The 70,916-nt window shown below is 41.3% G+C and overlaps 4 protein-coding genes across 6 annotated transcripts in view; 1 reads left to right on the plus strand and 3 right to left on the minus strand.

Annotated features, from left to right (window-relative positions):
* PLRG1 (pleiotropic regulator 1) overlaps nucleotides 1–13,805 on the minus strand; it is a 14,819-nt gene extending 1,014 nt beyond the window's left edge. Inside the window, exons 1-14 of one of the 2 annotated variants that reach the window (XM_008267305.4) lie at nucleotides 13,690–13,805; nucleotides 12,250–12,356; nucleotides 11,863–11,934; nucleotides 11,051–11,193; nucleotides 9,762–9,815; nucleotides 8,861–8,954; nucleotides 8,564–8,651; nucleotides 7,278–7,379; nucleotides 5,235–5,327; nucleotides 4,019–4,168; nucleotides 3,828–3,929; nucleotides 3,208–3,310; nucleotides 1,738–1,846; nucleotides 679–818 (exon numbers count right to left, since the gene is read on the minus strand). In XM_008267305.4, the coding sequence (XP_008265527.1) occupies nucleotides 679–818; nucleotides 1,738–1,846; nucleotides 3,208–3,310; nucleotides 3,828–3,929; nucleotides 4,019–4,168; nucleotides 5,235–5,327; nucleotides 7,278–7,379; nucleotides 8,564–8,651; nucleotides 8,861–8,954; nucleotides 9,762–9,815; nucleotides 11,051–11,180 (1,165 nt within the window). In that variant the 5' untranslated portion in view covers nucleotides 11,181–11,193; nucleotides 11,863–11,934; nucleotides 12,250–12,356; nucleotides 13,690–13,805. The remainder of the gene's footprint in view (nucleotides 1–678; nucleotides 819–1,737; nucleotides 1,847–3,207; nucleotides 3,311–3,827; nucleotides 3,930–4,018; nucleotides 4,169–5,234; nucleotides 5,328–7,277; nucleotides 7,380–8,563; nucleotides 8,652–8,860; nucleotides 8,955–9,761; nucleotides 9,816–11,050; nucleotides 11,194–11,862; nucleotides 11,935–12,249; nucleotides 12,357–13,689) is intronic. The other variant, XM_008267304.3, reaches the window with a different exon arrangement.
* An 8,991-nt stretch (nucleotides 13,806–22,796) lies between these two features.
* On the plus strand, nucleotides 22,797–32,052 carry FGB (fibrinogen beta chain). The gene is made up of 8 exons (XM_002716890.5): nucleotides 22,797–22,953; nucleotides 25,790–25,981; nucleotides 27,124–27,307; nucleotides 28,234–28,461; nucleotides 29,278–29,391; nucleotides 29,739–29,864; nucleotides 30,443–30,728; nucleotides 31,597–32,052. Exons 1-8 carry the CDS (start codon nucleotides 22,846–22,848, stop codon nucleotides 31,826–31,828), a joined length of 1,470 nt encoding a protein of 489 aa, XP_002716936.1. The 5' UTR covers nucleotides 22,797–22,845; the 3' UTR covers nucleotides 31,829–32,052.
* An 8,523-nt stretch (nucleotides 32,053–40,575) lies between these two features.
* Nucleotides 40,576–48,437, minus strand: FGA (fibrinogen alpha chain). The gene is made up of 6 exons (XM_002716897.5): nucleotides 48,279–48,437; nucleotides 45,791–45,916; nucleotides 45,140–45,323; nucleotides 43,963–44,108; nucleotides 42,206–43,427; nucleotides 40,576–41,486 (listed from the first exon to the last, which is right to left on the minus strand). The coding sequence occupies exons 1-6, from the start codon at nucleotides 48,330–48,332 to the stop codon at nucleotides 40,777–40,779; spliced, it is 2,442 nt and encodes an 813-aa protein (XP_002716943.1). The 5' UTR covers nucleotides 48,333–48,437; the 3' UTR covers nucleotides 40,576–40,776.
* A 15,256-nt stretch (nucleotides 48,438–63,693) lies between these two features.
* The window catches only part of FGG (fibrinogen gamma chain), a 9,506-nt gene continuing 2,283 nt past the window's right edge, over nucleotides 63,694–70,916 (minus strand). Inside the window, exons 5-10 of one of the 2 annotated variants that reach the window (XM_008267306.4) lie at nucleotides 70,262–70,392; nucleotides 69,363–69,496; nucleotides 67,969–68,153; nucleotides 66,382–66,659; nucleotides 64,446–64,615; nucleotides 63,694–63,914 (exon numbers count right to left, since the gene is read on the minus strand). In XM_008267306.4, coding sequence (XP_008265528.1) covers nucleotides 63,900–63,914; nucleotides 64,446–64,615; nucleotides 66,382–66,659; nucleotides 67,969–68,153; nucleotides 69,363–69,496; nucleotides 70,262–70,392 — 913 coding nt within the window. In that variant the 3' untranslated portion in view covers nucleotides 63,694–63,899. Of the gene's footprint in view, nucleotides 63,915–64,279; nucleotides 64,616–66,381; nucleotides 66,660–67,968; nucleotides 68,154–69,362; nucleotides 69,497–70,261; nucleotides 70,393–70,916 lie in introns of those variants that run through there. The other variant, XM_002716891.5, reaches the window with a different exon arrangement.

The raw sequence follows: 70,916 nt of genomic DNA on the forward strand, positions 1-70,916 counted from the left end.
CTTTTCAATAGATTTTGTTTGTGCTTAATTAAGAATTTATCATGGGACCAGCACTGTGGCGCATCAGGTTAACACCCTGGCCTGAAGCGCTGGCATCCTATATGGGCGCCGGTTTGAGTCCCAGCTACTCCTCTTCCGATCCAGCTCCCTGCTATGGCCTGGGATAGCAGTAGAAGGCCCAAGTCCTTGGGCCCCTACACCCATGTGGGAGACCCAGAAGGAGCTTCTGGCTCCGGATAAGCACAGCTCCAGCCATTGCGGCCATCTGGTGAGTAAACCAGCAGATGAAGACCTCTCTCTCTGTCTCTACCTCACTCTGTAACTCTTTCAAATAAATAAAATAAATCTTAAAAAAAAAAAAAAAAGAATTTATCGTACGTCTTAAAGACCCACAAAATTTGACAACCAATTCCAGAATACCTAACCAAATTTTTAGGCAATTCCTATCATAAACCCCTAATTTAGATTTATCATGTGGGAACTCAAAGAAGGCTAACCCATGAAATACACTAAACATATTACGAGTATGCATGAGCACACATGTGGGCAACTAAATATACCCAAATCAGGCAAGTGCCACTACAGCACATGTGTGATCACTCTGAAACTTTATAAACATTCAGTCATTCACTAACAGCAAAAATGACAAACATATTTACTGTAAAGGTCTTATTTTACCTCCAGATACAAGTACTCCATCAGAATTTACAGTCAATGTGTTAATAATAGCATTATGTCCAGAAAGATTCTGAATGAAACTTCCATCAGGGAACTTCCACTGTTTTATGTTATCTGGAGAGCCAGATGCAAATGTGTAACTGAAATCAGATTAAGCAGAATTCATGGCAATGTAAACCAGCTTAAACTAAACAGCGAGTTTTAAAAAGCCAATTATATTTTCACTGCATACTCACTGATCTACGTAGTTTTAACAAAGTAATATTGTCATAATACAAAAATATCAAGACATTTGTTTCAAGTATAATCCGATTTGCACCTTTTTAAAATGCATTGTAATTCCTATTTTAAGATTTTTGTTCTCCTTTCATTTCCCCAGTGCTGTACACTGAGCTGCAGTAAGTACGTGCAGGAGTCATACTTTACACAAGGGCAAGGCATTACATGATGTTCTGGAGAAGGAAGAGCACAATGGGATGGGGAGCAAGAGAGAGAAGGAAAGAAAGGGAAAGAGGAGAGGACAAAAGGGAGTAACGAATAAGGGAAAGGGAGGGAGAGAGACAGGGTATGAAAGCAGGGAGAGGAAAACAGAAAATATAAGTAGAAAAGTTCAGAGGTGATCTGAAACCACACACAACAGGTTGTGATGTTACGCCCCACCTCTGAATATACAGATTATCACGTTCATGGCTCTATTTTTCCCTATATATACATTAACTTCCTTCTTAGCACTTAAACTACTTATGTGATGTCTCAATGTCTAATACCATTTATATCCAAAACAGTAAGCACAGCCACTATCACTTCCATTTTGACTTGCAACTTTTAACCACGATTTATTTACACTGTTTTATTTGACACTATTTATCTGTCATTATGAGAAGGCTTCCCTCATCTTATATAGGACATGAAACAAAATAGTACATAAGGAAAATAAGAGAAATGCATGTCTACAAGTAGTATAGGAACAGACAGTGGCTCAATGCCCAGAATAGTGTTAATACAGGTATTCACTACTAGACTAAGAAATAAAGAAACTAACTAGGTAAGTGCACTTACTGTCTTGGATGTAAAACTACAGCTCTCACTGATTTTTTATGATTTGTTAATGTCACTCTCGTCTTTCCGGCCACCAGATCCCATAATCGTATCGTAGTGTCATGGCTTCCTGTAACAAAAACACACAGACACCAAAACACAGACTGTTAAAAAAGACTGCAAACATAAACATAACAAAACATGTGTTCTTCCATAAACAAATATATACTAAATTAAAGTTATATTACACCTTGGCTAATTTCTTCATAGTTCCAAAATACTAGGTTGCTTTTAAAGTTATTCTATAAAAATAACAATACAAATAAAGGAGCTAGTGATGTGGCTCACTGGGTTGGGCTACACTGCCTGCTGTGCTGGAATGCCCATAGGAGCACCAGTTCAGGGGTGGGTGCTGTGGTGTAGCAGGTTAATCCTCCACCTGTGATGATGCTGGTATCCCATATGGGCGCCAGTTCAAGTCTTGGCTGCTCCACTTCCAATTCAGCTCCCTGCTAATGCACCTGGGAAAGCAGTGGAAAATGGCCCAAGTGCTTGGGCCCTGCACCCATGTGGGAGACCTGGAAGACATTCCAGGAACCTGGCCATTGTGGTCCTTTGTGGAATGAACCAGCAGATTTCTCTTGCTGTATCTCCTCCTCTAACTCTGCCTTTCAAATAAATAAAAAATAAGTCTAAAAAAAAAGAAGAGTGCCAGTTCAAGTACCAACTGCTGCACTTCTGAACCAGCTCCCTGCTAAACGTGCCTTGGGAGGCAGTAGATGCTGGCCTAAGTGCTTGGGCACCTACCATCCACATGGGACCCAGGTCTCCCACACACAGGTGGCAGAGGCCCAAGGTCTTGTGCCATCCTCTGCTCTTTCCTAGGCACATTAGCAGGGAATTGAATTCAAAACACAGGAGCCAGGACTCAAACCAGTGCTCTGATAAGGCTTAACCTTACACTGTACCGCAACACTGGCTCTCCAATTTTTTTTTTTTAATTAGTCAAAATATATCAAGCTAAAGAATTATTTTAGCTTTAAGGTAAACACCACTGTTACTGGGGCCAGCGCTCTGGCCCAGCAGGTTAAGCCATTGCTTGTGACTCCAGCATCTCATATAGGAGATTCACTGCTATTAACTTTATTTTGGACAAAATGAAGATTCACATCAGTTTAAAGGTTTTTTTCGTCTCAGGGCATTTTTTCCTTCTAACTTTAATTTCCTAAACTAATACTTTCAATACTATATTACATCTGACAGTTTTCTAGCCAGATATTATAAGATACTGTATGACATACTCTATGATATTTAAAAGGTATGGGACAAAAGCCAATTGAATAACATTTTATTATACAAAATTTCAAATGCTGATGACTAAAATATATAATAAGGACATGGAAACACTGAATACACAATACAAATCAAGAGTCAGTGACTATAAAAGGCATGTGATAAACATGCTGTCAAGTTGGAAAGTAACAATCACACCTGTAATAATCTGTGGTTCCGCAGCTTGACACCTCACTGTAGCAACTGCATTTGTATGTCCAGACAATGTGTGTACACTGGCTTTAGTTCTCACATCCCAAATCTATAAAAACACAACAGACTTATGATCAGAGAATACTCAGGTATCTAAACCTGAGGCAGGTAACTGGATCAACTCAAGGCTGGGAATTTACTAAGGAATTGTACCTACTGTAATACAGACAGAAAGTGCTTAAACAAAGGATAAAATCTATATATAATCTGTGTGGAGAATATAGACAGGAAAAATCGGCCAAGGAAAAAGAAAAAGCTAAAAGATCAGCACACAGAAAGGTTAATCAGTCTAATGGGGCTGCTGAATATAAGAGCTAATGAGTAACAGTTATGGTGACCGGCCAGAAGATGAATGTCACATTTCAGAGGCAGAACACTAATACTAACAAACATGACATAGAACTGAAGATGAAAACTGGAAAGTATACACATCAAGAACCTGAGGGACTAAGGTATTGAAGAGTCAAGACAGCTACCTTTAATTCTTTACCAAACAATATGAGACTAACGGCAAACATAGACATTACCAGACACAAAGTATTTACAAATATATAGCTCTATCTCACCCGTGCAGTTGAATCTCGACTACAGGTTACCAGCACATCGATTGTTGGGTGCAAATCCAAGCCATACACTGCGCTCAGATGTCCATGATAGTGCCTTATAACCTAAGGACAGAGCAGGGAAGTTAAAGTCTGTACAAGCAGAAAGATAAAGGGTGTCTTGTCAAGTTTTAAGCCCTTATCCCAGTGGTTACCTTATTATACTCAAGATCCCAGCACTTTACTTGCTTGTCTTCTCCACAGGAGAACAGGTATGGGCTCCTTGTGCTTACTATCACGCCTCGCACTGTACTAATGTGCCCAGTCAATGACAGTTTTAATTTGCCGCTAGCCAAGTCCCATATCTGCAATCAAACAGTAATTATTTTTCCTTTATGTTGGTTACTTTAAAGCAAATTTTAGAATCCTGATGTTAAAATTAAGTCTTCAAAAAGAAGGGAAAAGATAAAAATAGATACAAAGAAATAAATATGCAAAATGACTTCCCTCCAAATAAAAGCAGGGGAGTGTGCGTTGGTGGTATAGTGGTGAGCATAGCTGCCTTCCAAATAAAAGCAGGGGAAAAAAAGACAAGACAAGCCCAAACAGAAAATATTTTCCAGAGTTGACAAGGTTAATATTATTAATATATAAATGATATAACTATAATAGTAAAAATAACATGGTATTAAATTAGAAAAGACTGACAACTTAAAAAAACCTGAAAGTAGCAAAGATATGAAAAAGCTCAATTTCTTTTCTTTTTAACTTTTTTTTTTTAAAGATATTTACTTATTTTAAAGTCAGAATTACAGAGATATAGAGATCTTCCATCTTCACTCCCCAAATGGCCACCAACAGCCAGGGCTGTGCTAGGCAAAGCCAAGAGCTTCATCCAGGTCTCCCAAGTGGGTGCGGGGCCCAGGCACTTGAGCTATCTTCTGCTGCTTTCCCAGGCACATTAGCAGCGAGCTGGATCAGAAGTGGAGCAGCCAGGACTCGAATCAGCACTCATACAGGATACTGGCATTGCAGAAGGTGGTTTAACTGGCTATACCACAGCACCAGCCACAAGAAAACTTAATTTCACTAGAAATTTTGTATAAACAGTGTTTAAAAAATTAGATACCCATTTTTGCTTATCATAATAGTTTTATTTTTTAAAGGAATACAGAATCAATATGCTGAAATCAGTCTTCTCCTGGACTGCAAGTATCAGTTTACCCACAGAGGAAACTAATTTTTAATCCACTAACTCCATTTCTTTGGCTCTATCGTAATAAAATAATTCAAAATACAATACATTTTATTTTATATTCAGGCCTAAGAAATCAAAGGAAATGCAACAGCAACGTCCACCACAGGAAATAATGTGAAACAGACCAAGCTTCCATGGCAAATAGTCATGTTCATTTTTAACTTCCTTATTACCTTTATTGTTCTGTCAGCAGATCCTGTAACAAACCATTGGTTTCCAGGTTCCACAGCAATACATCGAACCCAGCCAAGATGCCCACTGATAACCTGTATTAAAAAGTAGAGCATGATTCAACCCTTATGCTAGCACATGACATTTTAATCACAAGTCAGATTTAAACTGCCATCCTCACATCTTCAAATACTAACAAAATTATTTGAAAACTAGGCTTTAGAATGAGAAATATTATCTTCAAAGGTGAATGGACACACAAATTATGACACATTTGCACAATGCAATACTAGTCAGTAATAAAAATGGATGAATCATTAATATATTTAACAGTCTGGAGGAATCTCAAAGGCATTAACCTAAGTGAAGGAAGTCAGTCCCAGAAGTATACACCGAGGGGCTGGCATTGTGGCTCAGCAGGTTAAGCCACGGACAGCAATGCCAGCATCCCACATCAGAGCACCAGTTTGAGTACCGGCTGCTCTGCTTTCCATCCAGCTCCCTGCCAATGTTCCTAGGAAGGCAGATGACGGCCCAAGTACTTGGGCCCCTGCAACTCACATGGGAGACCCTGATGGAGTTCCAGGCTCCTGGCTTCAGCCTGGCCCACTCCCAGCCATTTCAGCCATCTGGGGAGTGAAGCAGCGGACAGAAGATGTCTTTCGCTCAATTTCTATGTCAGTCTGCCTTTCAAATAAATAAATTAAATCTTAAAAAAAAAAAGTATGTATTGTATGATTCCACCGATATGAGATAGTGGAAAAGATACCACTACAGTGTTGGAACACAGATCAGTTAGTTGCCAGGGATGAAAAAGGGTATGATGATAAAACAGCAGCATTTAGGGGGCCGGCGCTGTGGTACAGCGGGTGGAGCCGCCACCTGCGGTGCAGGCACCCCATATGGGCGTCGGTTCGTGTCCTGGCTGCTCCATTTCTGATCCAGCTCTCTGCTGTGGCCTGGGAAAGCAGTAGAAGATGGCCCAAGTCCTTGGGCCCCTGCACCCGTGTGGGAGACCCGGAAGTAGCTCCCGGCTCCTGGCTTCAGATTGGCATAGTTCCGGCCATCCCAGCCAACTGGGGAGTGAACCAGCAGATGGAAGACCTCTCTCTCTCTGTGTAACTCTGACTTTTAAATAAATCGTTAAAAAAATAAAAATACACAAAAACACAGCAACACAGGGCTGTGTTTTGAGATTATGTAATATTTACATCCTGATGGTGATAATGGTCACCCAGATCTACACATCTATTAATTCATTTGACCTACACACCAAAAGAAACATCTCTATTACTATATAATCATTTGAATACTTGTAAAATTTAAATATATACTAAATTATGTCAGCTGTATTTTTTTTTAATTTTAAAGAGTTACAGAGAGAAGCAGAAACAGAGAGAAAGAGGTCTTCCATCTACTGGCCCACTCCCCAAATGGTTGCAATGGCCAGAGCTGAGCCGATCCGAATGAAGCCAGGAGCCAGGAGCCTCCCCAGGGTCTCTATGTGGGTGCAGGGATGCAACTACTCAGGCCTTCCTCCGCTGCCTTCCTAAGCACATCAGCAGAGAGCTGGATTAAAAGTTGAGCCGCCGGGAATGGAACCTGTGCCCATAGAGGATGCCAGTGTTGCAGGCCAGGGCTTTAACCTGCTGCACCCCAGTGTCGGCCCCTAGTAAATACTTTTCATCTTATATCTGGTACATTAAATCAGTTATTCAGATGAAAGGATAACTGGTAGGTTCAAAGAAATTTTTTTACATGGTTGTTGTATACTTTGGCCTTCATTTTAAATATTCCATTTTCTTAAATTGATGGCTTTCCACATTTAATAGCCTTCTATCAATATTTTATAAGATGTACAAGTATCACTTTTACCTAAGGAAAATTCTTTTCCAAGATATCTTGGCCTAAGCCCCGTCTCATCCCATCTGCAATCACTCTACCAGTTTTCAGTCACGCCTCTTCCTTCTTGTTCTATTCTTCGACTACTGTCAACTGTACAGCAACACGTTTCACACGGCAGAATAAAATGGACATTCGCTCACCCTGTAGAGTTTCCATGGTGGGTGCCACTGGGGTTTGGGCATTGTAGGGGCTTTTTTAGCCATTAGTGCAGAGTTCTTGGTATTGCCAGTCTCCACAATCATCTAGATATGGAATAAATTACATTATATTAAACATATCACACCAAAGGTTTCATGTGATCAATTAAAAAAAGGAAGCTAAAATAAGATATTTATCAGTACTGTATTTTCTGTATGTTAATTCTAAAAACCAATTAAAAAAAAAACCAGAGAGGCAGAACATTTACACACAGATATCACTGTGTATGTGTTCAAAATGCAAGCCTACTAGCCGCCTTGTTTGCAAAACAGGAAGAACAGTGCTGTATCATGGGGTTATTATAAAGATTTAAAATACTGTACATGCTTTATGCGAGCTCCCATGTCACCGAAGTCATTTAAGTGTATTTCCACTGTTGAATTTTATTATTACTGATTCAATATAGCAAAGGAGAGACTGACAGCTCCTACTAACCTTTTAATATAATATTTAAACATTACTTCAAAAGATAAACTAGCTGATAACTTTTAAAATATATTATTAGTATCTATCTATTCATCCCCAAAATATTTCAGCCCATAAAGTTCCTGCCCTTAAGAAGCTTAAATTACAACCTCATGAAGAGACAGAAAGCCTGGAAAATGGAAGATTAAAAAGAAAAACAAGGCATATGAAAGTCACAAATACATTCACTTCATAAAGCCAAATCAACCGCAAAGGAAACTGAGGAAGCCAAGCCCACACTTATTTCAGATAATAGCACATTTTCAGTTGTTCTTTCTACAATTCTCACTTATACTAGCCCCAATTGTCATTTACTCACAGATAAAATTAATGTATTTCTAAATGTTCATTTTTAAGACAAGTTTTATAGCCCATAAATTTTTACACACCATTAGCATTCAACTGTACCTGTGCACATCATCTTAAAGTTTAATTAAAAAAAACCTTTCAAATATGACCCAAGTTTCAGAATAATACTCCTTGCATTTTTAATATCAATATCACACCAAATACATAGTATGTACATGTGCAAATGGACACAGAAATACAAAATTTTAAATTCTAAAAAAATTGCTTATTTACTAACAACTTAGTTTTAGGGATATGAAGCATTAACAACTACCTGAGGATGCTATTTACCTTAATTCCAAGGATGTGTTCATTTCTTTAATATTTAAGGTAAGACTTTTGGGATAAAAATAAATAAGGCAGCACACTCTGAGAGCTGGAAATCTTTAGTGCTATCTGACACAGGGAAACTTACTGCATTCCCCACTGCAGGCTGTGTGCGATCCGAAGCACCAGGAAGTCGGTATTCACCCCCGCCAGGTGCAGTACGATTGGCATCAACCCTGAGACAAAGAAAATTGCACATTGTGAGCAATGCCTCCACCATGTATCCTGCAAAACCAATCCTTTTATTTCAAATTTTTCTAAGCCCTGACAAAGGAAAATATCATATAATATGTGTTATAAAGAAACAAATGTAAATAACGAAAAAAGTGTGAAAAGTATAATGCACTTCCAAAATCTTTACAATTACACGCACAGCACTTCATACCTGGTCTGAGAAGAAGGTAACGTCACTGCTAAGGCCTGTGCAGCCGATTCACTTGGCATCCTTTGGATCTTAGTATCTGCTGTCAGAGCAACCCCTATTAACATAAAAAAAAAAAAAACTCTTCTCATAGCTATCTTTGTTTTCATTTACATGCATTTGAAATAAAGCACCAGAGGAAAACATACACAAGTTACTGTCTTCAAGTGGTGATATCACAAAAATTGGATGATGAAATTTTGCTTGTCTTTGTTTTTAACAATAAATACACTTACCACATACCTCATGTTTGACCTGCTCATAAGCAGCTTGGTATTAAAGCAGCCCAAAAAAGCCAAGTTTAAATTTCTGTGAAATTCCAGAATTACCTTCAACAGTAAAAACCAAGCATTTCTTTAAATACTGAGCTTCTAGGAGTGAATTTAAGTTACTACCATCAGAAGCAGCCAGCTCCCTTGCATTTTCTACAATATTAAGCTCTTTGTGCCATACCCTATTATGCTAGTCACAGTGTCCATGTGCCAACCCCTCTACACACACACACACACCCGGGGGACACCTTCCCACTGTACATATTTCAACACTAACAATTCTTCATTCATGTGGTCAGTGATATTTACATGCCTTTCTAAACCACCAGCCAACAAATTTCTCTAGGCTTGGAGCAGTTTTATCGTCTGTGAATTCCTAGCACAATGCTTGAAAAAATATAAGAGTTTAATAATGTTTGCTAAATTACTGTATATAAATATTAGTTAGTTATATTCTAAAAAGCTATGTGTGGATGCCGGGCTGTTGAGTTTAACCTGTATTCTATAGGTAATTCGAATGTCATTATTGCCTCATTCAAGGAAATATTTGTGACAATAAAATAAGACAATTTCTGTAATCATAGTTCACTCACCAGGTCCTGGTGGGTATGGATGTGTACCTGTCACCAAATACTCAACTTCTTGTCCTAAAAAGAAAAATTAATCAATGGTGAATTTATCTTATACACAAGTTATCTTTTTAAATACATCCATATCATCAACTGGATTTCTCAAATTTTCCCAACTAAACTGCAATCTCAGATATACAAGATATTGACCATATTTTCAAAATTATTTACATGTTATTTGAGAGCAGAGAGAATTTCTCATCTGTTGCTTCACCCCCAAAATGCCCACAATAGCCAGGGACAGACCAGGCCAAAGCCAGTAGCTGAGAACTCAAGCCAGGTCTCCTGTACGGGCTGCCCAGACACAGTCTCATGAGTCATCACTTGCTGTCTCCTACACTTTAGCAGGAACGTTAGAACTGGCAGCAGACCTGGGACTCCATCCCAGGCTCTCATATGAGATGCAGGCATCCCAAGTGGTGTTTTCACCAACAGGCCAAATGCCCAGTCCATCATGTTTGCTTTGACCTCTATAAATCATGTACACGGCTACGTCCTTGCCCAGTTGCTGACATGAGTTCAAAAAGGCTCATGCATTTGCTACAGTGATGGTGCCACAGAGTGAGCTTATTAAATGACAATCCACTCCAGTTTTTCTTCTAAGCAAAAGGCAATGGCTTCCTGTGGAATCTAGAGTCTTTTCTTCATTACAATTGCACAAGTTGTATCCATAATCCAAAAATCTAAAACCTTTAGATTTTTAGATTTTAATGCTCTAAAACTTAAAATACTGAAATAATGTGACACCGAAAATTCCACACCTAACCTCATGTGAAGCAGGCACACTAAAAACAGTGAATAAAATTATCTTCAGGTTATCAATAAAAGGTATATACGAAACATAATAAAGAATCTTGTGTTTAGATTTACACATACACAAATATTCCAAAATCTGAAAAAACAGAATCAGAAATGCAAAACACGTCTGGCCTCGAGCATTTTGTTATGGGCTACTCAATTTGTCCTTGAATTTCATCTTTCTCAATTACAGTAAGGCTAGGTAGCCCCTCCACAAGTTAAGAACAGTCTCCCAGGTTTTTCTGTATTCTCCACTGTGATCTTTTCCACCTCTTTATTTCCTGTAAGAAAGCCACCAACTATCCCACCACTCACATGACGAAAATCAGACTTCCATTAAAATACAGCATAGCTATAAAACACTGTATGACTGTAACTAGTTCTTCCAGGGGTCCTATTAAAGCATTTTATTTGTTTTTATATTTCTCAAATATTGCTGATAACACCATACTGACCTTGATTGGCAGGATACTGTTTATGGCCATATGAATCCGTTGCATTCTGGGGGCCTTTCTCTTTAAGATTTTCTTTCGAGGTTGGCATATGCAACACAGGACCATACTCATTACGAAGCTTGATTGCCATTTTTCGTTTGTGACTATTTAAAAATTATAAACATAAGAATGTATCCTTAAATATGTAAAATACACTCACAAATTTAAGTGTTTACAGATAGCTAGGAAACATAATTTAAGTTTGCCCAGTGACGTATAAGTTTCTAGTAAGATTTTAAACAATATTTCAAAAAAACCTAAAATTTCCAAGTGCATTTCCACATCATATGTAGTTACTTTAATTCACAATTTATCACATGGCAGGCATTAAATCCAAGTAATATTTTAATTTGTCACTTAATAAATAAAACATTTCATGATTAGTTATCAAAGGTCAAACTGATTTAAAGATATATAGAAACTAATATACCCTTAAAAATTCTTTCAAGGCCTACACTTATTTCCTTCATATATCTAAATATAAAAACAGTAAAAATTACCTCAGTAACCTTAAACAGATGTATCTAGAAAGGTTAGTTGGAACTAATCAAAGTACTAAATTAGTTCAGTATTTTTAAAAAGAAATGCACTTATATTACTTTTAAGAAAACCTCATCTTGTAAATGAAATAGAAATATTTGTTTCAGGAATTAAGTTTTAAAAAGAAGGGCAAAGGACAAAGAAGGAACATTGCACATAATGCAATCCCAGACTGGAGCTGGAGATGTAGAACCAAAACTATGCCCCCACTCAACAATCTTCACCATACTAACGAGAAAAGATGGGAGTAGAAGTACTGGCCAGGTACAATTTCAGCTCAGCAAGGCTCTGAGAGCAGCGGGAAGCTGAAAGCACATACAAAGTGATTGATTATAAAATAAAATACCTGAACGGGACTCTCCTAATTACCGGACATTTGTAAAATGCAATTAATTAATGGGATTCTTTACCATAAAGGCCAAAAAAAAAGAAAGGTTAAACCAGTTAAAATTATGCCCAAAGAGCTTTCATTAAAGAGACAGTCCATGAGCACTACCTGAGTACTACATGAGTAAAACCAAGTATTACTAAGTAATGTTTAAAGGTCTCCCTTTCCCTGATCTCTTCTCCCAGTATTAGAATTTTAACAATTTTAGCAAATGAAAGAAAACTATGCCTACCTCTCTTCATCCAAAGGCACAGGTTTTCCATTGTCAGCTACAAACATGTCATGGGTCCTCTTCAAGGACCTGAACACAAGCGTGTGCACAGAATGCTTCTGCACTTCCTAGAGAAAGGGAGAGAGAGTGTGTGTGTGTAATTACACACTTAACCTATAAATTACCCACAGCGTAACCTGAATTACAGTCAAACTCATCAGACGCTTTACGTGTGTGAGAATGTCGAACGCTCCATACCACTCACCACAGCTACTCCTGCAGCAAGCTACAAGGGGTCAAGTTCATCGCCAGAGCCTCGGCTAGAGCAGCTGAGTGAGGTGAGAGTACCCCCTTACTCAGGAAATACCTACTAGGCTCGCTCCACCTCTCTGTCAGCACGGTGCTAAAGCTGACAACAGAATGATAGGCAGCACGCTCCTTGTACTCAGGAGGAAGAAGACAAGCAAAACTAGGAAAGCAAGTCCACACTTGGGTAAGCGCTATAAAGACAAGAGGCCAAGGCAGAGAACACAGGAGGAACCAGATATGACGGCGAAAGAGCGCTCTGCAGCGAAGTCCGAACAGACAGGAGGGAACACAGGTAAGCGCAGCCCAGGCAGCGGCACATGCCCAGTGCAAAGGTGACCAAGGACTGAAATAATGCCCGGGGTGCAGGCTGGGTGACAGGGTGGGATGCGGAGTAAGCCGAGGTTGCCAAGGCAGGTAAAGTCCAGTTAGGAAAGGCCTTTTTTAGACCATTCCAACAGTCTCGAGTTTTGTCCTATTGTCACAGGGACAGGAGAGGGGTTTAAGCCAGAAAACCATGGCCAACTTATGTCTTGCATAGAACAATTTATAGGAGGGCAAAAAAAGAAGAAAGTCAGCTGGAAGCCAGTGCGTCGCTCCTGGCTAAAGATAACGTCCGTCTGAATTAAGATGACTTGCAGCGGATATGGACCAGAGAGGATGGCGTCAGGCAATGTTCGCAGTAAGACGAGCAAGGCCTGCTAATGTTCAAACCAGGTGGGAAAAACACGTAAGGCATCAAGAACGGCAGGCTTTCCTGGCGTGGGCTGAAACACGAGGTGAATTGACCGCCAGAGTCTTTTAGGTGGCAGAATTAGTGCCACTATGTACGCCGGCAGCGACAACCGGCCAGGGGTCGGACATCAACAGGAGCCCCGCCTCCGAGGTCAGAGCCCGGATTCCGGGGGTCAGACAAGCACTGCAGAAATCATCTACGGCTCCCCGCCGGACGGAGCTTCAGACTCGGGTTTCCATGCACCCTAGACCCTTTGCGCAAAGCACCTCCCTAAGAAGAGACCACTTGGCCTTGGCCACACAGCTGCCCTGGCAGCCTCTTCCCTCTCCAGCCTCCCAGCACGCTCCATCCCCCCAGCGCGCTGCCAAATAAAACATTCCAGAGGCAAACGCCTCCTGAGCGCCCGACCATCACTTTACCTCGACCATGATGATGCCGTGTACCCCAGCTCTCCTGCAGAACAGACACCTATCACCCGCGCAGAGAGCGCCGCCACAACTGGGCAGCCACTTCCGGAATCGGACGGCCTGGCGCCGGATATGACGTAGAGCGCTGCGCGCGCGCGCCGCTCGCTCGGCCTTTCGGGATCAGGGGCGGGGGGCGGGCCTTCCTGCTCGCGCCTGGGGCCGAGTCTGAACGGACAGGGCTGGGACGTGTCGCAGAGCGTTGTGAACGAGTCAAAATACTGTTTTCTGCCAAATTGAATCAGTTTTACAGTGCGTTAGGGGCCCTGGTCCGTTGTGCTGAATTCCTTGGAAGCTGGATGGCTTTTAGTCGGAAATGTTAAGAAATCAGCGCGGGGGACGGGGGGCGTTCTGGAGAGCGACCCTGCCTGGGCTCTGAGGTCCTGCCCTAACACGGTCTCACTGACTTAGGGGTCGCCTTCCGCGTTTGGGTCGGCTGATTGCAGCGCCTGGCTGGATGCGCTTAGAGCCTGGTGCGTTCTCAGCGCTTGGAAATAGTTGCGCTTACAGAATCCAGCGGCGCTGGTGGGAAGGCATGCTGCAGAACCGTGGTTTCAGGTTGAGAAATTTGGACATGTCTGCAGAATAACTCTTTTACCGCATTCAGCACAGCCCCACATTTATTTTGGGCTACATAGTGTTTTAGTTTCTCATAAACGACCTACCACTTGTCTACTGCCTAGTTGTTGGTGAATATGGGTTCAGTAATGCCACGATGCAGCTACAAAATTGATGTAGTTGAGTGTTTGCAAACAGATCTACAGTCATCTCGGTGGCCCCGGTTCTCCCTTAACCCTCATCAGTTTCACTGATCCTGTCCCCAGCGCATACTGCGGGTCTGGGGTGCAGTGGGGCGCGTGGGAGGAGTCTCCAGCAAGAACAGGGCAAAGTGGTTCAACAGTCTCCTGAAATTCACGAAGTTTTAATTTTATTTAAAACATTAAGGTTATGTTTTTACTTGAAAATACCATCATCTCAGAATTTGAATGCGAGTTTGACTTCAGATTTTATTTTCTGTTAAAGTGGCCCAGGATAGGACACTTTGCAAGGAAATGCTGTAGAGTACGTATACATAGGGAATAAAAATATAACTCACCTATGAATAGTAATTACTATGGAAAAGAATGTTTTTAAATGACAAACTAGAAATGTAAGCAAGACTCCAATGTATCCGACAATACAAGAACTGTCTAGTTGGACTTGTAAGCTTGTTCGATAATCCTGGAGACATTTAATTTATAAACCCAGACTCTTATAAAATATTGTAGTGATTGAAGCAAATTGAACTACTTTTTACTCTTTTTAAAGCACTGTTGAATATACAGAATTATGTACTGTGCTTGAAGCTTTATGGTCTACAAAGCTCGAGTGACCCTCTTACCTAGTTCAGAGATACATGGATTATGTGTAGTGCGGCTAAATTTTGTGTTCGTATAGGAACGGTTCTCCTTCTTCCTCCCCACTCTAAGTTTCACTGGATTTGTAAAGGGTCCAGTACCCATTAGGAATCCCTGCCCTGCCTGACATCCCAGGCTGCCTCATTTGAACGGCAGGTGTCACTAATGCTCTGCTAGAGGACTCGGGGTTTTCCTTAAAGCAGATACTGGAAATAATTTGTATCAATATTAGTAGTATGTGTGGAACCAACAATGAAAATTTTAAGGAGACTTCTTTCATTAACCAGGTAATTTTTAAAATTCATCAATATTTAAAATATTTTTATTTTCCTTCAAATGTTGTATTCTTTGCTCTTAAACAGTGATAGGTCACATGTGTAGATCTGAGTGCCGTTCTTATATGCATAAAATCATCAATATTACTACTACTTCCTGTTTCTCAACCAAATTGTCTAACTCTTGGGTAGTATACATGCTCTTAGGCAATGTACTGCTTTATTCTGACTTTTAGAAAATAACTGGAATGGGGAAAGCAAAATCCCAAACCAAGCGTCCTTAAAGTATTTATAATTTGGTCGTGTCATATACATACTTTTTAAAATAGCATATGTATGTGGGGGCACATATGATATACATCATGGACCAAGTCAAAAGGCAAGTGGAAAATTGGGAAGATTTTCACAATGTATATATTAGTCAAAGGCTAAAATTCTTTTTTTTTTATTTTTTGACAGGCAGAGTGGACAGTGAGAAACAGAGAGACAGAGAGAAAGGTCTTCCTTTGCCATTGGTTCACCCTCCAATGGCCGCTGCAGCCGGCGCACTGCGGCCGGTGCACCGCGCTGATCCGAAGCCAGGAGCCAGGTGCCTCTCCTGGTCTCCCATGGGGTGCAGGGCCCAAGGACTTGGGCCATCCTCCACTGCACTCCCTGGCCACAGCAGAGAGCTGGACTGGAAGAGGAGCAACCGGGACAGAATCCAGTGCCCCGACCAGGACTAGAATCCGGTGTGCCGTAGCCACAGGTGGAGGATTCAAAGTCTAATATTCTTAATATAAAATGCCTCATGAATCAAGAGAAAAAAATGAACAACACAAAACACATGACAAAATGACAGTTCATTGAAAAATAAATATTGTGGCCAGTAAGTATAAATAAAGATTCTCAGTGTGCTTCATCATTAAAGAAATGTTAACACAACAATGTAATACCATATTCTACATAACATTGGCAAAAAAGTTTTAAATTTGATGAGATGTAGCAAGAGTGAGAGGAGAATTTAAATTTTGCTGGGAGTCTAAATAGAGGCAATCTTTGATAGGCTAGCAATAAACTGGTAAAAATATCTGCATACCTTTCATCATACAGAGTCACTTTCCAAAAATATGCTGTGCATGCGTGTATGTTTCTCACATATGTGCGTGTATGTTACGTGTCTTCATAAAAGTGTGCAGAGATATGCTCATAGGTGTTTATTTTGCTGGAGTAGGAACAGCATTCCAATAAGCCATCAGTTAGCTTTGTGTATAACATGAGGAATTTGCCCATCAGAGTAGTGAGGGGTATAGACCCTGGAGCCAGAATGCCAGGGGTCAATCACTTCTCTGCAATTTAATAGGGTCAACTTGAACAGCTTTCTTCTTTTTATGCCTAAATTCATCATCTGTAAAATGGAAATAATAGTATCCCTCTCCCTCACGGTTGTTGAATTACAGTCAAGGCAGGTGCCGCGGCTCATTAGGCTAATCCTCCACCTTGCAGCGCTGGCACACGGGATTCTAGTTCCGGTTGGGGCACCGGATTCTGTCCCGGTTGCCCCTCTTCCAGGCCAGCTCTCTGCTGTGGCCAGGGAGTGCAGTGGAGGATGGCCCAAGTGCTTGGGCCCTGCACCCAATGGGAGACCAGGAGAAGTACCTGGCTCCTGCCATCGGATCAACGCGGTGCACCGGCCGTGGCAGCCATCGGAGGGGGAACCAACGGCAAAGGAAGACCTTTCTCTCTGTCTCTCTCTCACTGTCCACTCTGCCTGTCCAAAAAAAAAAAAAAAAAAAAAAAAAAAAAAAAAAAAGACGGGCAAAGTTCTGGGAGCAGTGAGTGACCAGTACAAATGAATTGTTTTATAAGGGTTAGTTGTATTACAATAATTGCCCTATTGTAATTTTTAGAAAGGGGGAAAGCTGCATAAATATAACCCATAAGACCAGAGGTCAGCTCTCCCACACAGGCAGCGTCTGTTTTCATTGAGATCTAAGCTTAAAGAATGCCTCATAGTCCACCAGAAATTAGTGACTGAAGGTAGATTGAAATATTAAAGAACTCGTAAGGGATTGATGACACTTTAAGATCAGATACCCTACAATGTGCTTTGTGTTTCCATTCACCCTGCCTCTTTTCTTATTTATTTGGTGGGGATGATGGAGGTGTTGTTCTGCCCTCTTTCTCCTTCCCTGACATAGTATCTCTGTTACTAGAACCAATCATTCTGGCTTTCATTGATTCATATCTAGATCAGTATTTTTTCCCAAACACATATCTGCATTTCCTTTTTCTTTTGTATAAATCTTTTGCCCAGTTTTATTTGCCAGGCTCGTGCTTTTTCATCAAGCTATTAACTCTCATAAAAATGTTGTTAAAACTGCTCAATTTTGGGCATATTTTATAGAAAATATTTTTATTTAATCAACAAAAAGCTATTAAATGGTGAAAGATCTTAGAAATAAGTATAACTGACATGCTCCAAAATAGAAGTTTCCACTGTCCCCAGGTTTTTACTAGTGGTAACGCATACCTAACAGGTACAAAGTTCTAGTGATTGATTCCATTACTTCTTTTTCTAATTTGAAATTGGTGCTTAAAAACAAGACAGCCAGTCTGATTTCTGAAAGTATGAATTCCGCTTTGGGTTAGCTCAGCAACCCCAGAAGCCATCTCAAGTCTAAGTTAAACAAAGGTGAGGTGATGATGGGACTGTTAGGTCGACAAATGATTAAGCCCAAGCTCTGGTTACTTCAGCAGTTCTATCTTACAGCTCTTGTGTCTAGCATGCTGCTGTGAATATGGTATCAGACCCACTGACCCGAATCTCGCCTGGTTTCCTGTGCAAACACAACACTGGGAGACAGAATCACAGGAGTTAGCTTAGATAACAGATGCACCTCCCTGTGGTGTGGTCACTGGTGGCTGGCTAGCAGGACCTCTAGAGCCCCATTCCTTTTATTTATTTATTTATTTTCATTTATTTGAAAGGCAGAGTTACAGAGAGGCAGAAGCAAAGAGAGAGAGAGAGAGAGATCTTCCACCCCACTGGTTCACTCCCCAAATGGTGGCAAAGGCCAGAGCTGAGCCCATCCGAAGCCAGTAGCCAGGAGCTTCTTCCGGATCTCCCACGCGGGTGCAGGGGCCCAAGGACTTGGACCATCCTCTACTGCTTTCCCAGGCCATAGCAGAGAGCTAGATTGGAAGTGGAGCAACCCAGACTTGAACTGGTGCCTGCAGGTGGGATGCTGGCACTGCAGGTGGCGGCTTTACCCACTACGCCACAATGCAGTTCCCTAGTGCCCCATTCTTACATGTTAGCTTCATTCCAGGAGGAGGGAGAAGCCCTGGAAGAGGAGTTCACTATGTCTTTGTGAAAGGAGCTGAAGAGCATCTGCCTTTTCTTTAGTGCTTGTGATCTACAATTAGTACTAGAAGAAAATCTCCAATGGTCCGTTACTGCCGGCTCTATGTCAGCTCCCACGAGAAAAGCAAACACATCCGTGTTAGCAAGCAATCCTTCCACAAGAGGTAGAACTATCACCCGCTCTTCTCAGCTGCCACATGTCCTGCCCGGAGAGGGTAACTAACCGATTGCAGATATCTCTGCCACACTGTTTCAGGTTAAGCAAAAAAGCTCGCTTCAGCCTGGCTTGTAAATCTCCAGTATTAATTTCCCTTTAAACATTGGTTCCCAAATGGTAGCTCAGTGAACGCAAGGAAAATACGTGGAGCCTTGGTAAAGTATCCCAAAAACCTATGCCTATTTAGACAAAGATATTTTTCTATTCACTTGTTTATACAATCATAAACTTGCTCTGTTATTATTTATTAAGTACCTCCGATGTGTTAAGTACCTCCTATGCTTGACATAAACCATGGAGTCATTGAAATCACTAAAGCCTCATTCTTTTCAAGTCCCTTTTCACCCTGAGGGAGATGAGGCCCCTGCTAATGTTCCCCAAAGCTCAGAACAAGGTTTCCTAAGTAGTTTCCATTTTCTTTTGCTCTAGACAGAAAGCTTTTGTGACTGTTTGGCCTCTACCTTGTTCACCACGGCATCCCTGGCCCCCAGCCCACTGGCTACCTCAAAGCAGGTGCTCAGTAAGTAGTCGCTAAACCCAATTTCCTTGTACTGTGTAGACAGGGCCTCACACGGATTGTAAACATTGTAACAAGTATGTTGATCAGTGCCCGGAAGTCTTTGCCCTTCATGTCAGGGTGTGCTGGACAGCACCAGTGACCTGTGTTCTGTCACTGATTTACTGTCCTTGACTTAGGTAACCACATCAGCTAATATGAAGAACACTGCACTATTGACCCCAAAATGTAACTGAGCAAATAGTACTCCCTTTTCCCTCCACCAATGGCATCAACATTCTAAAAATCCAAGTGTTTTAAGAAATGGAATCTGCAAATACACTTCTTTTCTTTGCAAACATCTGCTTTGTAATATGAGGCAACTTAGGCTGTTTCTGTAACTGTATAAAAAAGTGTCTGAGAGGAACTGCAGTGAAGCCCGTCACCTCTGCACCACCAATGCTCCTCACACAGTCACGACTGTCGGTACCTACACCCATTCGGAGCATGGAGCAAGTGAAAGCAAGAGGTGAAACTGAGTGTAACAGTCTGTGTCAGTGGGTCCCAAGAGGAGGGACTGGCCCGAAAACCAAACCAGAAAGCAACATACCACCAAAAAAAGTTATAGGAAAAGTTTTTATAATAGATTCATGTGGGCGGTATGAGGTAGTGGGCATAGAGGATGGACTGTAGGGTCAGACCCAGTCAGTTCCTGACAATAGCATATATTACCCATTTATTCTTGGGTAGTTTACGACATTTCTCCGAACCGCAGTTTTGTCATCTATAGAACTTAGTGGTTTCAATAATTAAATAAGGTAAATAAACCACAGAGTTTGGCTTCTGAGGCACGTTTAATGAGGCTTAGTTCAGTCCCTCCTTCTGTAACTGTTTAGTAAGTGCCTACTATGTTCACTTTGCTCACCAGTGTGCTTCCCAGCCTCCTGCACACTTCCAAGCACTTATAGTCCTCTCCAAAACTACAGAATGAATTCGTTCCTATGGAGCACGCATTCCAATTTCTTTCCATCATTTTCTTTTTTCTGATGATGGCAAGAATGCCTGTCAGAGTAGAGCAAAGTGGGAATGGGAAGGAACTTTCACTTGAATATTGAACAAGAGTCTATCAGGCCGGCGCCGCGGCTCACTAGGCTAATCCTCCGCCTGCGGCGCTGGCACACCGGGTTCTAGTCCCCGTCGGGGCACCGGATTCTGTCCTGGTTGCCCCTCTTCCAGGCCAGCTCTCTGCTGTGGCCTGGGAGTGCAGTGGAGGATGGGCCGAGTACTTGGGCCCTGCACCCCATAGGAGACCAGGATAAGTACCTGGCTCCTGCAATCAGATCAGCGTGGTGCGCCGGCCGCAGCGCACAGGCTGCGGCGGCCATTGGAGGGTGAACCAAAGGCGAAGGAAGACCTTTCTCTCTGTCTCTCTCTCTCACTGTCCACTCTGCCTGTAAAAAAAAAAAAAAAGTCTATTAAATTCTAGAAGACACAACAACAAAAATGTGCAAACTTTTGGAAGTTAAATGATGGGTCAGGGCCAGACATAGGTCCTGCCAGTTAAGATGCTTCTTGGTAGGGCCACATCCCACGTCCAGGAACCTGGGTTCAAGGTCTGGCTGTGCTCCTAATTCCAGCTTCCTACTAATGCTCACTCTGGCAGAGTACTTGAATCCCTGCCACCCACGTGAGAGGTCCAAGTTGGTTTCCTGATTTCTGGCTTTCACCTGGTCCAGACCTGTTTTTTGCTGGAAATTGGAAGTGAACCAGTGAATGGGAGAGCTCTCTCTGCCTGTCAAATAAATCAAATAAATAAAGTTAAATGATGTTCCTATTGCTAGTTGTTAAAATGTCAGTGATTGAAAATGCAGTGATTGTTACCTCAAAAGATAAAAAATATTTGTATTAAGGCCCTTAAGAAATAATTATTTTGAAATCAGCAGGAATATATATCACGAAAGGAAAATTGTCCAGCTAGTTAAAATAAACTTTTTCTCAGTAATACTCTAAATATAAATATTTTCCATATTTTTAGCTAATATACACACATTTCCTTTTTCTGTTGGCATTTACTCTAAGAAAAAAACAAAACTAAAAAAATCTTAAAGTATACAATAGTTACTCATTACTAATAAATGGGACACAGATTTGCAAAGTCTCAATCAAGTATTTTTCTCAGTTGAAACTCAAAACTTTATTTCTACAAATGTGAGTCTAAAGAATTTGAAAATGAAACCAATACTCATGCTACCAAGAGAAGAAACATTTTCAGTATCTCATACCATTACAAAAAAAATTCTGTTTCAAAGTATTACTTAAAACACTTTTCTGATCCAAACTCAGATATTCATAAAGTAAATTTTCAAATTTAATGAAAATGTTTCACTTTCCATACAAAGACAGGAAATGCTTTGAAACAGCACACTTGCTGGGACTTGGGTTGTTGACTTTGTTTTTCCTACTCACTCCTGTAGTACTGTTAATCCTCATTGCAACAATCCAATGAACAAATGAAAGAGATGGATTTGGAGATTTACAGGAAATGGTGAAGGAAATGTGTCACATGCAACATGTATGCATACTAATGAAGTACATATAGAAAATCTTCACCATTGTTGACAATGTTTCAATATAACAATAAACTAGCATATTAAATATGTATCCAATCAGCATAATAATTTTAATTTAGGAATTTATAGCCTACTAATTATTCTAATATTATTTAGAATTTAACATTTTAACATGTTGATAAAGGACATATGTTAGTGAAAACTGGTCAAAGCAAAAAAAAAAATCAAAGATCCTGAACATTTTGTTTCCAATGTTTATTTCTGATGAATTGTGGTTTTGTTATTGTGATAACCTAAATTAAAGGCTAAACATATAATATAACACTACTCTTGATTTTAGTAGCCCTTTTAAAACTGAGCTACATGGTTACCTCCAAACGTAAGCATTTCTGGTAACTCTTCTGTGAGTTTACGATCTCGTCAGATGCCTTCAGATAGGTCTGACCTTTTGTGCTTGGATTTTTTTTTTTCTCTCATGTTATTGGTGAGCATGTGCAGCACACACATTCATTTACAGGAAGCGTGATCCACATCTAGTTTAGGAATGGCCTGACTTTCCATCAGTTTTCCCCATTAAAGGAACTGGAGAATTTCAGTGTGTCTAAATTATGTCTACAGAGAAGAGTAGTCCTGTGACAAGCAAATAAGTTGCTGGGAAGATGTTGCTTAAGTGATAAAATGGTTCAGCCAACAAGTGCACCACAGTTAAACTTTAACTAAGGGAAGGTAACCATTTCTAAAGCCATCCCTAACTGAGGACACAGGTATATATAAGACTGAAGATCTCTCAGTTAAGTCCACAGGGAAAGGATGGTTTCTTGGAACTTTCAAAAATTTAAAACCATGAAACATCTGTTATTTCTACTGTTGTGTACTTTTATAGTTAAATCCCAAGCTGCCGATGACTACGATGATGAGGTGATGTTTAAAAATATATTATTACTAACATTATTAATATATAATAATCATAATCTTATGTGTGCTTGTGGTAATGAAGTTGGCATTGATTACAGTTATGAAATTGAGTAGTTATTCTTAGGGACTCTTTTTATTTAGAGAATATTTTCATAGTATGTCTTGTATTAAAACAAAATAGTTTCTTTTTTTCTGGTTTATCACCATTATTTTCCCAGGTGAAGTTGACTTAGTTAGAATAAGATGTGTTTTCTCATTGTCGCTAACCTGAGTAGTACAATTTTCAATTAAAATTCTAGCAATACTTTGTTTTAACTATGAGGAGAAACACTAAAAATTTTGCAGACTATACAATAAAAGTAACAATATTTTCAAAGAAAAAACTTCAGTAGGTAGGTTGCTTTGGTGAACAGTAACATATGGCTCCTGAGATTACTGTTTCTGAATGAGAATGATAACCTGAGATTGAAAGCAGAATAGGCCAAGGGCAGTGCTAGAAAATGAAATACTGATGTTTCGGATGAGAACATTTGAAATATTTGTTGTTGTTACTAATGGTTATGAAACATAGCTCGGTCTATTTTTCATTTTATTACACTTTTTCTCAAGTATTATCTATGCTAGCGTTTTGACATCAAAATACAGAAATGCATTTTCTATGTTTAAAATTCAAATTTAATTATTAAATGTATCATTATCAGATGTATTGGATATAGCAAAATATTGTCACACTGAAAAAGAGTGCACAATAATACATGCAGTAATTCATTTTGGAACATTTGTTCAATTTGACGGGAACTCTAATGTTCTAATTCTCAGAGTACATATAAAAAGGTAATTGCCAGGTTAATCACATTAGGTAAGAAAAATGTGAATTTGTAAAACTACATTTTTGAAATACTTTACTCAGTATTTTCGCATTCTTGCTCACCAAATTCACAGGGAAACAGTTTAACAGTTAGGCAGCAAAATGAATTTTCTAATTTGGTGACTTATGTAAGTGATCTCTATGAGGCCTAAATCTGCACATAATTTCTTTAAATATTTTTCATTTTGCTCTTTCTCTAGTAAAGCCAGGCCATCCATTCTACCTCTCTAGTGGAAGTTTTCTTTGACCATAATTTTATTTGCAATAAGCAGGTGATCACATTTTGTAAACTTGATGTTGCAGCCTACAGAGTGTGGTTGGAACCACGTCTTGGACACGCAGTACAGGTTTCCCTCTGCTGATTGTGAGTTAAGGGTGTGTGTATATGCAGCTCAGGGATTCAACAGGAGAATCTGGACACAATCTGCTTGAGTTTCAAGCCTACTTCCACCCCACTGAATGTTAATTGATATAACAATTTCACAAACAAATGACAATAAAATCCAAATAGGGTTCACTTGATGACTTGTAGGCAATTGCAAGATAGTTCAATTGCTACTCCAAATCTTGTTATTTGTTAATTTGTAATGAAGCCCCTAAGGCTACTGACGAAGGACATAGACGTGTAATTATGCAAGCCACAACTTTGTACTATATTGCAGATTTTCTACCTCATTATTTTTAATGTAATATTTCTAAATTAGTAAGCAATTTTAGTTGCCTTGCAAATACCTGAGAATTATTTTAAACTTGAGAAAAGCATGTTTAAAATGAGTACATCAAAAAATCATGTAGGAAGGGTTTAACCAATAATTTTGCTGATAGAAGAATAAAAAGTAGAATTAGCAGTAAAAGAGCCACTTAAACTATAGCATTTCTTGTGTGTGATTCCAATATAAGTAGTAATGAGCGCTCACAATGTGCCACGCACTTTTCTGAGCATGTCATATGCATAAGTCATTTGATTATTACAGTAATTTCATAGGGCATATGCAAGCCATTATTATTCTTATATTACAGATGAGGAAACTGGGACGCAAATAAAATAACTTGGGTAAAGACTTATAACTAGAAAGTGGCAAAGTCAAGAATTTAACCTGAACAGTCTGGCTCCAGTGCCTAATTCCTCTTGGAACATATTAGGATCAAATGTTGTATTATTATAAATAAATCCTAAAAAATTTTACCTTTTTTAAAATATTTATTTTATTTATTTGAAAGAGTTACAGAGAGAGGTAGAGACAGAGAGAAAGGTCTTCCACCCGATAGTTCACTCCCCAGATGGCCGCAACTGCTGGAGCTGTGCCTATCCAAAGCCAGGAGCCAGGAGCTTCTTCCGGGTCTCCCATGTGGGTGCAGGGGCCCAAGGACTTGGGCCATCCTCCACTGCTTTCCCAGGCCATAGCAGAGAGCTGGATTGGAAGAGGAGCAGCCGGGACTCGAACTGGCGCCCATATGGGATGTAGGCACTTCAGGCCAGGGCTTTAACCCACTGCACCACAGCACTGGTCCCAAGAAATTTCACTTTTAATAAATTTGTATTGTCTGTTATATATGTCATTATATGAGAGTTAGCCTAATTGTTGATTCATAAAAATAGAAATTGGGGAAATGATTAACAATAATTGCAAGGATTTAGTATTCCAAGTAGCTAGAGAATATTGATCCTTAACAAAATGGATTTCTTAAAATTTTGTATGTTCCAACACACAGGTTTCAGGGATCAAAAATCGTTATTATACTTAAGCTGCTAGTTTTGTCTTAGGGCTTCTCTTCGACAACTACCTTGGATACAAGTTCATTATATGCCCGTAAGAGACCCAGGCAGCCTACTGATTTACCACTGCCAACTGTCCGGTTGATGGGCCTTCAGCGAATCCTCAGACTTGTAACAATCTCAATAATAAATTGAAGGTGTCAGGACAGCTACATCGCAAATCTGCTAGAGCACTGCATTGTTGTTTGTTGTAGGTCTTACCAGACGCCCGTGGTCATCGGCCCATCGACAGGAAGAGGGAAGAACTTCCGAGCCTGAGACCTGCCCCACCTCCCATCAGCGGAGGCGGCTACCGAGCTCGGCCAGCCACACCAGTTGCCAGGCAAACGAAAAAGGAAAGGAAAATACCTGATGCTGGAGGCTGCCTTCATGCTGATGAAGAGCGGGTGGGTGCGCTGGCTCTCTTAGTGGTAGTGCTCAGAGAAGATTCTTCATGGCTCCCCGGTGCTTCACTGGCCCACATGACCACCATTGTCCTTTTCTTTTGGTTTATTTAGGAAATCAAATTCAAAACCAGCTTATGGGGTCTTTAGTTTAGGCTTCCTTTCTTGTTTTCTTTGGTCTGGGGCCAAGATAACAGATTACAATGCATGGGTATTGCCTTTTCCTTTGTATCTCGCCTGTGTCCTTTCTACAAGTGGTACAATTTTCAGAGCCTGATTACATTTCTCATGTGGTAAGGGATATTTTTGTTTTTAAAGATTTGATTGGTGTGAGAAGTAGACTGACAGTGAGAAAGAGAAAGAGACAGAAAGAGGAAGAGTTCTTCCGTTCAATGGTTCACTCAGCAAATGGCCACAATGGCTGGGACTGGGCCAGGCGGATGCCAGGGAACCTGGAACTCCATCTGGGTCTCCCACATGGGTGGCAAGGGAATAGGTACTTGTACCCTCTGCTTCTGCTTTCCTGGATGTTTTAGCAGGGAATTAGGTCTGAACTGGACTATCCAGGCTTAATCCAACTCTCTGATATGGGCTTAACAGGCTGTGTCACAATGCTGGCCTCAGAAATATTTTTAATATTCATAAGAGTTTGATGATGATTCTAGAATTTCTGATCTTGTAAAAGAAAACCACATAATGTTTTTTTTTTTAATTTAAAAAAAAAGATTTTATTTATTCATTTGAGAGGTAGAGCTACAGAGAGAGGGAGAGACAGAGATCTTGTATCCAGTGGTTCACTCCCCAGATGGCTGCAACAGCCAGAGCTGGGCCAATCCAAAGCCAGGAGCCAGGAGCTTCTTCCTGACCTCTATGCAGGTGCAGGGGCCCAAACACCTGGGCTATCTTCCACTGCTTTCCCAGGCCATGGGCAGAGAGTTGGATTTGGAAGAGGAGCAGCCGGGACTCGAACCAGCACCCACATGGGATGCCAGAACCCAGGCAGAGGCTTAGCCTACTGCACCACAGCGCTGTCCCCCATAATGTTCTTAAATTGACTAATGACATAATTTCTTTTCACTATGTGATGTTTTAACAAATATCCATAACCCCAATACTTCCTCTAACACTAACTATTTTGTCTGTAGGGAGTGTTGTGTCCCACAGGATGTCTGTTGCAAGAGGACTTGTTAAGACAGGAGAAGCCAATCAAAAACAGGGTTAAGGAGTTACGTAACACGATGGATGAGATTTCTGAGAGCTCCAGCACCACCTTTCAGTACATGACTCTGCTAAAAGACATGTGGCAAAAGAGGCAGAAGCAAGCAAAAGGTAGATATCCTGGTGTTTTCCATGTGATTCTCAGTTATAAAATCAGAACCAATGAAATTGCCATGACAATACATGATTATGAGAAAATCAACATTTCTAGTTAGCCTAAATAGCATTCATCCTACTTTCACTAGGCACCTCATTACTCTAGATGCCTTTACCTGCAGCCATATCAGATAAGCACTGTTCAACTCTTATTCCAAGTATGGTATCTGCAAGGATGATTTTCCATGAAAAATGTCACTGTAACTCATTTTTAGTCTATAAGAAACCTGTCCTGTGACTCAGAAGATAATTTCCACAGAGTACAGATTTAGCATTTACTGATTTAACATTTGAAATTTTCATGAGAGAGTAATTCATGATTTATTCAATTGTGTTGTGGATAATGATATCTAACTTGTGAATCTTGAGATCTGAATGTTGAGTGCTGTTGGCTGGATGATTAGGGATCAGCCTGTCATAGGCAGTTCAGTGAGTAGCATGTTCAAATTTGGACAGTTTTCAAAAGAGTCATGACATCCTTTGTAAATTTCAAAGCTCTTAAGTACTTAACATGATTTGGATAAGTGAATCAAGTGTATCCACTTTATGAGATATTGAACTTCTGAAATGAAAGGTCCAAATACTCTTTTCTCCTTTTATCCTTACCAAGGAAATAAAAATCTATTGTATTTATTATTGGACATAGTCTGTAGCTAATATCTATGGTAAATTACTAGTGTGGTAGTTAGGCTATACATTAATTTATACATAGTATGGACCCAATAATTTCCTATACATATAACTATATATGGTGACTGCTTGATAGTAGCTCAGTGTTTAGTAATTTATTTGCAGAAAATCAAAATCATAATTGTACAGTTAATATGTTACTTTTTATGAGAAAAAAATGTTGACTATTCCTAATAACTTCATTTTTCCAGATAATGAAAATGCAATAAATGAGTATTCCTTAGAGCTGGAAAAGCAGAAAATATATATAGATGAGACTGTGAATAGTAATATTCCAACTAACCTTCGTGTGCTCCGTTCAATCCTGGAAACTCTGAGAAGCAAAATACAAAAATTAGAATCTGACGTCTCAATTCAGATGGACTACTGCCGTACTCCATGCACTGTCAGTTGTAATATTCCTGTGGTGTCTGGAAAAGGTATCTAGTTATGCATATTTCTAAAGGATTCCAAAGGAACTCACACTTTCTAAAAATAAGATAGATAACTAAACAAAGCTGTGATTTCCCCCAGAAGATTATAATGAAATATCACACCATGAAGGTATCCTTAGCGTGTTGTATTCTGCCTTGGCCTGATGAATTTGCCAATTTTTTTATGAGCAGCATAGAATATAATGATGGTTGTAATCCCAGCATTGATTTCTGTGTGTATAGACACACTTGCTTGTGCTGATGGTAGTTCCATGGACAGATTCAGGAATTTCTCCATCCTGTGTGTTCTAAGAGTAAATAGATATCCAGGGCAGGGTGGTGGGTAGAAAGCTTTGGAAGATAGAACTCAAAACTGAGCATAATTTTCAGTAAAAAGAAAATCCAATTTCTATAACATCATTCTTAAGTGTCTGTAATAACACAGTCCTCTGTAACCCATGTAATCAGTTATCTTAAAGAATTAGTGACTAAAACTCATAGAATGACAAATGCCCTAAACAGCACTCTGGCCTCAGAATCAGCCCTTAAGGCATTCAGATTTGGCAAAAAAGCCTATGAGAGTATTTAAGGTGTGGAAAGCCAAGACACTGTGGCAAATAATGACCTAAATGAAAGATCTCTGTGTGTGAGATCCCAGTGGAAAGAAGGAGCCATCAAAGAAGGAGGTATCTTTCTCTGAAGGAAGGAGAGAACTTGCACTTTGATTATGGCCTTGTCTAAACAAGATCGGAGTTTGTGACAAAAAGACCAGGTTATTATATTGTAGGTCCTTGAACATGATCTGTCATCTTATATTTACAGAATGTGAGGAAATTATCAGGAAAGGAGGTGAAACATCTGAAATGTATCTCATTCAGCCTGAAAGTTCTATCAAACCATATAGAGTATACTGTGATATGACCACAGAAAATGGAGGTAAGTATTTGATTGGTATTGACCTATTGCTCTGGAATTCATTTGATGCCATAAAATGCCAGGAACCAAGACTGAGCTCTAACATAGCTAACAATGAGTCATTTGATTTGATATTTTGAAAGTTGTAAAATACCCATGAATCACAACTTGGAATAATATAAAGCACTCGCAGTAACCAAAGACTTTAAGAATTTTCATATTACATTTATTTTTGATTCTATCTATTCTGGAGCACCCAATATAGAAGGGCATAAAATACATTGAGTGGACAAGGACCCAGACCTTCTTTCAAATGACATTGCTGTGTATTGATTAATGCCTGCAACTTTTGTTTCTGTCAACCAAAGGATGGACAGTAATTCAGAATCGTCAAGATGGCAGTGTTGACTTTGGCAGGAAATGGAATCCATACAAGGAAGGGTTTGGAAACATCGCAAGGAACGCAGATGGGAAAAAATATTGCGGCCTACCAGGTAAAAACTTCAAATACAAAATAAAATCATCCTATTTAAAATGTTTTTTTTTTCCATTAAAAGAAAACATCATCGGGCCGGCGCCATGGCTCAATAGGCTAATCCTCCACCTTGTGGTGCCGACACAGTGGGTTCTAGTCCTGGTCGGGGAGCAGGATTCTGTCCCAGTTGCCCCTCTTCCAGGCCAGCTCTCTGCTGTGGCCAGGGAGTGCAGTGGAGGATGGCCCAAGTGCTTGGGCCCTGCACCCCATGGGAGACCAGGAGAAGCACCTGGCCCCTGGCTTCGGATCAGTGCGGTACGCCGGCCACAGCGCACCGGCCGCGATGGCCATTGGATGGTGAACCAACGGAAAAGGAAGACCTTTCTCTCTGTCTCTCTCTAACTGTCCACTCTGCCTGTCAAAAAAAAAAAAAAAAAAAGAAAAGAAAATATCATGTTGGGAGTCTGTTTTTAGGTTTTAGATAATTAAGAGGAGTTTCATTACAATACTTTTTTAAAAAATGTAGAATAAAGGCATGGGCTTTTGTGTTCACAAAAGTTTTATTTTTCATGAGATTTTATTTTATTTTTCCTTTAGGCGAATATTGGCTTGGAAATGATAAAATTTCCCAGATTACCAAGATAGGACCCACAGAACTTTTGATTGAAATGGAAGACTGGAACGGAGATAAGGTGAAGGCTCACTATGGAGGCTTCACTCTCCAGAACGAGGCCAACAAATACCAGATCTCAGTGAACAAATACAAAGGAACTGCTGGAAACGCTCTCATGGAGGGGGCATCTCAACTTGTGGGCGAGAACAGAACCATGACCATTCACAACGGCATGTTCTTCAGCACGTACGACAGAGACAATGATGGCTGGTGTGTACTGTGTTCTTTGTTCTGCTTTAAAATTCCCTACTAATATTACTACTTACCATCAGTAATAGCTAAGGCTGGTAACAACTACCATTTCTTGAGTACTTCCTGTCTCTTCATGTACCACTGTACAGTTGAGGTCTAGAGATGAGTACCTTAATCAATGTCACACAACTACCAAGAGATAAAACTGGAATTAGAACACATTTATTTCTTTAAAGAAAATAAATATTTATTTTTATTTGAAAGGCAGAGTTACAGATGGAGAGAGAGATAACTTTTCATTGGCTGGTTCATTCCCTTACGTGGCTGCAACAGCAACAGTTGGGGCCAGACCAGGCCAAAGCCAGGAGCCAGAAGCTTCATCTGGGTCTCCCATGTGGGTGGTAGAGGCTCAAATACTTAGGCTGTCTTCTCTGGTTTCCTGGGCATGATAACAGGGAGTTGGATCAGAAATGGAGCAATCGGGACTTTAGCTCATAAGGGATGTCTTAGGTAGTGGCTTAACCTACTGTGCCATAATGCTGGTCTCTAGAAAGCTTATCTGAGTGGAAAATAAACATATCCCTTTTTTCTAATATGTATATTGAAATCTTCATTTCATTTTCCAGGGCTTTCTAACTCTAAGACATGGAAAATTGTCATTTCAGTGAAAGTAATCAGTGTAATTCCCGGATGAATTGGCCATATATGTCCAGTTGTTCCCCCTTCTCACTACAGGGCAGAGAAGGCCTTTGGCCTATTACACATAGTACCCTAAGGAACAAACACTGCACACAACTGAATAGAGCACCCTTCAATGGGGACTGCAAAGCACTGAATTAAACACTGTTGTTCGGTTTCTAATAACCCCAAAAATGTTTCCTTTCAGGCTAACTGCAGATCCCAGAAAACAGTGTGCTAAAGAGGATGGTGGTGGATGGTGGTATAACAGATGCCATGCAGCCAATCCAAACGGCAGATACTACTGGGGTGGACATTACAGCTGGGACATGGCAAAGCATGGCACAGATGACGGCATAGTATGGATGAATTGGAAGGGGTCATGGTATTCATTGAAGAAGATGTCTATGAAGGTCAGGCCCTTCTTCCCACAGCAGTAGTGCTCAAAACGGAGATTTTTATTCTATGTATGACAACATTTTGTACATTATGTTACTGGGATTCTCTTTCAGCCATTACAGCCCTCTAAAACTCTCAAACAATTGTGTGGCTTTTTGGAAAATGTATAGGATGAATAACATTTAAAATATCGCACAATTTCTCTTTTGTAATCTTTATTTATCTTATTCACCAGGAAGTCATTAAAAGGATAACTGTGGAAAAAGTTGGTGTCCAGATTTTTAATTCTAGTTGATTATGAAAAGTTTTAAGTTTGGAATGAGGATATTCTATCCTTAATGTAGGAAAACTATGAGACAAACTAAATACTTTAGTTTAAAAACCCACTTTTAAAACCATGTGTAAGATTTGTTACAGAAAACTTTCAAAAAGATTTATTAATTAAACCAGTCTCTGTTGCAATAAGTTAATGCTCCCTGATTTTATGATCCACGTGACCAATGAATTAAGAAAAGTATTCACAACCTCAAGGTCTAATAAACTGGTATTGAAAATTTGAAGTTTCAAAATCTTACTGTGTTCCATGGAAAAACCACTTGTCTGCCACTTAAGTAAACAGAGGGAACAGAAATTCCAAGAGGACAATCAGGATCAAGTCTTTACTGTGTGCTTTTTAAGAAAAATAGGGAAATAAAAAGCAGACTTTGCCTGTTGCCCACGAAGCTAGGCCTATTATTGCTCTCAATTAGTTTTTTGTTCCTTTTTCCTTTTTCATGTCATCACATTAGATAGAACTAAAGTAGAAGAGAGCTTTCTGCTTTCTGTATCTCCCCATAAGCTGGGTATGTCACCTCGACGTTTCCTCACTTCACCCCAGGGCCTTGTCCCCAGCATCGCCACTGCCTCCCACTTTCGTAGAACTTTTTATCCAGAGCTTATACCTCTTGATCTTTGATCTAGGCAAAGGTCATTATTTCTTTTTTTTTCTTAGATTTTTTTTCTCTTTTTTTGATAGGCAGAGTGGACAGTGAGAGAGACAGGGAGAAAGGTCTTCCTTTACCCTTTACCATTGGTTCACCCTCCAATGGCCGCTGCGGCCAGCGTGCTGCGGCCAGCTCATCGCGCTGATCCTAAGCCAGGAGCCAGGTGCTTCTCCTGGTCTCCCATGGGGTGCAGGGCCCAGGCACTTGGGCCATCCTCCACTGCACTCCCAGGCCACAGCAGAGCGCTGGCCTGGAAGAGGGGCAACCGGGACAGAATCCGGCGCCCCGACGGGGACTAGAACCTAGTGTGCCGGCGCCGCAGGTGGAGGATTAGCCTATTGAGCTGCGGCGCCGGCCTCTTAGTTTTGTTTTTTGTTTTTTTGTTTTTTGACAGGTAGAGTTTACAGACAGTGAGCGAGAGATAGAGAGAAAGGTCTTCCTTCCATTGGTTCACTCCTCAAATGGCCACAACGGCCAGAGCTGTGCAGATTCGAAGCCAGGAGCTAGGAGTTTCTTCATGGTCTCCCATGTGAGTGCAGGGCCCAGGCACTTGGGCCATCTTCTACTGCTTTCCCAGGCCACAGCAGAGAGCTGGACTGGAAAAGGAGCAACTGGGACCAGAACCCGGTGTCCATATGGATGCAGGTGCCGCAGGCAGAGGATTAACCTAGTGTGCCACAGCGCCGGCCCCAGGTTATTAATTTCTATCTTGGGATCACTGTCATTCTCTTAATTATTCATCAAATCCAACTTCAGCGTTCACCTGTTTTCCTTGTTACAGGTTCTGTCCCATTGTGTCCTATACTTCACCTATCACTTTGCCATAAAATATATTATACTAAAATTAGGAAAGTCTGGTCAAGTTACTTTTCTTCTTGTTATTTATATCCAAATTCCTTGCATCAGAATTCTTTAGTTAGAGGTAAAAATTAATGTTCCCATATTTTATATTAGAGCCCAATGCCATCTCCTACCCCTTCACTAAACTCCTATATTTTTGTCACAATGGATTTTTCATCAGGCCCTTCGTAAAAACATACCAACAGCTTTACTGGAGTGTAGTTAATATCTTTGAAAATCTGTATATATTTAATGTATCCAATTTGATAAGTCCAGCCATATCTATATATCTATATATTTATATATCTATGATCCCACCACCACATCAAGGTACTAAATATTTCCTTCACCACCAAAACTGTCCTTATGTCCCTTGTTTTGTTGTGTTGTGTTATGGTGTGGTAAGAACATTTAACATGAAGTCTGCCCTCTTAACAAATGTTTAAGCACTTCATGCTGTATTATTCACTGTAGGCACTGTATTGGACAGAAAATCTCTAGAATTTCTTCATCTTCTATAACTGTTACTTTACACTTACTGCATAATTCCTCACTGCTCCTTACCCCTATCTGTGGCAAACACCATTCTGTTTTCTGTTTCAATTAGTTTGACTATTTCAGGTACCTCATATCAGTAGAACCATATTGCACCCTTGTACAATGTTGGTAGGAATATAAAATTCTACAGCTAATATAGGCAGCAGTATCTAGGTTCCTTAAAACATTAAAAAATAGAACTATCATATCCCACTTCTGGTTATATATGCAAAAGCAGCAAAATCAGAATCTGAGCGCAAACACGCACTCCCACATTCATTGCAGCACTATTCGCATGATCAGGCCCTGCTTTGTCATGCTGTTGCTATCAACAGGCTCTTCCCTGCAACACCGTCTGAAAAATCACTACTCATTTTCTATTTATTTATTTATTTATTTATTTATTTATTTTTGAAAGGCAGAGTGGACAGTGAGAGAGAGAGACAGAGAGAAAGGTCCTCCTTTGCCGTTGGTTCACCCCACGGTGGCTGCTGTGGCCGGTGCACTGCGACCGGCGCACTGCGCTGATCCAAAGCCAGGAGCCAGGTGCTTTTCCTGGTCTCCCATGGGGTGCAGGGCCCAAGCACTTGGGCCATCCTCCACTGCACTCCCTGGCCACAGCAGAGAGCTGGCCTGGAAGAGGGGCAACCGGGACAGAATCCGGCACCCCGACCGGGACTAGAACCCGGTGTGCCGGTGCCGCTAGGCGGAGGATTAGCCTAGTGAGCAGTGGCGCTGGCCTAAAAAAATCACTACTGATTTTCTAAACTTGCTTTAACTGTCAATATCCAGGGAAAAGTTTCTGAAACTCCTGGATAATTTTTGTCATTTTTCAATCATTAGTGCCAGTAGTTGGTCTATATCATGCATCTTTTTTGTTTACTAATAATGAGTTTTATCCAGCTTTGATTCCAGAATCATCATCCTTCCATAAAGGTTGATTTTCATAAAATCATAACTATTGGATGTCTAACTCCCAATAATCATGAAAGTCTTAGAAATTCTATAAACATATACACACAAATGCACGCACACCATTTTCTGCCCAGAAACTCAATATACAAAATACTCAAAAGCAAAACTTTTGAGGCAAGACAGAGTAGCACAAGGGCACTGATGAAGCATGGGGGATGGGAGGGTACAATCCTGACACCTTTGCTCTGCCCCCTTTACACACACAAAGGCCCTAATGGCCCCTTAGTACCTAAAGTGAATCAACCATAGACTACAACCCACAGTGAATTCCCAGTTACTGTACAAATAGCAGAAACCCCGAGACCAAGACTGCGTAATAAAAGTGTGTAAGTCCATCTAGAAAGAAGTCAGCTTTCTTAAAGTATCGTTTAATAAGAAATGTTATGCATCTGATTTTGTCATCTAAACGTCACAATTTTGAATATAATAAAACAGTAGCTGACCCTGGTTAGAATATATAAAGTACAAGGAGAGTTCCGAAATTTTGGGGAAAAAAATGGAATTAAAAGCTAAGTTTATCTTCTTAGAACTGTTCCTATGGAAATACATGAAATCTAATCTCTTTATATAAACATAAAAAATTTTTGAAACTTCTGCATAGCTTTTTCATCACACACATTTTTCATGAGCTTTCGGCAGACCCCTCGTACACATACATGGATCATGTAGTTTTTTGCACAAAAGTAAACTTGGCTTGCAATTTTATTTTCTGTGAATGCTTTTCAGTATCCTTGCATCTATATAGATTAACACATGACTTTATGAAGACAAAAGAGACATCAGCTGAAAATTATTAATCCCACACTATGGTATGAGAATGATAATGTTTTATTATTCAATCGGGGCTGAAGATATGCAACAAACAATACAGAATATATGCATTTGAGACAGTAGTTACTTCAGCTGGAGTAGTTCCTCTGTATTTAAGACACAGACAAGGGAAATAGCTGACCAGTGTGATAGAGGGATTGACTTTCGGCTGAGCAAAGATTCCCCACGTGTCACAAAAATACAGGTAATATCGACACCGTCGGCTGCAGTGGCTCATCTGACACTTGTCATTAACCATTACACACTTAACATCTTGTGTGCTGGTCATCTAAACCTTGCATTGCGGCAAAATCAAAGTTCCCGCTTCTAATCCTGGTTAAGGATCAGAGTCTCCACATAGAAAGAGCCTAAGTGCTTCTATTATCAAATAAATGTCCTCAAGGGTTTCTAGGCACTGCCTAGATTTGGGAATTTCTTCTATTTTAATGTAAAATTTTTAGTTTAATTTTAATAGGCTCAATGGGATCTGTAGATATAATTCTAAGAACATAATAATATCCCTTCCTCCCTCCCACACTCTTTCTCCCTTTCTTTTTTTAGGTTTTGCCATAATATTTTAAAATTATATTACAGTAGCAGCCGGCGCCACGGCTCAATAGGCTAATCCTCCACCAGCGGCGCCGGCACACCAGGTTCTAGTCCCGGTCGGGGCGCCGGATTCTGTCCTGGTTGCCCCTCTTCCAGGCCAGCTCTCTGCTGTGGCCAGGGAGTGCAGTGGAGGATGGCCCAAGTGCTTGGGCCCTGCACCCCATGGGAGACCAGGAGAAGCACCTGGCTCCTGCCTTTGGATAAGCGCGGTGTACCGGCCGCAGCACGCCGGCCGCGGCAGCCATTGGAGGGTGAACCAATGGAAAAGGAAGACCTTTCTCTCTGTCTCTCTCTCTCTCTATAACTGTCCACTCTGCCTGTAAAATAAATAAATAAATAAATAAATAAAATTATATTACAGTAGAAAGGTTTAATCTATCACCAAATAAGAAGTTTAAAAAGCAAAAAGATCCTATTTTAGTGGGAATATAGACAATGGCTGTAAACAATAATTGAGTGGAAAAATGACCCATGATACAGGCTACATTTATATTTATCTGAGACTCAGTTTGTCTTTCTGCCCTAGCACACTTTTCACTCAAAAGGTGATCATGAGGTGCTATTTTCAGCAAAACTAGTCATCCTTGAAATTACCGTGGGGCCAGTGCTGTGGCATATCAGATTAAAGCCCTGGTCTGCACTGCTGGCATCCCATATGGGCGCCGGTTCAAGTCCTGGCTGCTCCACTTCCAATCCAGCTCTCTACTGGGCCTGAGAAAGCAGTAGAAAATCGCCCGAGTCCTTGGGCCCCTCACCCACGTGGGAGACCTAGAAGAAGCTCCTGGCTCCTGGCTTCAGATTGGCCCAGCGCCAGCCATTGTGGCCATTTTGGGAGTGAATCAGTGTATGGAAGACCTCTCTCTCTTGGTCTCTGCCTGTCTGTAACTCTGCCTTTCAAATAAATAAATAAATCTTTAAAAAAAAAAAAAAAAGAAATTACCATGACTTTATAGGTGTCTACTGCCTATATTTTTTAAAAGATTTAGTTATTTATTTGAAAGGCAGAGTTACATAGAGAGAGAAGGAGAGGCAGAGAGAGAGAGAGGTTGTCCATCTCCTGGTTCACTCCCCAGTTGGCGGAAATGGCTGGAGCTGTGCCTATCTGAAGCCAGAAGCCAGGAGCTTCTTCCGGGTCTCCCATGCAGGTGCAGGGGCCAAAGGACTTGGGCCATCCTCTACTGTTTTCCCAGGCAATAGCAGAGAGCTGGATTGGAAGAGGAGCAGCCGTGTCTCGAATTGGTGCCCATATGGGATGCCGGCACTGCAGGTGGCAGCTTTACCCACTATGCCACAGCACCGGCCCCAACTGCCTATGTTTAACACTGGACTTGGGCTTAACATCTCTTAAAATGCTAGAACCACTAAAAATCTTAATCTTACATGATTCCGTAGTTTGGACTTAAAATTCTTTTGAAGAATAACGACATTCAACGTGCTACTCACCACTTTACATGGAGCTGAAACCTTGTTGGCTGTATTCATCAATGTACCTTTTCTCCCATTCTCCCAGCCTAAGAGTGACCAACAGGCAATGCATATTTTGCTTATTTTTTATTGAATCATTTATTTCTCCCTCTAACTTGTTATTTTGAGCATTTTTAGCCCTAAAAAGAAATCATCAGAATGGTTAAACGAATGCCTCCCTGCCCTTCACCCGGCTTCCCCAACTGTTTTCTGCATTTGCTTTATCTCTGCAAAGGAGATACTTTAATGCAGTTTAGCAACAGCTCACTTAGGCAAGCAGCCTTGAGGTCATTGACCCAGTAGGGTTAAGGCAAAGGTGAGTTGGGCAAACATTTTCTGGAGCACTGTGTGGCAATCAGCGTGCACCCACATTTGGCAATGAGCTGGTGACCAGGGAGGCCTCTGCCCATGGACTGAGCGTTTCTCAGCTCAGCCTCAGCAGGTTCCTCTGAGCTTTCTGGCTTCTGTGGTCTTGAATCGTTGCTTTTACTAGGTGAGAAATAAAAGCTATAATGTTCAGGTCTTGCTTATTAATTAATTTACTGCTTCTTCCCAAGTGGAATCTCCCCACTATAGCACTCTGTGTTGTTGACAGGCCGATTAGTTAAAACAAGAAAGAAATATAAAATATTTAACTACTACATCAATAAATTTGATAATATAACATCTTATAACTTGTAAAAGTGTACATTCATTTTTGCCTGTGAAACATTTACAAAAATTAATCTGTACTTGTCCACAAAAAGAATGCAAAAATTCCAACATAAAAGAGGGACAAAATAGCTAAACTAAAATAACTTATAAAATGCTTGGAAATCAGGAGTGAGTATTTACCCCAGTAGCTCCACCCTTGTTCCATGGCAGAACGCCTCGGTTCAAGGAGGCTTAAGAACAGGAAAAAGTTTATACATATATCCACAAAAACCCTTTTTTAAAAGACCCATTTATTTATTTGAAAGGCAGAGTTACAGAGAGAGGGAGAAACAGAGGGAGAGAGCAGTCTTCCATCCGCTGGTTCATTCCCCAGATGGCTGAAACAGTTGGAGCTGGGCTGATCAGAGGCCTGGAGTCAGGAGCTTTTCCCAGGTCTCCCACATGGGTGCAGGGGCCCAAGCACTTGAGCCATTTTCTGCTGCTTTCCCAAGCCATAGCAGAGAGCTGGATAGGAAGTGCAGCAACCAGGACTTGAACTGGCACTCATTCACAATCTTTTTTACTCTCTGAGAACAGTTCTGTCCCTACATAGTGTGTTGTTCTGTTAAAGGAAATGTTTACTAGCCCCAACTCAAATCTATTGAGGCATCTGTATGAGTGTATGTGGGGTGGGGATGGAGGTACCACCGGATCTGGTGTCTCAAAGATATGACATAATGCTAAAGAGGTTCTTATCCAATTACCCAGAGATTTGGAGGTGCATCAGGGATTTTTAGTTCTACCCTCATTCTCTTCTTGGGAGAAAGGATGCAGTTATGTTGGGATAGAAGCTATAGGAGTAAGGGTGATGTACTTATTTGCTTGGGCTATTTGCATACTTATTCAAAGGCAAATGGCAAGCAGTTCTTACTAGAAACTTAAAAAATGGAGGTAGGAGCTGAGGCCACCATGATTAAAGTTTATTCTAGTTATTTGAAAGGGAGAGAGGGAGAGGGAGAGACAGAGAGAGAGAGAGAGAGAGAGAGAGAGAAGAGAGAGAGAGAGAGAGAGAGAAGAGAGAGGAAGAGAGAAGAAAAAGAAAGGGAGAGATAAAGAGGGAGGGGGAGAGAGAGAGAGGGAGAAAGAGGGAGAGATGGAGAGGGTGGAGGAGAGAGAGATAGAGGGAGAGAGAAGAGAGGGAGAGAGAGAGAGAGAAATGAGAGGAAGAGAGAGAGTCCCCATCAGTTGTTTTACTCCCCAAATGTTCATAACAGCTGACTGGCCAGGCTGAAGCCAGGGGCTAGGAACTCAGTCTGGGTCTCCTATGTGATTGGCAGAGACCCAAGTATTCAACCCACCATGTGCTGCCTCTCAAAGTGAACATAAACAAGAAGCTAGAATCCGGAGGAGAGCCAGGGCTTGAACCCAGGCCCTCTGACATGTTACACAGGTGTCCCAAGCAGTATCCTAACCATCGTGCCAAACGCCCACCCCACTTTAGATCTTCAGTGCATTTCTCTTACATTTTGGAAAGACATTGGTTAGAACCCGAAATGTAAGTGTGCACCATGGTCTCCAGTGGAAGACTGAGGATAGATTTCCATTTTTAGTAGGAAAAAGAATGCTTCCCCTGCCTTCCTGGATTTGCTTTCTATCAGAAGACATGAGCACACTTTGTGGATTCAACAGAGGCCAGGCAATGTTCAACAGGGTGAGTTTTAACATAAAATGTTGGTTGAAACTATTCAAGTCTAATGAATGCAAGAACTTTGTACTTGGTCTCCGTCCTGTGACATTGGGAGCTATGGAAAGAGCAGTTTTCTTGGCAGTACCCTGCAGGGTTGCAAAGAGGAGCCTCCCTCTGCCTCCCCTTCCTGATGGAGTGAACCAAAGTCCCTTGGCATATCCTTATAAAAATGTTAAGGCCCATGGAACTATTTAAAGATTAAAAAAACTCATGTAATTTTATTTTGGAAAGCACTAATATATCTCAGTTACATTTAGCTACAGTACAAAGAATGATAAAATAGCACCTGGGAGTTTTTTAGTAGGCTGTGAAGAATCTCATCTTCCTTATTTTCCCTCCACTTTGCTAAACAAACAAAAGAACCGCGCGCTCCCGCTCCCACCAGTCCAGTCTATGGGGTCCTCAGAGGTCTGATTTTCATGCGAACAGCCCTGAGGGAGTAGTCTGCCCCTCGGAACGGGACCCACACCACTCCGTTCTCGATCTCGTAGGGACTGTTGTTCCTCGGGTCATAGGGGCCCCCAGGGTAGTAGATGCCATTGAGATTGGCTGCTTGGCAGTTGTTGTACCACCAGCCTCCTCCATAGACTTCCGCACAGTTCTCTTCCCAGTGGTCTGCATCCCTGTCAAAGGTGCTGAACTGCATGCTGTTGTGAGACGTGTACTCTGCTCCTTCCTCCACGGAGCCTTCAATCAGAGCATCCCCGGCGGTGCCCTCATAGGAGGAGACCTGCAGGGCATAGCCTTCTGCCTCGGAGCCCACCCGAAAGTGATATTCTGCATAAGCGCCTCTCCCATCCCAGTCTTCTAACTCCACCCTAAGGACGGAGGCCCTCAGCGTTAGGAGATGGAGCTGATCGTTGCCTAGCCAGAATTCTCCTTCCCCCTTGTCATTCAGGCTGCCGAAACCTCTCTTGTAGTCTTGCCAGGTCCGGTTAAAATTCAGTGATCCATCCATTCTTTGCTGGATCAAAAGCCATCCTCCCAGACTGGTCTCTTGATCGCAATAAACAGAAAAAATCTTACTGGATCCCGGTAGCTTGATATTGAAAATACCACTTTGGGCACCTGAAGGATGTGTTTGGAGGACATCATCACAGTCTAAAAAAAAAATTAAGCTGGTTGGAAGAAGTTACTCTCATTTAACTTCACAAAGATAGGCATGGCGCAGATTAAAGAGGACAAATACTACTCCCCTCCCTCCTTTCCTTCCTTCCTTCCTGATTTTCTTCCATCCCCTTGTGGGGAAAGGATGCATTTACATTCGGATAGGATTTTGTGCAAGTGAGGAGCAGACACCTACAAAATCTAAGATTATTTTCCCCAAATAGATTTGGAATTTTACTTGTGCATACTGACGAATAGCAAGTGATCAGAAAAAGCGACTAAGCATCACTTAATACTAATACAACTTGTTATTTACCTATCTAAATGTCAGCTGATACATGCAGTGAAAGCATGGTTAATCTATTGGATAGCAATTCGAACAGCACGCATTTTGAGTGGTGAAAGAATCTGGTTAGACAAACTCAAATCGAGTTGCAGAAGAACTCATTCATTTCATTTCACATGTATTTATTGAGGGATGACTGTCTGCACTGTTAGGCATTTGGGAATACAGAGATGAAGAGAGTTGACAAAGTCCCTGCCCCCATGGAACTTACAGTCTAACATGAGAGAGAGACTCCCCCCAAAAAAGAGTGCAATTTCAATAAAGAGGAATAGAAAGAAGTACAGGGTGCCGTGGGAGCATTTTGCAGATGTAATTAACTTAGTCTAGGGGGTCAGAGAATGCTTCCCCGAAGGAGAAGTGTGGATACCTCTGGAAGGGCGCACTTTAGCATGGGTTCTCCTGCTGGTGTGGGTGTGTCTGAGTTCCTGGTCGGCTTCCCCTCCAGCCTCATCTGCCATTTTGTAGCTTTTGCTCTCGACGGTGGAGCCTCCTCTGTTGAACGCTGTGTGGCTGGTGACTATCTGTTTTCTATGAGTTGTGGTCTTGCCACTGGAAGGGAAGCTCGTGTGGTGAGAACCGGCTCCCTCCGCATCTGTGAAGAAGTCCGATTCAGAGCCCATAGACTGGCTCTTACTGCCAAACTCTTTGAAAGAAGTTGAAAGTAAACCTGGGAATGTTGATGCTTTTCCTGTGGAGGAAGTGTCAAAGAAAGATGCCTCGCCAGGGTGCCTAAAGGAGAAGTCATCCAGGCTGCCTCTGGACATGAAAGAGTGCATCGAGTCTAGATCGGGCACCTCGGGACACTCAGAGCCGTCTTCAGAGTGCACCACTTCTTTGACCACTTGTTTGTGGCCGTCGGGACCTGTAACAGTCTTGGTGATGGTTTTGGAGCAAGAACGACGCACGGTGGACGTGCTACTGCTGCTACCAGACGTGGCCCTCTCGTTACTAATCAGCATCTCTTTGTCTCCTTTCGAAGTGACCAGTTTTTCCGTGTGGAATTCCTTCTTTGTCCCTGGACTCACATTTCCTGAAATCTCTTCAAATGTACCCCAGTCTGGGTGGGTAGGCCTGGTGCTTCCATGGCCTGAGCTATCTGGTCTGATACTTCCGTGTCCAGAGATTCCAGGGTTTCTAGTGCCCACATTTCCAGACCCAAAGCTTCCAGAAGTCCAATGACTAGTACTCGATCCAGAGCTCCCAGTAGGCCAGGGTCCTTCGCTTCCATGTCCAGGGTTCCTGTGGCTTCCTGTCTCTGATCCTGTTCCGAAAGATGCAGAGTCTCCTCGGGCAGTCTCACCTCTCCCAGACTTCTCTACCACCACTTTCATCTGCTTCATTTCTGTTAATGCCTTCCACTCCGGATGGGCCTTCTGAAGCTGGCTCTTGTATTCCCCAGGAACTAAGTCTGCCACTGGGGTCATTTTTATCGTCGGCAAATATTGCCTATCTGGTGGGGGGAGTAAGTCTTTGGCAATGACCTGTTCAAGTTGCTTCTGCTGATCTTCGTAGTCCTTTAGATTGACCTCATGAGACAAAACCCTATTACAAGACCCTTGGCACGACCTGATCTTGATATCAATGTCCACCTAGAGAGACGGGGAGAAAGAGAAGGAAGACAAGAGACATATAAATAAATACATGAAATCTGCTACATTCCCGGTAGTAAATGTAGTTTTTGGAAACTGGTTGCATTTCTTTGACTTGGAGACCTACTGATCAATATTCTTGGTTTTCCACTGACATTAAAAGTTGGGTGTGGTAAGGCCATTATTCACAATGGGAGCTACTCAGATTCATCTTAGACTCAGGATGGATTAAGAGAAAGGTCTTACTACCTCTGAAAGGGAATGCTAATTAACGGATTCTCCAGGAGACTGGAATCCTGTTGACAGGCATCAAATGTCTGCTTTTTCAAATTTACTATCTATGCACCCTTGGAAAATCTACTTAAAATCTCCGAACTTTTTCCTTCATCTGTAGAGTGGGGGAAATAATTCCTACTTTTACACAGAAAATGGACAACGCTTTTCTCTGCAGACAGTACACTCAAGGCATGACTATCACCTTCCTTTTCTCCGCTATTCCAAACAAGGAAATTGGCTGGTGGAGCCGCACACTTACCTCTAGGCGTTTCATATCTATCAGCTGAGCCCTGACGTTGTTCTGCAGTAGTTTGATGTGCTGCACTTTTTCTATGACTTTGCGCTGCAGGACCTCAATCCTGCGTCTGAGTTCTTCGGACACTTGGTTATACGTGGTGTCATAGTCTGCAACAGAGAACACAAGTATGGACGCACCTGCTGAGTGACACTTGTAACAGCCAGCAGGAAGAGGAAATTTGCTTGAAAGCATCCCATCTTATTTGTTCATAGTTTGTTCGTTGGACATATTATCAGCGAGTTTCTAACCTTTTAGGCATTTGATATTTTGATTATGTTATGTCCCACAGTCATGGATGGATGTCGGTTAAGATCTCCTCCTAGTAATCAGTACTCCTAATGAATTCAGGAGAAATTTCTTTGGCATTTTAGAGGTGTAATGAGGAGATAAACTGATGAATTTGAAAACATTCCAATCGTTTCATCATTTTCTTGATCAAGGGACTAGAATATATTGTTGGATTTTCTTACTGAAGTTTTCCTTCCTGCTTACAGATTTGAAATTGTTTCTAAGCTTTTTGGGGTCAACAGGATCTCTCAGTTGCCAGTTAGTGCTGCGCCACTGATACTAAATTAGTCAAGTGTCTCTTGAAAATTTAAAGAATCAAAGCAAAGCTTTAGGAAGTGAGACCCCACCTGCCTCCCTGCCCATACCCAGAGTGGATGCAATGTTTCCTGGACCTAATATGTGTCCCATGGAAAAAGGCACGGCATTTTTCTGCATTTCAAATTTTAAAATCTACAGAATTAGTTCAGTAGAGTCTAAGGATTGAACCTCCAGCTTTGTGTCTTTGAGCAAGTACACTGACCTCTGAGTTACGTCTCTCTAAGATAGAAACAAAAATACCTGCTCAAAAGCTCTGACCCATGTTTCTTTCAGTAAATTCTGTTGAACAGAACACATTTAGGTTCTTGTCATTGATCTGAAGTTCTGGCCTACTCTGTGCCCTTAAAAAAGCTAGGGTAACCTGCTTTCCTCGATAACCATCACAAATCAGGATTAAAATCCAAGGTTATCATGGAAGAACGTTTGTACGCTAAGTACCTTGGGATAAAATCACAGCAGCTATAAGCAGACATACTCATTTAGGCTTGTTGTTGTTGCCACAAAGTCAAACCACTAAATAGGTGACACTTACTGTTGGCTGTGGCCAAGTTTCCTCTCAAATATTCCATTATATTCGTGACCACAGAGCTAGAATCCTTATTGTTCTTCTGATAATCAAATAGTGAATTTCTAAGTTTATTCATTCTGTCTGTGAAATCTTGATTCATTTCATCAATCAGCCCTTTCATCCTGCAGCCGGAAGGGCATTTTTGGTTCTGAAAGTGAAGAGGAAAAATGACAGTAAGGGCCTATCTCTTGGATACAGGACAATTTTTGCAGGTTTCCATGCAGCCCCCCACTGCCTCCTGACTCCATCTCTGCAGATCATCTATTGGCTTCAGAGTAGATAGCAGGACTGGTTAGAGGATGTGACTTGAAGACATTCTTAAACAAGGACCTACTTAATCCAAAGTGAGGTCCCAGAACCTTAGGTTCCTAGCAATTGCCTAAACATGGCGCTGAAATCCAATTTGTTCATCCCACCACCGACTCTTAAGTCAGAGGCAATGGCACAGGGCTCTTAGGACCAGGTTCCTTTCCTTTTGTTGTCTTCAATGAGCCATGTAAGGTGATATTCGATTATTTCCAATTGGAAAAGGTTTCTAGGCCCCACTAGGGCAGCTTGAGAACCTTTCTGGCACCTCACGGAGGGAAGCTTGCACCCGCATTGCCCATGGCTCACCCAGTCGTCATCAGCGCAGAAGGGCCAGTCTGCTTCTTTGCAGGAAGATGGAGGTTTATCCACGACCCTTGGGCCACGCCCAGTTGCTCCTTCATCTATAAATGTACTCTCGCCAGGATCCACAGTCTTCAAAAAAGATTCATGCACACACACAAAACAGACCAACAGTGACGTTAGCCAGAACAGGAGGAGAGATGGGCAAGCCTTTGAGTCCCAGGGAAGAAAAGACTCCCATGAAGATTAGGAACCCCTGCATGGGTGGGCAGGGAGGGCTTCCAGGAGCTTCAGCTGTCTTGTCTTCAAGTGAAAGACGAATGCTATGTGTTGTCTATCATATGTGGGAGTTACGGAAATGAGTCAATCTGCACTTCGGATGGTGACTACAAGAGCCTGGGAAGGGGAGGGGAATGGGGGAGAACAGCAGAATGGGAGGTGGGATAACAGGCAGCAAATTAGAGTCAAATAGAAGTAGCAGGTGCTGGTCTTCCACAGAACCCAATGGGACAGCTACAGTCCCCAGTAATGAATTATATTCTGTATAAGGAACTGGACAAGAGGAACCGGTAGGCTCAAAACGGGAAGAAAAGCTAAGGAAATGGGAAGGCTAAATTGCCTGGTTTGATTGGTTCATGTGTGTACATGATGAACTATTGTACTGTATCCCATAAAAATGTATGAATATTACATGTTGATTGAAACTTTTTAAAATAAAATAATTAATTTTAAAAACTCTAATACCCATTTTATGGAGTTGAGAGCAAATGAAAGGAGATAAGTAATATACATTTCATAACGGTATTTCACATTAAATAAATTTCGTGGATGTTAGTTTTAGAGGATTTATGAAGAAAAGAAAGTTATTTGAATAGACAAAATTAAATTGTACATTTTACTTTTATTAATGACTCCAGCTCGAAAGATGAGTGAAAAATTTAGAGTTCTTTCACCGGCACTTCCTGCTTCAGTAGGAAAAATATCTACAGTTTTCCTAATTCAACAGCCCTCTCTGCTTCAAGTTTCTGCTGTAACCTTTGAGATAAGCCTATAATTTGGAGAAGAATTCCCTAAGGACACAAATGGACCCATTAGGATTTGGAAATGCTTTGCAGTTTTACTCATTTGTGCAATACTTTCTTTATTTCCAATGAGAAAAAGCAGACTGAAAGTAAAAGTAATAGCAATTGACAACTTCTTTGAAATGTTAAAATTAGAGTTAATGTTTTTTTCTAGTATGAACCAGGAGGGGAAAAAAGGCATAAAGAGTTCTTCCAACAAGACTTCACAGTCTAATGAATGAAGATGGGTTTTAGGTTTTCAGTATTTATAGTCTCCAGCACCAACTTATAAGAATTTTACGGTGACTGCTTTAATTTGGAGTAGTTTATTCTTATAATTAGTTAACATTTACAGTCTCATTCTCATTTTTAAAAATACCTAAGTTATAATAATAATAATAATAATTCATGAGTTTAAGAATAATTTACTTATGGCAAAAAGTACAATTCTTTTGTCTAAGAAATAAAATCATAAATTCAAACATATTTTGTAATACAGTGATACAATAATAAAAACAAGCACCAATTCAATATTTATGACAATAAAAGAGAGAGGAGAAGTGATTGCTGCTTGTTCATTATTCAAAGTATCTTCTAGCAAATTATTTTATCTGCCACCAAAAATTTTTACTTATTTTACTATAAGGGAGAAAATAAAGTTTCAAATTCTCTTTAATTTTGATCTCTTTACTGTGAGATGTTAGGGTTTGGAGTGGTTCAAGGCAAGAAATAAATTAGAATAATTTACATCCTGGATAACTAACCAGGAGGTAACTGTTTCTTGAACATATTTGTCATGTTTTCACAAGATTAGAGTGTTTCAGGAGTCTTGTTAAATGAAATTGTTCTTCTTTTGTATATGTCCCTGAAGATAAATTTTAGAAATTATCACAATACTCAGAAGTTATTGTAAAAGAATACAATTCTGAAAAGCACATTGCCTTATCAACTAATGTCTCAAGATTTTGTTATGTTTCCAAAGATAACTTACTTGCTTTTCTTGTCTTTAAAAAACAAACAAAAAACCTTTCAGAAAAACTATACTAACGCCAAAAATTCTGATTATGATGGACAAATGGCAAAAAATTAAGCATTGGAAAAGAATAGCTTACATAGGAAATGTTTTTTGTTCTATTATCTAATATTACAATGCACCAAGGCAAGGAATTCTTGTCTCCCCCCCCCCTTCTTTTTTTAGTGATCTAAAACTGAACGACAGATTTGGACAAATTTGGTCCATTCTAAAGTCTTATTTTTAGGCTCATATTACAACGTGCTCTTGAAAGTTCAAGTCCTTCTAGAAACTGTTTCCATGGCATAGGACCTAGAAGGCTCCTATGTCAGGACATAGAACTGGCAGACTGAGACTGCCAAGCTCTTTGTGAAATAAACACCAGAGAGAAGGCAAGGAGAGAAAATAAAGGAGACCATACCCAGACTGTGCCCACCGCACACAGGAGCAGGCAGAGGATCTTCATGGAGAACATCTCTGCAGAGGGTGGAGCTGGCTCTGAGATGCTCCCCGCGGCAGGAAAGGGGAGTGCCTCCTCTCCCAGTCACCATGCCACTTAAATCTGCAGGCGCTTCTGTTAATCATTACCTGAGTCCTGACAGTCCTCCCCCCACTCCACATCCTTTGCTCCTTTAGAACGGTGGTGTCCCAGAAATGCTTACTCAACTCCTCTCAGTTTGTTTGCTTCTGGTAAGCTGTTGCAAATACCAGCCTCCATGCTCTAGCAACTAGTGGAAGATCCCCCATTCAAGAAACAGAGTGACTTTGAAAAGGAAAAAAGAGAACTCAGGAAGAGATATCCATAGATCCATGCTTCCCCACCCTTGAAGGAACAGAAGGGGCTAATTGTTCTCTCCCTGGGAAGTTGAGATTTAGCACACAATACAAGTATTGGGAATTAGTTGGATGACTTGACTTTGAAAAAGTAACTCTGATGTTAGATTGGTCCTGAAGCCTTCTTCTTTAAGTGGGGCTGAACAGACTTGTTCCCGCTCTCCAAAGTGGTTAAGACAGCAGCTGCTGGAAACAAACCCCAGAATCCCGGCTCCGAATCCCAGCGCCATCATTTCCCGTTCTGTGCTCTTGCACAAGTTACGTTATCTCCTGTGCTTCAGTGGCATCATTTTGAAAACGGGGATAATGACAGCATACCACACATGTCTCCATGAAGAGCAAATGAGGGAATCCCTGCAGGAGCTTCAGAACAGTGATTGCCACATCGTAAACAGTAAGAGCATAATAAAGTGCTGTGGGGAACATTTAGTGCCATGAAAACCAAACCAAACCAACCATTCTCTTTCTATACCTTTTGTCTTGCTAATTTACTTTCTCTAATCCTCTTCCTCACATTAAATTTCTCCAAGACTCAATGCAACTACCAGTTACTACTAACTAGCTCTCCCACTTCTGCAAGTATTTCCAAAGAGGGAAAAAAAAAAGTCAAGATCTCAAACAAGCATGTTCTCACTCCCACATTCATTGCAGCATTATTCGCAAGAACCAAGACACAGAAAGAACCTAGATGTCCTTCAATGGATGAGTAGTCCAGGAAAAGGGGATATGTATACAAAGAAACATTGTTTCTCCTGAAGGACATTCTGCCATTTGTGACAGCAGGGGGAACCTGGGGGAGATTACACCAAATGAGAGAAACCAGACATAGAAAGACAAATGTGATGTGATCTGACTTACCTGTGAAATCTCAAGTAGTTCCCCTTAGAGAAGAAGGGGGCAGAAGGGTGGTTCCCAGGTGCTGGTGGGTGAGAGAGATGGAGGGATGTTGGTTGGAGTTTGAAAGTTTCAGTTCTGCAAGGTGACTAACATTAGAGCCCTCTGTTGTATACATGAAATTTGCTAAGATGACAGAGCTGAAGTTTTCTAGTGACACACACCAAAAAAAGAGGGGCTGACTAGATGAGGTGATGCCGATGGTAATATCTCCATTGTAATGATCATTTCATAATGTGTATGTAAACTAAGCACCCGGCTTTACACAGTAAGTACAGGTAGATACAGTTTTTATTGGTCAATTACACTTCAGGAAAGCAAACCAAAAATCTGTGGCTTAGATCTGACATATTTAGCAGATAACAAAGCAAAAACACCCCATTAACAAATACATTTTTGTATATTTCATACAATATTTGAAACATGTATATTAGTTTTTTGCTGTTTACCTGAATTTTTTTCTACATGTTCTATTTTTTAAAGCAGAACTTAGCTTCTCTTTTTAGGAATTAAAAATTATTATTGAAAAGCAGACATACAGAAAAAGAGCTCTGTCTACCAGTCTACTTCTCCAATGTCATCAAAGAATACACCAGAGCAAAGCCCAGTGCTGGGAATTCAGGCAACTCCCACACGGGTAGCAAGAGTCCAATTTCTAAAGCCATCATTGTTGTTTTCCAGGATGTGCAAGAGCAGGAAACTGGAGTCAGGAGCCGGAGGCAGGTATCGAACCCAGGTAATCCAATATTGGGTGTGGGAATCTAACGGCTGGGTTAAATGCCCATTCCCTTTATCTGAAATGTAAACTTCTCTAGGCACTCTGTAATTTATCTGGTCTTCAATTCAAATTACTTCAAATTCTGCTTCCTCTATGAAACAAATTCTGATAATAGTAACAGCTAATATTATTGAGTATTTGCTGGACACTGGACACTTTGCTAGGCATTTTACAGGGTATTTAATTTACTCTCTCCCGTTACAATCTCTTGGTCTACACTTCCTTAGATTGCATTCTCCTAGTGGCATCTGTCACGCGGGAATGCTGGCTGTTGCCTCCAGCAGAATATTGAGTGCCACATCAGAGCATTTCCAAGGACGCCTCCCGAGGGCTTTCTCCGTGGACCTCTCAAGCATCTTTGTCTCATTCCCTCTTTCCAGGCCTGTGCTGAAATGATATATCCTCAAGGAAGCCTTCTCTGTCCACCCTACCTAAGGAGCAGCCACTCTCACATATTATTGAATTAACCTGTTGTTTTTCTTCATAAGTCCTCTCTGGGCAATACTTGTGTGCTTGGGTTGGTGTTTGGTGTAATGGTGAAGATGTTGGTTAGGGTACCCGTATCCCACATGAGAGTACCTAGACTCAATGTCCAGCTGTGCTCCTAGTTCCAGCTTCCTGCTGGTGTGCACCCTTGGAGGCAGCAGTGATGGCTTAAGTGGTTCGGTCCCTGCCATTCATGTGGGAGACCCAGACTGACTTCCTGACTTAATTCTATGGCCTGGTACAGACTGGGACATTGCAAGCATTTGGGATTGAACCAGCAGATGGGACCTCTCTCTCTCTCTCTCTTTCTGTATCTCCACCCCTCAAATAAATAAACAAAAAATTTTAAACTACTCATATGTTTTGGGGATGTTGTTCATGTCTCCCCCCACTGTCGAGGCACAGAGACAGCAGCGTAGTATGTGGCAGGATGGCAAGCTCCATGGAGAGTGGGATCCGGACTCCAGTCCAGTGACACAAACACACTACTTAAATGATCTGAGCTGGTTCACTTCTCTGTAAAATACAAAGGATATCCTGGCTTTGGAGGACTGCTGTGAGGGTTAAATTAAATTCTGTATATAACATATCAGACACACTCACGAGGAGCCCTAGGAACTGTAGAATGCCCCAATGCCCCATAACAGGAAGTTCCCGGGTTCTTCTTCCAGCCAGAATTCCCTAAGCAGGAATGCTTGCCGGCACTCTTCAGCCTGGGCCTTCGCCCCGTGAATGAGCTGAGTTGTAAGAGATGGAGGAACAGAGTTTGTTATTAAGACACAAACCACGCATATTAAAAGGAACCAAAAATGCAAGGAGTATTGGTTTTTAAAGGTGTGTGACACTCGGAGTATTTTTACAAGAGCAAAATGGAAAAAAAGAAGAAATTTTTCAGTTGCTTAAATTACAACCTGCTGTGTATTTCCTCTTTCCAGTGATGACTATATGCTATGTATGCTATGAGAATATTTCAAACAATTCATGAAACAGCAGAATTAAAAGAAAAGCTTATTTTGGTACAAACATTTTTTAATCCTTTCAGGATTTTCATAGTATGCATTTTCTAAGAACATTTGGAAGACCCTCTTATTATCCTTCTTATTAATCCTTTTGAAAATTATCCAGGGCCGGCGCCGTGGCTCAATAGGCTAATCCTCCGCCTTGCGGCACCGGCACACCGGGTTCTAGTCCCGGTCGGGGCACTGGATTCTGTCCTGGTTGCCCCTCTTCCAGGCCAGCTCTCTGCTATGGCCAGGGAGTGCAGTGGAGGATGGCCCAGGTGCTTGGGCCCTGCACCCGCATGGAAGACCAGGAAAAACACCTGGCTCCTGGCTTCGAATCAGTGCAGTGCACCGGCCACAGTGGCCTTTGGGGGGTGAACCAACGTAAAAAGGAAGACCTTTCTCTCTGTCTGTCTCTCTCACTGTCCACTCTGCCTGTCAAAAATAATTAACTAATTAAAAAAAGAAAATTATCCCATATTCCACAGTTAGAAATATTTAAATACAGGAATGTACACGTGGTTAGGACCTGACATCTGTAGCACTGGAATTGTTTTTTGTTTAAATGGTGTAAAGATGTACAGAAAGACTAGAAATCCTGCAGCTGTGATTGGGTTTCAGTTATAAAACACACCCTTCCATCACAGCTGACAGCTGGAGACTCAGCCACATCACCAGTCATCCAGGTATTTAGCATTGTGTGGTGCAGCTCAAGCAATGTAACAGCTCTCTTTTGAATAAAACAGTGGCCCTTCCCTTGGCGGTATCCTGTGGAAATTGGGGAACAACCTATTCTTCACCAATTTATTTTATATTTATTGAATTCAGAAAAGAGTTCACACGTATTCATTTGTTGAACTTCAATAATTATTTATTGTACATATACCATTTGATCAGTCCTGTACACTGTGAGATGGACAGGACAATGATACATAGTCTCTGACTTTTAAATGCTTAAAGTAGGAGAGCCAATCAAATGAGAATATAGCTAAGAATTCAGTTAAGCCAAATAAAGTAACATTTTTTGGAGTTTTTTGGAGGCAAAAGTGATGGTATCTACAGTTTTGTATGGTAGAATCTAATATGAAACAATGCAAAAATATGTAAAAGACATCCAGAGCCCTGTTAGAACACAGAGTAAAACATGATATATCATTTATGCATTGTTTTGTTATATTTTGTGTAAAATAATATTACAAATGTCGGATGTCATTCAAGTCTCAAAATGCAAGTGCTTCTGAAAAATACTTGTGTGTTCTATTGGGAAAATCTATTTGACTTTGTGCACTTATTATTACCCTAATAACAAGAAGATAATGGTGTCTTTGACAGGAAATACTTTATTAAAACAATATTAAATGCAGGGTTGGCACTGTAGCTAGTGGGTTAAGTTGCCGCCTACAGTGCCAGCATCCTATATGGGCACTGGTTCAAGACCTGGCTTCTCCACTTCTGATCCAGTTGCCTGCTAATGCACCTGGGCCTCTGCACCCACTTGGGAGATCTGGAAGAAGCTCCTGGCTCCTGGCTTCCAGTTGGCCCAGCTCCGGCCACTGCAGCCATTTGGGGAGTGAACCAGCGGATGGAAGATCTCTGTCTCTGACTCTCTCTCTCTCCCTCTCTCTCTTTCTCTCACTGTAACTCTACCTTTCAAATAAATAAATAAATCTTAACATATATATAAATATATATAAATGCATCATCAGGAAGTGCTAAAATTATTTTCTAAATTTGAAATGCATGAATTGTAAAAATGTAGGAGATTTCGGCACTTATGACTACTTAGGCTTGGCCTCTGCCTCAGGTTTCACAACAGCCCCTGGTCAATAAATAATTTGCTGGAAAACATTGACCGAGATACTTTGTGTATCTTGTTTTCTCTGTCTGTCTCCTGTCCTTCAGGAGTGTTGCGAAGTTTGTGTTTACCAACCCACTTTTGTGAACGCGGAGTGATTTCCTATCATAGTATGGAGGAGTGGAGAGTGGCTAATGGGAGGTTTGTTTGCAGAATGTGTCAAAACTCTGACCCCAGAGAAGAGAGAAAATGAGGATTTGCTTAAATACCCAGAAATGATTCTGAACCACACTTGGACAGAGAGGAAGGAAAGGGGGAGGGGAGTTGTGTTTCGCTCTTCCTTGGTTCTGTCACATTGCATGTAACTTGAGTCTTCTTATTCAGGAAATAAACGTGCCTTGTTTCTTATAATTTAGTTGTCTTCCAGATTGATGGTCATTTAATCAATTTTGTTTTAGCATTTTTGAAATGAAGATCTATCATGATCCAATAGTATAATAGACAGGTTTTTTTGGCCTTAGATGTCTTTCATGGACTTAGGCTTAAACACTTGAGTTTCTTCTAAGTGGTGATGAGTCTGCATGTGAATGCACACACATGTATATATCATATATGGAGAGAGCAAGACACGTATGGGGGGTGGTGAAAGTGAAGGGCTTGAGTTTTTCCCACTGTTCCATTTCTTTTCATTAAAAATGTATTTATTTGACATAAACACACACACACACACACACACACACACACACTGTGCTCCCATCCACTAGTACACTCCCCATATGTCCACAATAGTCAGGGCTGCACCAGGCTGGAAGTACTAAAATTATTTTCTAAATACAAACCCTATCCAAGTCTTGCACGTGGGTGGCAGTAGTGCAACCACTTGAACCCCATTGCTGCCTTCCAGGGTCTGCATTAGCAGGAGGCTGGAGTCGGAGCTGAAGGCAGGAATTAGATTCAGGTACTCCAGCGTGGGATGTGGGTGTCTTGATCACTAGGCTAGATGCTCACTCTATATTTCTTTTTTTTTTTTTTTTAATTTTTGACAGTGAGAGAGAGAGAGACAGAGAGAAAGGTCTTCCTTTTACTGTTGGTTCACCCTCCAATGGCCGCCACGGCCAGCACGCTGCAGCCGGCGCATTGCGCTGATCCAATGGCAGGAGCCAGGTGCTTCTCCTGGTCTCCCATGGGGTGCAGGGCCCAAGCACTTGGGCCATCCTCCACTGCACTCCCTGGCCACAGCAGAGAGCTGGCCTGGAAGAGGGGCAACCGGGACAGAATCCGGTGCCCCGACCGGGACTAGAACCCGGTGTGCCGGCGCTGCAGGCGGGGGATTAGCCTATTGAGCCGCGGCGCCGGCTTATATTTCTTTTCATTTTAAACTCCATTATCAATTAAATAATTAATTTTTCAAGATAAATTTATCCATAACGTGCTTTTTCTAGATTAATTTTTTGCATTGAACATGTAATAAAGCATGAGTGCTATTTTTGAAAAGCAAAGCAATGATGGCCGGCACCGCGGCTCACTAGGCTAATCCTCTGCCTTGTGGCGCCGGCACACGGGGTTCTAGTCCCGGTCGGGGTGCCAGATTCTGTCTCGGTTGCCCCTCTTCCTGGCCAGCCCTCTGCTGTGGCCCGGGAGGGCAGTGGAGGATGGCCCAGGTCCTTGGGCCCTGCACCCGCATGGGAGATCAGGAGAAGCACCTGGCTCCTAGCTGTGGATCAGCACAGTGCGCTGGCCGCGGCGGCCATTGGAGGGTGAACCAAAGGCAAAAGGAAGACCTTTCTCTCTGTCTCTCTCTCTCACACTGTCCACTCTGCTTGTCAAAAAATAAAAAAGAAAAGGAAAAGAAAAGCAATGATACTGATAATAAGTTGATGTAACATATCAATAATATGGATTCATTTTAATCTCAAATGCCTTAAATCAATTATATTCAGCATACTGTATGCTGATTTCACTGGACTTCTCCTATTACAGATTAGCAAACTAGACCCATTAGTTGGTTTTAACTCAGCAGTAACTATATTGAAATATGGTTAGATAGCATCTGCCAGGCACACAGGGTTTCCACAAGCAAGGAACTGCATGTAAAAATGGGGTAATTTAACCGCCAAGATCCACATTTAATGCTTTGTGGTATTCACTGGGATCTAGTTTTAATAGGCTATTCAATAGTAAATTCAAATCCACTTGGAGAGGAGTTTGGATAAAAATTATGGTTAGATATAATTCAAAAAAAAAAAAAAGTGGAGAAACCACCAGAGAAACTATCTGAGGGACATTTTACCAAATTGCAGGCCAGGACATCAGAACAGCCTCCTCTAAACCACCAAGGTCATGGAAAACAAGGAACAACTGAAAAACAGCAGGCCCAAGGTGATGAGGAGCTGTGACACCTCACTGTTGCATGGTGTCTTGGAAGGGGCCCTGGAACAGTAAAGGAATACTAGTGTGAGAATAGTGAAACCTAGATAAAATGCAGAAGTTAGACGGTAGTAACCTACCAGGCCTACTTCTTTGACAAATGTGCTAGAGTAATGGAGATGCTAAAGGAAACTGGGTAATGGCATAGTGACGCTCTGTAGTATCTTTACAAATCTTCTGTAAAGTAAAAAAAAAAAAAAATCCAAAATTAAGATTTTATTTTTAAGCAAAAATGTAAATGTTTTTAAGTTACATTTTCAAAAACCTCACCAACATCAGATTCCAATTCTGTGTAGCAACACCAATCTTAGCAAAGCCAACTCAATTTTCATTTTGCTTTATTGTCTTAGGACCAATTTCATATATTATCCCATGTAGCTTGATCCTTACCACAGCTTATTTTTTTTAAACATAGTTTTAATTTTTTTAAAAGGTTATTTATTTATTTGAGAGGTAGAGTTACAGAGAGAGAGAGGGAGAGACAGAGAGAAAGGTCTTCCATGTGCTGGTTCACTCCTCAAATGGCCTCAACGGCCAGAGCTGAGCCGATCCAAAGCTAGGAGCCAAGAGTGTCTTTCAGTCTCCCACGCAGGTGCAGGGGTCCAAGCACTTGGGCCATCTTTCCACTGCTTTCCCAGATCATAAGCAGAGAGCTGGACGTGAACTGACGTCCATATGGGATGCCAGCACTGCAGGCAGAGGCTTAGACTACTACAGCGCCAGCCCCAACATAGTTTGAATTCACATTACAGTCAAAGGCTTACTGCTCCACTAGGCAGAGTTCAACAAATAAAAGTAAAAAGACTATAGTTGAGCAGGAAAATAGGCAAGGGCCATAAACAATCACCAAATGAAAAAATGTTCAACTTTGTTCACATAAAGTAAATTTTAAAAGTCACAAAATCATTAAAACTATAATAGCATATAATTCTAAACAATTTGACAAAGATTTTAAATGAAGTTTGACAAAGCACTGTATTTGCTGTTTTTTAATGTGAGGAGGGCAAAGCATTTTAGCCCAAGTTCTCTTAAAATGTGAGGCCATATCTTTTTAAGTTACAATTTAACTATTTGTCCTTGAGGTTTTAAAAGAGGTTGTTTTCACCAGAGTGGAGTCTGCCTGGTGCTGTTTATTTAGGGAGAGTCAACGGTCAGAGTTATCCAGCAGGGTTCTCTCCGTATACCTCAGGTCACATCACGCCCCTGCAGTCACCACTAACATGAAGTCTGGGCGAGGACCAGACAGTGGGAGGAAGGGCTAAGAGGACCGCATTTTTGGATTTGGGAAATGCGGTTTTGACCCAGCTCTAGATGTGATGCAGTGTCATGATCCTGCATTTACCTCACTATTGTGTCTTCTGCTGTTTCCCAGGGAAACTGAGTTTAACAAGAGCTTAAAATTATGCCAGCCAGCCTTCCCAGAAAGCTCTCACACTCCCAGAGCAGACTTCTACCCATTCGAATGGGCAGACTTACTATCCGTGCTCACAATGGGCCAGTGGCTGCCATGCTGAGCGCTCATGCTTACAAGGCCAAAAGGCATGGGCCTATCTGAGTTTGCTCTTTTTCCTTCTCAACAGAAAAAAAATATTATTGGGGTTACAGCATGTAGATTGCTATTGGGGATGAGTATGATTTTCGTACATTTTTATGGGGTGAATTAATTCTGTGATACATCTCTGTCCTCAAATCATTTGCAAAATTTTCTCTCCTAGTGATCAATACCCACAGGCCTATGTACTCTGACCATATTGCAATAAATTTAGATATTAGTGAAAGAAGATACCTTAAAAATTCAAATGCTTTGGAACCAAATAATCACTTTATAACGCGTGGATTCAAAAGGAAGTCAAAGGCAATTATAAAGAAATTATAGATGGATCTTAAAAAGCACAATGCTGAATTGTAAAAGTAATAATTACAATGAAGACCTTCCTGGTGATTCTCAAAGTTTTTCTGGTAAAGGACTGGTTTTAGCACAGACCTTTGAATCAGTCGTAGATCTAATGTTTTATGAAATGAAATAAAAAATAATTACTAGGAGAACAAAAATGTTTAAAAAGAAATAGATTAAAAACATAGGACCCCCAATCTTCTCGTTAGATCATGGACAGAAAATTGTGTTAATAAGAGGGGGACTAAGAGAGGGAGGAGGAAGTTTGTAACTATAAAACTGTATAGTTCTGCATACATTCCTACAGACTCACTTCAAAGAGTACAGTTTAAAAACTTGTCATGGGACTCTAAATCTGATTAAAATTGGTGGTAAAAATGCCATCTATATTGTCAAAGTGATCATATTAAGTGTTAAAGTGAACATACAGATAGTATTAAGTGTTAAAGAGATCAAATAAATAGCATTAAGTGCCTGGTAATAATAATAGACAGGATTAAAAAGGAGGGAATGTCTAACGTGGGAAGCAGTCCACACAGCAGACTCATAGAACGAGAATTGCTTTAAGTAACACTCTGACCTCAGAATCAGCCATTAAGGCATTCGGATGTGACTGAAAAGCCCATGAGAGCAATTCAGGCATGGAAAGCCAAGAGACTTTGACAAAAAATATCCTACATAAAGTATTTCTGTGGGTGAGACCCCAGTGGGAAGAAGGGGCCATCAAAGAAGGATGTACTTTTCTCTGAAGGGAGGAGAGAACTTCCACTTTGCTTATGGCCTTGTCTAAATACTGATGGAGTTTGTGGTCACAAAGGGCTTCCATAGCCTTGGCAGTTCATGGCAAGAGCCTTGGGTGATCATGACATCATAAATGAGAGTGTCAATTGTTAAATCAACAACAGGAGTCACTGTGCACTTACTCCCCATGTAGGACCTCTGTTCTTAATGAGTTGTACTATAAGAATTAACTGCAGAACTTGTTCTCAAACAATACTTTATATATTGTATGTGTGTGGGTGAAAACTGTTGAAATCTTTACTTAGTATAGAGTTGATCTTCTGTATATGAAGTTAATTAAAAGTGAAACTTAATGAAAAATAAGATGGAAGAGGGAGTAGGAGGTGGGATGAGCGTGGGAGTGGGAAGGTGGGTATGGGGGGGAAGAATCACTATTTCCCTAAAGCTGCACCTATGAAATTTGCATTCATAAAATAAAAGCTTTAAAAAATAGATATAATCACATTGAAAAAAGAAAATTGTGTTAACAAACACAATATAGGAAAAAGTTGTTGTATGCAATTTTTGCACTTAATGCAGGACTAATGTTCTGAATGCTATTTTGTAGCACAATGTCATTTATATAATTTAAAAATCATGCACACCAAAAATAATCCATGGTTTATAAAAATGTATACAAATAAAGAACTGTACATCAAACCTGTTGGAATGGTTGTTTATTAAGCGGAAGATGAGAAGAAAAGGAAATATGTGTCAATAACAATCAATCAAGTAGCCCCGTTCAGACCAGTGAGGTTGGCATAAAAGGCACATGAGGAACTCAGCTTCTGCCTGTGAGATACGTACCCCTACGCACACACACACCACAAAGAGGGAAATGAGATGTAGTCAGTCTTTGCAGTGTTCCTGATCTGTTTCAACAACCTATTGTTTTCATTTACCTTGACTTTTCTTAGTATCTTTAACTTTCCCCTCATTTTGAGGTACATCAAACTGCTAAGAAACCATGAGGTAGGCATATTTTCCCCAGGGTTAAATGTGTACTTTGTTTTGTACCCTTATCATCTGAACAAACCAAAGGTATCTACTATAAATGCCTTGGCTGGTTTACATAGGTTAGAGTCAGAGTGAAAGAATTTAGAGTGTGGTAAGATTTTGAAACATGCTGTCTGTACTTACATCCCTTCATTTCCCATCCATTTCCCACCCACCCACAAATCTGAAACACAATCTTTAAAGTATAACTACTAAACATAAACAGACAGGGGAAAGCTCCAGCACATCAGAGGTATACTTAAAATACGGATATCTGGCCAACACATGCTTACTCCTGTGTGTTATTTAAGAGGACCCCTGATAGTTGCATGACTTGAAGTCAGAGTTCTGTTTCTGCTCCAATATTTCCTTTTTGGAAGCTTCCTTCTGCAGCGTTTTCAAAGGGTGAGACTTGGCACTTCACCCCGCTATTTGGCAGTGACTTGTGTTTTTGAATGTTCAGGGAAGGTAAGAGGGAGGGCTGAACAATAGTTATCCGTGGTTGGAGGTGCAAAGGAAACACTGTCTCTTCTTTTCTCATAAAGTGGATTTTTAGGGAATCCTTTCAAATTCCACTTTATTTGTGGAGATGTGATGTGATTGGGTCTGGAAGCATTTCTGCTTTATGTCTTAGGCTACATCCCTTGAAATGTTCATCATTAGATATTAATAAATAAACAGAAAAGTGAAGTTCATCTATTTTTTCTGCCTCTTTAAGTTTCAAAATAAACTACAAAATTAATGTGCACTTATTATAGCAAGTCAAATAATACAGTGGTATCCAAAGAAAAAGTCTGTTCTTATTCATTAATTCTGGTTTACCCAATAGGTAGACTTGTATTCAGGACAATTACCAAAACAGGAGACTCCAAAATGTTTTTGAAACAACTTTATAACTGATAAACAAGTGATCATGGGAAAAATCATAAATCTTTGAACTTCCTTCTATTTATTTCATGTTTTAGTGTTTTTACTAAATTTTATATTATAGATGGGATGATAAATATGTACCAATAATGCATTTATGTTAAAATTATATTTTGTTCAAAGTACATACATACTTATTACATAATTCTTATCACAGAAAATATTTTTATCTTAAAAGTTCACTCAGGTGGGTATTTGACATAATTGTTAAGATTCCATTTTGGGATGCCCACACCCCATTCCAGAGTTCCTGAGTTCAGTCTTGCCTTTTCCCCTGACTCCAGCTTCCTGCTAATGCACGCCTTGGGACTCGACAGGTACTGGCTCAAGCAGCTGGGCCTCTGCCATCCACGTGGAAGACCCAGATGGAGTTCCTGCTCCTGACTCTGGCCTGGCCCAGCTCCAACTGCTGTGGAGGGAGGAATGAACCAGAGTATGGGAGACCTCTTTCTTTTTGTGTGTCTGTCTTTCTCTGTCTGCCTTTCAGTTAAATAAAAACCACAAAAATAATTTTAAAGATTTTAAAACTTTCACTTACGTTATCGATGTTTCCGTATTCATACAGAGATACTGTATTTGTTGTGTAATCACTGTTGTACTAATAAACCACCCTGCTTGTCCATTCTTTCATTGTTAAATATTTTCCAAATTTCCCAAAGCCATTAAATTTGTGGTTGTGCTTACGTTTCTCTACATAGGTAGAGTAGAGAATCTCTGGAGTGATGTCACGCTGCCAACACTCACATAAGTCATACTGTTTATGACCAAATTGCTCCCCTAAAGGATTTTGTAGACTCACAAAAGGTAGACTGTTTGCTTTCTGATTTTAGTGGTTTGGAGCCCGACCAGGTGAGAGCCGATAGGGTCGGGGGCAAGAAAGAGAACAGGAGGGTGGCGGCTGCCATTATTGTGGCAAGATGTGCATCTCAACTACAGTAGTGGCCATAGACGCAGAACAGCAAAGGAGTGAGGTAAATTTGACAGGCCTGAGGAGTAACTGGAAACAAGGAGGAAGGGATGTGTCGCTGTCCTTTTGGAACCTGAGAACTAGAGGACTGTTTATAGTTTTTTGTTGTTGTTGTTTTGTTTTGTTTTGTTTTTGACAGGCAGAGTGGACAGTGAGAGAGAGAGACAGAGAGAAAGGTCTTCCTTTGCCATTGGTTCACTCTCCAATGGCCGCCGCGGCCGGCGCACCACGCTGATGCAATGGCAGGAGCCAGGTGCTTTTCCTGGTCTCCCATGGGGTGCAGGGCCCAAGCACTTGGGCCATCCTCCACTGCACTCCCTGGCCACAGCAGAGAGCTGGCCTGGAAGAGGGGTAACCGGGACAGAATCCAGCGCCCCGACCGGGACTAGAACCTGGTATGCCGGCGCCACGGCTCACTAGGCTAATCCTCCACCTTGCGGCGCCGGATTAGCCTAGTGAGCCGCAGCGCCAGCCCTAGAGGACTGTTTAGAACAATGCCCAACACAGTGTTCCCCACAGGGAAGGCACTTGATAAATGCTACTTGAGGCACCGGCGTGGTGGCGCACTAGGTTCATCCTCCGCCTGCGGCGCCAGCATCCCATATGGGCGCTGGTTCTAGTCCCGGCTGCTCATCTTCCAATCCAGCTCTCGGCTGTGGCCTGGGAAGGCAGTGGAGGAGGGTCCAAGTTCTTGGGCCTCTGCACCCACGTGAGAGCCTGGGAAGGAGCACCTGGCTCCTGGCTCCTGGCTTCAGATCAGCGCAGCTCCAACCATTGTGGCCATTGGGGAGTGAACGTGAACCAGCAGACAGAAGACCTTTCTCTCTGTTTTTCCCTCTCACTGTAACTCTACCTCTCAAATAAATAAATAAAAATCTTAAAAAAAATGTTACTTGAGCGAATGCCTCATGCATACATACCAAATGAGTGCTTCAAACAGGGAATCAACATTTGTGTTTCCTAAAGATTCACGAGTATTTGGTTGTGTGCCTAGAAGTTGACCTACGGTTCTTGTAACTAGGGGATGCTTTAAAATCAGGACTCATTAGCATGAGGAGGCGAGAGAATTAGTAAAGAAACTTAGAAAGGAAGGAAGCCAAAGCCAGGGATCGGGACTTCAGAACAACCAGCTTCTTGCCTCACAAAAATAGGCGCTGACCACACAGCTAACCTTTGCTGTTTCTTACAAACACACGCTGCTGTTTCTTACAAAGATGGGAATTCCAGAACTCAGCCTGCTTGGAAGCCCAATATCCCTGGTTTGGAAGGAAGAAATGGCTCTGTGGTTCACCAGTAAAAGACCATGCAGGTTACCCTCTAAAGCACGCCGCTGTGAGAGGCCCTCCTCTCAGAGCGATGGTGTCCAGGTCTCTGCGTTTGGATCTAAAGACGACTGGGAGATTCCCCAAGCAGCCTTCTGTCTCCAGCTGCACTTGGGCACCATGCATTTTAGTGATTGCCACTTGTGCTTATGTTCTTGTACCAAATGTGGAGTTGTTGCATTTTCCTGTTTGTCTCATATCCTCTGGCAAAAGCCATGATGTCTATTTCCTTTGTAACTGCCTAAGAATCAGGTATAACGTTTAGCATATAATGACTCAGCAACTACTTTTCATATAAGGACTCAGCAACTACTTATTAATGCCCTTTTTTTTTTTTTTTTTTTTTTGACAGGCAGAGTGGACAGTGAGAGAGAGAGAGACAGAGAGAAAGGTCTTCCTTTGCCATTGGTTCACCCCCCAAAAGCCGCTGCAGCCGGCACACTGCACTGATCTGAAGCCAGGAGCCAGGGGCCTCTCCTGGTCTCCCATGCGGGTGCAGGGCCCAAGGACTTGGGCCATCCTCCACTACACTCCCGGGCCACAGCAGAGAGCTGGCCTGGAAGAGGGGCAACCGGGACAGAACCCGGCGCCCCGACTGGGACTAGAACCTGGTGTGCCGGCGCCTCAGGTGGAGGATTAGCCTATTGACCCACAGCGCCGGCCAATGCCCAATGGTTTTAACTAAACGGATGGGATGTCATGGTTTTTAGTGGTCAGTAAAAGGTACTACGCAGCTACTCCTAGGAAATATCATGTTTATTGAAATTCATGTAGATAAATTATCACCAGCATAAAACTGTTAGTGGAGTTTTCAACATCAGTTCTTTTTACTCTTAAAGCCAAGTGATGCTTTGAAAAGTCCATTGTCCCATAGGAAAAATAGTACATTTTTCTGTTCAGATAAAGTCCTTTAAAAAGCAAATCACTTTTGAAACGGTCTTTTAAACGTCTCCAGCCTATAAATATATAACAGAAACAAAAATATATTAAAATACATAATTCTGTATATTTAAAAGGAAGAATTAAACATTAATTAAGGGTAATAAACATGGCAAAGTACTTAGGCATCTGAAATTCTAAAACTTTCTCCTATTTTATTAGTATATACTAGAATACCAAATAAATAATAAAAATAACAAAAAATTTTCACAATAAAGTGACAAGTAATAATAAAAATGTGAAAAAGTAATAGGTTATTATTATATGTTTAGGAAATAAGTCAAAGTGTTATTTCCTCAGATACACATTTTTAAACTTCTCTGATTTCAGTTATTTGTGAATACAGTCCAAAACAAGTTTTAATTTCACTTAAGGATAAACATCCTTTTTAGATTAATTTATTAAAATTAATAAATATGATAAGAAAATAGGATGACATCTTCAGGAAAGTTTTGAAATTTGTGGGTCAGTAGAAAGCAATAGTCAATTCTCTAGAGAGTTCTGGGGTTTTATTAGTATTCTGTGTCAACCTGGTGATCAGGCCTGACCTGTTTGGCTCCTCCCACGTGGAACTGCTGTCCTTCTCCAATGGAGAGTCTGTTGAGAGGGATTATCTTCATGGTGGTTTTCTTCATGGAATACCAGCGGGATTTCCAACTGGCCCAGATGATGCCATTGTCATAACCATTAGGAGTAGATGCTTTCGAGTAAGTGCCACCTGCAACAAGGTGCAGACGTGCCTATCATTGCTCTTACATTGCTTTACCTGAGAAAGCCTATAAAGAACCTTCTATTACAAGGTGCCTTCCCAGACACATCACATTTTTGTAATATTATTCACTAACTGAAAATATCCATAAGAGTCATAAAATTTTGATTGATAATTAAAATACATTTGTTATTCAATCTCTCCTTATATCTATGGTGTGTTTCAGGGTCACAGTCCTACGGTATCAAGAAAACTAGAACCTCAGATTCAGATTTCACCATTGTTCTCTCTTCCTGTTTCACCATCTTGGCCTCAGCTATCTTTTCTGTAGGCAGGTTAGAGGGCAAGAGCCACTGATTCCTGCCTAAGTGGTCTCAGGTTATCTGATTGCATGATTTTACTGCTTAATTGAAGAAAGTATGAGGGGCATTAGAGCGTGGTTTTGGAATGCTAGTTCACATCTTCATTATAAAGTGGAGACCAGATTGATTTGTTTTCTTCTTGTCCCTGGGCACCGCATCTCATAGAATTTTCTAAGGGAGTTGTGTGAGTCTAACTCTACTAGGTACTGCAGACTAACAACATGGCACTTTCCTTGAGAGAGCCTTCTAGTTGCGTGGTTTGTTGGAACACAGAAAAGTTAGATGTCTCCAAATAAACAATGTACTGAAAGAATGAAAGTTCACTTTAATATTTGAGAGGATTCCACGCTGTCTCCTGGCTAGGCTGCAGGTGGTGGATAAGTAAAACCAGTGTTTCAAACCACTCCTGCTTTACAATGAACTGCAGCCTAACCCCATCCTAAAATAAGTGTCTACAGTCCTCAGGCTCAATTCCTTTCCCAAGTTTTCCTAATCCCTGGTTCTGATCAGTTCTTCCTTGATGTTTATGTCATTTCTGCAGGTACTTGCTCACTGCTCACTGGTTGTATCTCACACACACATTAATGCATTCGAAAAGTTCATGGAAGATGTGTATCATGAAAAAATCATGCATGGATTTCAGATTTTTTTCTTTTATGCCAAAATTCATTAATCTTTTTGTTCCTTTTTTTTTTTTTTTTTTTTTTGGACAGGCGGAGTTATACAGTGAGAGAGAGAGAGAGAGAGAGAAAGGTCTTCCTTCCGCTGGTTCACCCCCCAAAATGGCCGCTACGGCGGGCGCTATGCCGATCCGAAGCCAGGAGCCAGGTGCTTCCTCCTGGTCTCCCATGCAGGTGCAGGGCCCAAGGACTTGGGCCATCCTCCACTGCCTTCCCGGGCCACAGCAGAGAGCTGGACTGGAAGAGGAGCAACTGGGACAGAATCTGGCGCCCCAACCGGGACTAGAACCCGGGGTGCCGGCACTGCAGGTGGAGGATTAGCCAAGTGAGCCGCAGCACTGGCCTATTTCATTCCATTTTCTTCTTCCATTTTTGAAGCTCCACCTTAGCTCAGTCTAGTGTATTTACAAGCATAAATATGGTAATATTACTGGGTCCAGATCACTTATATGCAACATCTAAAGGAGATGTCATAAGCCACTGTGCCAATACTAGTGGTGGAGTTTCAGACACAATGACAAACTGCTAATTGTTTTTTAGCACATGGATTTCTTATAGAATGATGTTTCGGGCATAAGCTTGGTCTTATCCAATTCTGGTTTCAAATGGAGAATTATATGACAAAAGTTCCAGTATCATTACTATGATTTCTCATTTCTTTCTATCTGTTTACTACCTTTTATAAAAATAAATAAATATGTTTTAATACGGAATCTAAGAAACAAAGCCATACCTTGGTAATACATTCCATTGAGGTGGCCAGCATGACACTTGTTCATCCACCAACCGGATCCATCCTGTTCAGCACAGTTGCCTTCAAACTTGTCATTGTCATTGTCCCACGTACTGAATTGCATGCCATTATGGGATGTGAAAAACTTGTCACTAGGATCGTCACCGAAATCAAAGCCATCAAAGGCATCGCCAGCATCTCCACCAAGGAAGTAGGCGTATGTCAGGCGGTATTTGTCAGCCTCTGGTCCCACCTTGAACATGGCATAGTCTGCAGTGCTGTGAAGCAGGGAAGAGAGACATCATGTTCTCAACCTACTCAGTGAGCTCTGAGGATCCCTCTTCCATGGATAGTTGCTTGGAATTTTTCACTTTGCTTCTGAAGGCTGACAGGTGCTCACTGAGTAAAGTTTGCTGTACAACTGGCAAGAGGCAAGGAATGCACAAGCCAGGCTGGATCTCATCAACACTACCCAGAACGGGACTAAATGCTTAGGTTTTTCCCACATGCTATCATAGATCACATTAATTGTCTGACAATGCACCAAACTTGAGGAGATACAACTCCATTAGCTACTGGTACCACCTGAAGGGTGAGATCCTAAAAGGATTGTCTTCTTTCCCTAGGCAAGTGGTAGTGATGAGAAGCAGGGTCTCCTAGAGCACCACAAAACCAAAATGCTCTAGGTGTCGCCAAGCTAACATGAACCACAAGAATGAGGATGAGATTCTCCCTGGGAACAACTCATGAAAGAGGGCCACAATCCTATGGAACGTAGGGAAGAATGGGTCTAGATGATCAGAGATTTCCAGAAAATATTTAGCTTCTTCCTTGATCTCCAGGACTTTGGAAATGAGGAGCACTCTCATAGGAGATTTGCTGCCTATAGTAATTCCTGGATTGAGAAGCAAACAAACAAAAAAAAATCCTTGTGTTTGGAGACAGAAGATGTTTCATCATTCTATACACGTAATGAGAGGGTTGTGTATTTTTTCTGTATTTAATTAGGTTTAGAGTACTCAAAACCTCCCAGATCTCAGAATCTAGATCACCGAAGGAGTTAACTGATTAAATTTAAGGTAGCCTGTAATGTGACAGAAAGAAGGATCATGAAGGCACTGGGAAGTCAGATGTTGGGTTTGCTTCTTAACCCGGAGACTTATTAACAGGGTAGGTTCCAGAGTCAAACTATTTGAGTTCATATCTCACCTCTCCAATCTACCAGCAATGTGACCTTGGGCAAGTCAGTTGGTCAAAGGGAAGTAATAACAATACCCACCTCACTAAATAGCTATTCTGGACTCTATTCACCAACCTCAATTTCCAGTAAGCATTGAAAGATCAGTAATCAACAATAATTATGAATGGTTCTAGGGTATGTAAATTGAACTGAAAACACTCAGATCCAACCTGGAGAGGACCTATCTCTTTAGACTGTCCAAGGACCAAACAGACCCTTACGGGAAACTACTGGATGTGGTCTTTGCATTTTTCACACTGTCTTTGCCTTTGTTCTATTGATAGTTGAAAAATATATGTTCCAGATAATCTCTACCACAATCAATTAGAATCCTTTCTAAACAGTACCTGCTTTTGCCATCCCAGTCTTCCAGTTGAATCCTTAATGCATATGGGATTGCAGACTGTGTGCTTATCAAATGAATCTTCTCATTTCCCAGCCAAAATTCCGTGGTACCAGTAGGAGAAAGATGTCCAAACCCTTCTTTATATTGAATCCAATTTTTCTTGAAGTCCACACTTCCGTCAAGTCTCTATTCACACAAGTGCGTGGGAAAGGAGGGAGAGGCATTTACTGGTGCACATGAAGAACGTGTTATCAACATTTTGTTGAAAATATGGGGGATATGATTCATCAGTTTTTTTTTTTTTTTTTTTTTTGACAGGCAGAGTGGACAGTGAGAGAGAGAGACAGAGAGAGAAAGGTCTTCCTTTTGCCGTTGGTTCACCCTCCAATGGCCGCCGCTGCAGCCGGCGCACCGCGCTGATCCAATGGCAGGAGCCAGGATCCAGGTGCTTTTCCTGGTCTCCCATGGGGTGCAGGGCCCAAGCACCTGGGCCATCCTCCACTGCACTCCCTGGCCACAGCAGAGAGCTGGCCTGGAAGAGGGGCAACCGGGACAGAATCCGGCGCCCCGACCGGGACTAGAACCCGGTGTGCCGGCGCCGCAAGGTGGAGGATTAGCCTATTGAGCCACGGCGCCGGCCGATTCATCAGTTATTAAGTGATCTTGGGAAAGCTGTCTCAGTTCCTCATCTAGTTTGCTGGTAGGATTACACAGGAGGAGAATATGAGACAGACACTTAATTCATGAGAGTATTAAAAGGTACTTAGAGGACTTCAGAACTCAGGCTTGACATGACTGATTCTTTCACCGATGGAAAGGGCTGTGTTTATCACTACCTCCGTCATTCACTCTGGTTGGGTGCCCCCTGCAGGAGGAGTCGTGACAGTGACAGCAGGTAAAGAGAAAGTGAAGAAGCCAGGATCCTTAGTGGGTGCTAGTGGCTGGCAGAGATAACCAAGGGCCTCTACTCGGAGCAACTCAACTGTGCCCACTGAGGGGGCTTTATGGTCTTGTGATGGACAGCCTTAGGTCCCCATCTACCTGATGAATGAGGTCCTTTCCAGCCGTTTTATTACCACGGCCTTGTGATTATGTGCCTCCATGGATCTATAACAGCAGTGCTAGCCAAGTAGAGCAACACAGGCAGCTCTGAAACCAGATCACCCAGGTTCAGATCCTGACTTCGCTATTACTTGTGTGATCTGGAGCAAGCTGGTTAACCTTATGTACCTCAGTTTCCTCCTCTGTAAATACAGGTAACAACAGTATCTCCCTCCTGGGGTTAGCGTGGGGGTTAAATGAGTTAATGTTCACCAGGTGCTTGGGAAAGTGTCTGGCATACAGCAGGAACAACGGAGCTGCTTATGAAGTACCCAGAATGAGAAAAAAATTTACTTTCTGAAGCACAGTCCATCCGTTTCCATTTGTATCGATTTCACAGTAGACTAAGAACTGCTGCTTAGCTCTGAGAGGTTTGAGAAAGTAAAGTCCGCTCTCTTTGGCTCCCTTATTGGCAATGTCTTGACAATCTGAAGGAGAAGAAGAAACTTTTTATTAAATCCAGGTAAGGCTGTGCCAGCTTTGAAAATAATCTTTTATAATATTGTAAACTATGCATTTCTCAAGAAATATTTCCTTGCTTCTCACACCATCGTTCCTTTGAATTATATTGAGCTACTCAAGAAAAGTCCGAACAATTGGAATCTTTAGCTTTAATGGAATTTAGCAATAATTTTAGGTGTAGGTGTTTGGTGCAGTGGTAAAGTTGCCACTGGAGATGCCTGCATCCCATATTGCGAGCCAGTTTGAGGATGGCTACTCTGTTTCTGCTTCAGCTTCCTGCCAGTGGGTACCTGGGAGGCAGCAGATGTGACTCAAGTACTTCGGGTACATGTGAGAGACCTGGATTGAGTTCTAAGCTCCTGGCTTTGGCCTGGTCCAGCCCTGGCTGTTGTGAGAGTGAACAAGTAGATGGGACATCTCTCTCCATCTCTCTATCTTTCTACTGGTCTCTCTCTATCTCTGTACCTTTCAAATAAAATAAAGAAATATTTAGACAGCAATCATTGAATTTTGGTGCAAAATTTTGAAAGCCATGTAGTTTTTTCTTAATATACAATTCCCATAAAGCTTTTGAAGATTCTCCATCTCTATGGATTTCAACATTGTTTGCTCCAAAATGAACTTTTTAAAGTTCCATTCCTTATAATTTTTCAGAAGTACCTTTGTACAGCTGCCTTTACTTTGTATATTTGCATGGATGAAAATAATCACATTATAAACTTTTCACTTACCTTTCCCAGTTGTATCATGTATTTGTACTGTGTCTTTGCAAGGTTCTTGACACTTTGCTTCAAGCTGGGTTACCTTCTGTTTCAGGTTAATGATCTTTTGATTGTTTGAGTCATATATTTCCTGCAAAAATCTACAAACAGAACAATAAGACACCAGAAGAAAAGTACTCCTTTTGGGGGAGTATGTTTGTATTGTTTCAAAATCCTATCATTTATTTAAGAATTACTGCGTGACAAATTCTATTCTTAGGACAGCTATAAAATTCTGTCATTAAATTGGGGTAAATTAAAAGTCCATGCTTCTTTGTAAACAGAAGTGCACACACACACAAACACACACACAATCAATTACAGCAGAAATATAGTTTTGACTTGCATCTTTCACCTGGAGCAAGCATGTAACCTGGACTCTGAATACAAAGTCCTTGTCAATAAACAAAGGTCCCTGGAAGCGATCCTTTTGGGTTTTTGCTGGTGAGAAGCCCGGCTGATGGGAGCACCCGGGGTAGTTAAGAAGTGGCAAAGGGTCTGTTTAGTAACTTCCATGTGCTTTTAGCTGTGGATCCACTAAAGCTCTGTTTACAGACTTCAATCTGTAACTGACACAGGAAGAGTGTGGGAGGCATGGTCACAGGTAGAACACCAGCCACTTTCC

This window comes from Oryctolagus cuniculus, chromosome 8, assembly GCF_964237555.1.
Source record: "Oryctolagus cuniculus chromosome 8, mOryCun1.1, whole genome shotgun sequence".
Classification (NCBI taxonomy): Eukaryota; Metazoa; Chordata; class Mammalia; order Lagomorpha; family Leporidae; genus Oryctolagus; species Oryctolagus cuniculus.

Bases quoted from the DNA above. Each gene is read 5' to 3' on its own strand.
- FGB (XM_002716890.5), top strand. From the start codon at position 22,846: ATGGTTTCTTGGAACTTTCAAAAATTTAAAACCATGAAACATCTGTTA. The intron at 25,982-27,123 runs GTGGGTGCGCTG...TTTTGTCTGTAG, and splicing joins TTCATGCTGATGAAGAGCGG to GGAGTGTTGTGTCCCACAGG. The intron at 29,392-29,738 runs GTAAGTATTTGA...TGTCAACCAAAG, and splicing joins TATGACCACAGAAAATGGAG to GATGGACAGTAATTCAGAAT.
- FGA (XM_002716897.5), bottom strand. From the start codon at position 48,332: ATGTTCTCCATGAAGATCCTCTGCCTGCTCCTGTGTGCGGTGGGCACA. The intron at 45,917-48,278 runs GTATGGTCTCCT...TCTTTTTTGAAG, and splicing joins GTGCGGTGGGCACAGTCTGG to ACTGTGGATCCTGGCGAGAG. The intron at 44,109-45,139 runs GTAAGTGTCACC...TCTCTGTTGCAG, and splicing joins AAACTTGGCCACAGCCAACA to ACTATGACACCACGTATAAC.